The sequence below is a fragment of the Lactuca virosa genome, chromosome 7 (genome assembly GCF_052849685.1).
Source record: "Lactuca virosa cultivar CGN04683 chromosome 7, Lactuca_virosa_CGN04683_v6, whole genome shotgun sequence".
In the NCBI taxonomy this organism is placed as follows: Eukaryota; Viridiplantae; Streptophyta; class Magnoliopsida; order Asterales; family Asteraceae; genus Lactuca; species Lactuca virosa.
The window spans coordinates 26430291-26502379 of NC_136432.1; the positions used below are offsets into that span (position 1 = coordinate 26430291).

Here is a 72089-nt window from a genome sequence, read left to right on the forward strand (position 1 = left end):
CGGTGATAACAGGTTACCATTATATTAACTTCGCAAAAAAACCCTTAAGATTATAGTTTTTTACGTTTTTACCCTTAAGTTTATATTTTTTTTTACACTTTTACCCTTTGTATTTTCTTTTTCATATTATATGTATTCATGCAGAAAAATAATATTTATATACGAAAAAAAATTAATTAAATATTGTATTTACAATTTTTTAATGTTATTTCTTCATATATATATATATATATATATATATATATATATGTGTGTGTGTGTGTGTGTGTGGGGGGGGGGGGTTTCTTGGATAAACCATTTAAGATGTAAAAAAACACAAATTAATATGTTTTTAGAACTACAGATACATATTTTTATGTATTTAAAAATATACATATCAATAAAAAAACTTGTTGAATCATAAACATGTTTATATAAGTATATACATATATTTTTAGAAGTGTAAATATGTATTTTGATATATGTTTTTTTTAAGTATAAATATATTTTTAGAAGTATAGATACATATTAATATATAAAAATGTAAAAATATGTATTTATACTTCTAAAAACTATATCTATAAAACATATATTCATAATTCTAAAAATATTATTTATCTTTTTAAATGGTATAACCTTGCAAACGCACACACACACAAACATATATATATATATATATATATATATATATATATATATATATATATATATATATATATATATATATATATAACATTAAAAAAATATAAATACAATATTTAATTAATTATATTTTCGTATATAAATACGATTTTTCTGCATGAATACGTATATTATGAAAAAAAAATACTTAGGGTAAAAGTGTAAAAAAATTATAAACTTAAGGGTAAAAACGCAAAAAAATGGTAAACTTAAGGGTTTTTTTGCGAATTTAATGTAATGATAATCTGGAAAACCTGTTATCACCGGTAAAAGGGTAAAACCGAACATTTTTTCGAAAGTGTTAGGGTATAAACGGACATAAAATTCAACTTTGGGTAAAACCGACAAAACCCTAAAACTTAAGGGTTTTTATGACATTAGCCCTATCAAATATTTTTAAACCAAAATTACAATTTGTTGACAACCTCAAGTACCATTTTTACAATCTTGTCAAAGTCTAAACTACATTTTATTTGTCCTTTAATGCCTACCCACATGTTTTTTGTTTTATTTTCATAGACTTTATTAATTATACGTACACAATTTTGATCTTATCGCATCATAACGAACTTTTTGATTCCAGTGATGATTAAACAAACAACTTTTCATATAAAAAAAATCACTTGGTGACCACGTTTTAATAAAAAAAATGTCAGAAATGTATCGCTTGACTTATTATATAAGTTAATAAAATACTTATCTATTAAGTTATCATCTAAAAGTATTATATTCAAGGAACTTTAGTCTAACCGTAAAGAATGACTTTTCAAATAAGAGGTTATGAGTTCAAGTCTTCTATGAGACATAAATATTATTTAGAAGTAGCTTCGTAGGTTTCCCGTTTGAAAAAATAAAAATAAAAGAATTATAAACAAAAATCAAAATTATCATTTAAATTCACGATGAAAAATAAATTAGATATTAGAAAATGCAAAATATATACGAAGATTGGAGTATTGGATAAACCCACACTTAGAGAATTACTTCATGAGTTATATCACGAGTAATTATGAGACGATAACATCATATATTCTTGAAATGAACAAAAATCAAAATTATCATTTAAATTCATTAGAAAATGCAAAATATATACGAAGATTTGAGTATTGGATAAACCCACATTTAGAGAATTACTTCATGGGTTATATCACGGGTAATTTTGAGACGATAACATCTTATATTATTGAAATGGAGATATATGAGTTGTAATTTACAAGTCGATTGTGAATTGGTGTTATGTAAACGCATCAGTAACGTGATGTTATAAAACGTAGTGTCATGTATGATTTGGTGAGTAAAAGATACAATCATATGAGTCGAAATTTATTCGTTCCTTTTGCCCTAATGGGAAAAGCGATATCTTTGGGCCCCTTGGTGATTTGATGTTGGCATTGTAGTGTTGGCCCAACCAGGACTAAATTGATGTGTTCAATTAGTAGTCTTATAAGGTCATCACAAATCGGGAAATCAGGAAATAAAATTTTGGACAAGAGATTGATTGTACTCCATGTCTCATGTCCATACGATATCTTGCAGAACGAATGAATATTTGTCACTTATCTTAGGACCGATATCCGATCAGATCAGAGTATGGAGTTGCTTTGGAAAGCATATTTTGATGTTTGATTTAGAAGTTATACTTGCAATTGTAGTTATAGACTTATCCATGTGAGAGACTGTTGTATTAAGTGTCTAAGCCAATAACTAAATTGATATATACTTGAATTAAAAGCAAAGTCTTTTTGGGTTGTCGTCAAAACTAGTAATTAACAGAATGACTTTTGGAGAGAGAGGTTGATTTATTGGTTTATTATAAGATTAATAAATAGAAATAAATAATTTATTAATATATTATGAGGTTAATATATTAATTAGAAATAATATTATTTAATTAATAATTAATCAGAAATTAATTGGAATTAATTTTGGGATTAATTGAATTAATTAAAAGAGCACCTAAGTTGTAACTGTTTAATAGTTGAACGGAAAAATGATTCTGGAATATTATAGGGATGGTCGAAAGTCTCCTTAGGTTTCTAGATTAACCCTTAAGGATAATTAGGAATGTGGATAATTACCTAATTTGAAATAATATTATTATATTCAAATTAGGGTTTCCAGGGTTTCATTGTTCAACTATATAAGGAGCCTTAGACCTCATATTTTCGGCGACTCTTTTCGCAAGAAGAAAAACCGAAAATTCCATCCTCCCTCCTTCCTCATCTCAAGTCTTCTATTGCTAGGGTTTGGGTACAAACCATTAGAGGCACGAGATTTCTGGTGCTTGCTTTCTGAAGCTTGTTCAAGAAGGCATTGTTGATTTACAATAATCAAAAGATATGTAAACCCTAAAACCCTTTATGAATTTCGATTATAGTAGGGTATTTCTAGGGTTCTTGATGTTCAATTGTTTGTTCCAATCAATAGAGAAAACTTAGATCCAATAGGTTGCATGTGAACTTAGGGTTGAGTTTTTCCGCCACATATTTTTTTGTAACCTATAAAACCTATCAATTTTTTTACTAAAACGTGAAATCAAATTAAGAATGATAAACCATGTGTGACATCTAAATGTCCATGATGAGAACGCTTCAAGGCTCATTACATGAGAGGTGAATCATAGAACACTAACAATATTTTAGGTGTGCTAAATTTTAAACCCTAGACCCCATGTGTGAAATTTCATACATAAACTATTAGACTATAATCACAAGTTAAAAACTTTATCAATAGGTAGAAAGGTAGTTGGGAAGCAAAAATGTTATCAATAAGCGATCACAATACACTTTTGAAAACCGTGTTTGGGGGGGGGGGGTTGGGATTAACTTTATGTCCATTTTTAAAAGCTACCAATATAGTGACCAAGTTATTGGAAAAAAATGAGATGTAGATTTTCTATGAAAGAAAAATGAGTCAGATAAAGTTAGATAAGTGATAATGTCCAAGGAGAAAATGAAATTGGTAACGACGATGGGACAAAATTTAGGGAGGAAGTTTGAATTGGAAACACCAGTTAAGATCTAAATTTTCAGTATTATTTTTGTTAGATATTGAAAAAATGGTTTTCTATGTGATCGATTTAATGATGTAACTAGGAGTTGAAATTGGCGTCAAAACGTAAGAGGGGGAGCGGAGGAGATACAAAATTTGAGTTTGATGAACTTGTTGTGCTCTTTTGTTTGTAATACGACCCCAAATAGGTGGTCGTAGGTACTTAGCATGACGGGGGATTTCACAGTTAGCTTTGCTATACAACATATGGAAGACATCAAGCTACATATAGGAATCGATTCCATAAAAATGAATAGGTTAATACCTAAAACAATCAATAATTTAGCTTGGACAATTTTGACTAACCGTCTTCCAACTAGAGATAAATTAGTGAATAGGGCGGTAGATTTTGTGTTGATATTATGCCTGGTTTGTCATAATTAGGTGGAAAAAAACAACTCATGTTTTTATTGATTGTGATTTGTTCCATTTCTACTTGGTTGATAATTAACTGGTTGTCAGTGTGACACTCCAGTTCCTCATATTTATTCAGTTCAACATTGGTTCTCTTGGTTGGATGCGGTTAAAGAGACATTGAATCAACGATCTTGCTTGAAAGTGGCAATGTTAATAACTTTTTGGGTGATATGGACTTTTGGAACTCCGTAGTATTTGGTGAGCAAAAGCAAAGGAAATATACTATTTTGATAGAATTGTGATCGTTTTCTCTTTTAATTTGTTGGTGCATTGAAATTCTAAAGTGAAAGTTAATTGGAGGTCATTGTTACAAAACCCTATATTTGCTATTATTTCCTTTTATATTTTGCTTATTTTCTAGTATCTTGCTAGTAATAAATAAGATTCATATGTTCAAAAATGAAAATAATGGTATTTTAAAAAAAAAATATTGCTAGACTAGATATGTCTTATTTGCAGGATGGAAAACCAATCGGTGTGACCTTCATCCAATAAAAAATACCCAAATACCTTGACGAATGAATGCGTGTTGATTGTGCAAAAGAAGCATACATATCATTTACGTTACAAGAAAGATGTGTCCAACACATGCCATGAAGCCGCATATAAATGTATGTTTATGTATGTTTATTGATTTTCTATTACTTTTGTAATAATAATTTACTTGTAATTATTACTCATGAGTGTCATCAAACATTTTAGCTAATTGAGGTTTACACGAGTATGAAAGATATTTATGTTATGCAAAAATACAAGTTAGTAGATGTGTAGGTTTTAAATATCAATGTCTTGGATAATTTTCGGGATTGTACTAGAAAAACTTTTTGAAATATGAAATTCGACCCTATAGCCCGTGGTTGCATGAATTCAGACTTGGGATAATCTAAGAAATCAATATGGATTTCAGGAAAATCCAAGATTGCTAAATAGCAAACACATAATACATTTGATTTATTTCGTGTTCTTTGAGACAATAATTCGGTAGAGTAACAATGTAATTTTCGTATAACTCTTTGCAGAACTAAACATCTCTATATGTAGAGAAGAAGAAGAAAGTTAGATTAAGTAAATTTTGGAGCAAAAAAAGAACAACTGTTCCCAACATTTGCACCGGTTCATTTATTTAGTGGGACCGTTGTCCTGCCCCCCGTGTTTCCGGTATCACTTTGATTTATCCAAACATGTACTCTGTATCTCTCAAACTCGTATAATAGATAAAGTTGAACTTAACTTATCTCAAATTAATCTCAATTATATTAAATTAAATGATAGAAACTAAAATTACCCATAACATGGATTGTAAAAACAAAGATGTACTGCTATCAAGCATATAACTACCATCAATGATATTGGTCCATTTTGATGGGACCACTCATATATATGCATAACTTTATCATGGGTTCTCTCTTACAATGTAATCTTAAAAAAAACAAGCCATAGGAATTTAGTGATCGACTTCTTAGTTTTGTCCTTATGGAAAATGTCTAAATAAAAAGTAACATCTAAGTTTTAATTATAAAAAAAATACCCTGTATAAAAAATGGCCTAACAATAATTCTTTTTTCATTTCATCAATCATTAGTATATTTTGTTAATATTCTGCTGAAAAATAAAATGATTATAGTAATATGGTACATTGGTAAATAAAACCAAATCGATTAATAAAATATTACCTATTCAAACTAAAATCCATGATAAACAATTATCAAAACTTCAGGGTACAAAATAATATCAGTTAAAACTTTTGGACTAGTGATGTAATTTCTCTTATTAGTTTCAAAATCTTCACGAACACATATTATTTATTTTTGGGAGTGGGGGCATATATGCAGTTATACACAATATATTTTATATGTTTATATATACACACACATCTACATGTGTTAAGTCTATTCTAAAGTGTTTGAAGATTGATTTCCCTTCCACTGATTCAGATTTGACTGCGAGGTTTGCTTCTTTCGCTAATTTAATTCAATTCGTTAATTTATGGTTTCGTTTTCGGATTTTAATCACCGTGTGATCATGATATCGTTGAATTTCTTCTCTTTCATTGGTTCATGTTATTGGCTATAAACAGTACTTCAATTAGCTCTGTTTATGGTTATGTAATGTCCTAATGATATAGGAACGTTGAAACTCTTAGAACGTGAGAGTTAGTTTGAAGAAGCTCAATTTGAATACTTAGGGTTTTGGATTTCGTGAGCTTTTCACTTTGAAGTTTGATTCGTTTCTGTGATCTAAGTAAAAACTGCTTGACGAAAATCTGGGAAAAAGGCATGGTAGTAATGTTTTAGAGGTTGATGTCGTGGCAAATTATGCCTGGATTGAAAGCAGACTCTAGGGCTTGTAAGTATGTTAAAATATGGCACCTATGTTTTGGGAACTGTGTCTTCATCTGTGTGATAGGAATAAACTGTAAAAGCGTTGAGGAGCAAGAAAATCTATAAAGGGGGCATGAAATCTACAAATTGATTCGAATTTTTTCTTTTTAGCCTAAAATTATTGAAACTTTTGGCAGAAAATCTAGAAAAGGAGGGGTGTGGGGTGGGGGTGGGGGTGTATGGCATCTGCTAGCTTCCTCCCTGGCTCTGTTAATAAAAGTATTTTCTGATGGTTTTTTTGGGTATCTGAAATCATCTGTGTTTGTTATGATGTGCTTTTTCTTTTATGGCTGATGCTTAATTCTAGTCTTTGAATGATTATTTCTCAAATTTGTATTTTACCTGTCAATGCAACTACATAACTTTAGCCCCAATTAGACCATGAACCCCATATGAGTAGTGACTAATATACAAGCTAGTGCACAGAACTTGTTCATATACATGTATATATGTTTAGATATCAGGTCACTGTTATCATAAAAGGGGACTTGATGTGAGATAAGTGATTGAGGGTATCACATATAATCAATGCAATTCAGCAATTCTTATTCTCAACTTCAAATGCAATGTGTTTGTATTTTATCTTTTACTTCTTGTGTAATAGTATCATCTATCAACACTATTATCTTTACAAATCTTTTGGCAATACTAGATGCAGAAAGAATATCAGCATGTATTTTGATCTCATGCGTGTGTGTGTGTGTGTTTATTTTTAGGTTTATTAAGTACCCATTGTGGTTGTGGGACCATGATAAAGGAGAATGGTAGTAATGTCCAAGTTACACATGGTGGAAGGATTCGGCGTCGTAAAGGTTCAAATGAGGTAACCATGCAACTATAATTGACTAATGATTTAAATTATATAATTACATTTACAATTCATAACAAGTAAGTGTCTTGCTCCTTTTTCCTCATTAAGTCCTGTATGGATAAAGTGGCTGAATGGGTAATGATGTTTGTCTGGATAGAGTGCTTGTCCATATAAAGTATGTTTCTTTTCAAGAATGAATAAGCCATTTGAACTAGACTAAATGACCCTTTTATCCTTACATTACAAACATGTAAAGGGTTAGTGTCTTAATACATTAAAAGGCAATTTTTTTTTTGGCTTAACCCATTAAGTCATTCTATCCAGATTGAGTAAGAAAACAACCATATATAGCTGTCAAGATTAAGTGCTCAACTCATTAAGCCCATTAAGTAAAAAAGAAACAGGCTCCAAGACTTATATAAAAGTTATAGATTTTGAGGTTTATCTGTAAAAATATCAGGTTCCAGGTGATGTAGGCCAATCGAATGGAAACAACCACTTGCTTGTAAATGATCAAAATAAGTACAGATCAATGTTGATTCGTGCTTATTCAAGTATCTGGATGATTGGTGGTTTTATATTTGTTGTCTACATGGGGCATCTTTATATATGGGCCATGGTTGTCATTATACAAATCTTTATGGCAAAAGAGCTCTTTGGGTTACTAAGAAAAGTAAACGAAGACAAACAGCTCCCAGGATTTAGGCATTTAAATTGGTAAGAAAAATACTTCATTTTAATTTTTGACAAAACCCATATTTTTATTCTATGTAAAGATTCAAGATTATCAATTCTTACTTGTTATTTATTTTCAGGCATTTTTTCTTCACAGCGATGCTATTTGTATATGGTCGAATACTTAGTCAACGCCTGGTCAATACTGTCACAACAGACAAGTTTTTATATAAAATAGTGGGAAATCTTATCAAATATCATATGGTTACCTGTTATTTCCTTTATATAGCAGGTTGGTGTTGTAATTATTATCAGGAAATTTACTGGAAAAACCATTATATTTTGGGCAATTTGGTGGTTCAACTACTTTTACTTTTTTTTCTCAATCAAGTTTTTTTATAACATGTCAAAATGGTTAGTTTGGAAATTATAAAACCTGATATAACAAAGTCAAAGAGTTTAATTTGGAAGAAAGGTCTGAATCTTGTATGGTTTTATTGGAAAAAGTTAAGTATTAGTGGTTAAACCGCAAAATTACCCAAAATGTAATGTTTTTTTTTTTTTTTTTTTTTTTTTTTTTTTTTTTGTAAATTTGGTCAAAACTATTTTATTTATTTGTTCACTAAAAGTTGATGTATATGTTGTTGGTTTAGGTTTTGTGTGGTTCATTCTGTCACTAAAGAAAAAGATGTACAAGTATCAGTTTGGGCAATATGCATGGACACATATGATCCTTATTGTGGTTTTCACACAGTCATCTTTCACAGTAGCCAATATTTTCGAAGGGATATTCTGGTAATTTTATTTTAGTATATTAATGTTGTCATATGAGTTAAGATCCAACTTTCTTACATAGATAATCAGAATGAATAAATTAAATTGTGACACAGGTTCCTCCTTCCTGCATCATTGATTGTGATCAATGACATTGCTGCTTATTTTTTTGGATTTTTCTTTGGAAAAACACCTTTGATTAAGTTATCACCAAAGAAGACATGGGAGGGATTTATTGGAGCTTCTGTTACAACAATTATATCTGCCTTTGTGGTGAGCAAATTCTCCTTTAAATTGTGGAATACATTTACTGTTATTATGTAATTTGAAATGATGACATTTTGTGTACCCTTTTGTTATGTGCAGCTTGCTAATTTTATGGGTCGTTTCCATTGGTTAACATGTCCCAGAAAGGTAGCTTAATTTATTTGTAAATCACTTTTTGTTTTAAAAAGTATATTGTTTGGTATGTGATGGAATCAGGGATGTAATGAAAAAAAAAACTTGTTTGTTTTGCCTGATGGGATGGAATGGACCATTCCATAAGGAATGTGATTCCTTTCATTTTGTTAATTTTGATTCAGGTGTGTTCTTTTTCATTCCATCATGGAATGGAATGCAAAATTGCAACATAATACATTTTTATCTGTGTAATTTTTAATGACACAGAACAAAAAAATAATTCCATTGCAGCATACATTCCATTCCGTCCAACTCCAACCAAACACACCCTAATTATTATTATTATTATTATTATTATTATTATTATTATTATTATTATTATTATTGTTATTCAACACATTGATTTTATAAATCGTTGTGCAGGACCTATCAACTGGTTGGCTCCAGTGTGACCCTGGCCCACTTTTTACACCAGAGACCTTCATTTTACCTGGATGGCTTCCTGAATGGGTAACATAAACATGAATAGAATTACCAATTCCATTCCTTCATTTCATGAAAAGTTTTTCCATCATTTACACAAATGAGAGAGGATCACAACATTGAACAAAGATCAAATTCCTTCATTAACGGAATTTCTGAAACCAAAACACCGGAATGGAATTGATTTTTTTTTCTTTACCCTTTTCAGTTTCCATGGACAGAGATGCAAGTTCTACCAGTGCAATGGCACGCATTGGGACTTGGACTTTTTGCTTCAATTATTGCACCTTTCGGTGGCTTCTTCGCTAGTGGTTTCAAAAGAGCCTTCAAGATCAAGGTCCATAATCTCTACATTTATTTTTTTAAAAAAAAATTCAAACCATATTATATTATTATTTGTAATTACCTAATTTAATTTATTCTCTTCATTTGTTATAGGATTTCGGGGACAGCATTCCTGGACATGGTGGAATGACAGACAGAATGGATTGTCAAGTACGTCCCATTAAAAATTCAAAACATTTCTTTATTTCCATTTTTATTTATTTATTTTTAATGTTAAATGCAAGAAAAGAAATAACAACTTACTTTGATTTACTCATGCAGATGGTGATGGCTGTCTTTGCATACATCTACCATCAGTCATTTATTGTAGCTCAAAGCGTATCAGTTGGGATGATTTTTGACCAGGTATATATATATATATATATATATATATATATATATATATAAAATAATTTGTATTAAAATAATTATTGTACTAATGTAAATATTTGTATTCAGATTGTGATGAATCTGTCATACGAGGAGCAAAGGGTGTTGTACAATAACCTAGGACAAATACTACAAGACAGGCAGTTTGGTGAATCTTGAAGAAGATAACAATTACATTTTTGATTTGTACTATGTTTGACTTTTGTTATGATCGTTTTTTGTGGTATTGCATCATATCATACAATACATATATATGCACATGTGTATAGTGGTTGGTTGCTCTATCCCTTCTTTAAAAAAATGTAGATGGAAATGGAATCAAACAAACACACATGTATCCATCCATTATTTTTGTATCATTTTCAACTTTTCTTACTTTCTCTTTTTAAATTTATAAATTATCAATCAATGTAAAAAATTATTATCTTTTTTTAACTAATGACCTTTTTCATTTTAGCTATTGTTTATTTGACTCACTGAGTCAGTCAATTACATAAATCATCCATATTTGAAATCATTCTACATGTAAAAAACCACCAATTCATAGTTAGGTTTCAACGAGGCATTCCAACATTTTATTCCCGTCTTCTACTACCCTAACAACACACTCAACTACACAATTCCAAGCAAAATAATCAGGAACAATTCCCTTTTCCACCATCTCCATAAACAACATCAACCCCTTATGCAAATCCCCTCTCTTACAATACCCATCAATCAAAGGACTATAACTACCCGAATCCACCACCCAACCTCTTCCAACCATATCCTCCAAAAATAGCATCGCACTTCCAACTTTACCCTCACCACAAAGCCCATTAATCAAATCCCCAATAATCAAAACATCAGGAACATAACCACATGACACCATCACATCCACAATCTCAAAAGCATCTCTCACCATGTTTTCTTCACAAAACCCTCGAATCAAACTTATATAAACAAGAACACTTGGGACTCCACCTTTTAGAATCATCTCATCGTATATCTTTTTCGCATTTCCCATTCTACCCTCCTTGCAAAATGTTAATATCTGTTTGCTTCTATCAACACTTCTCGGAAATTTTGTCCCCATCTTGGTTAAAAAGTCAAGAGCCGAGTCAACTCGGTTCGCTTTATAGAAACCATATATGATGCTGTTATAAGGACTTATATGATTTGAAGAACCACTTTTACTATCCTCCATTACTTCCAAGATCTTATGCCCATCTTCTACCCTTCCTTTTGAACAAAACCCGCGAATTAAAATATCAAATGTATCAAAATTCCAAATGACCCCGACCCTTTTCATCTCATGAAACATATCAAGAGCCGAATCGAACAAACCCAACTCACAAAATCCATATATTAAAGAATTATAAGTGTCTGCATTTGGAAGAATACCCTTCAACTCCATCTCCTTTAAAAACCTATGTGCAGCCTTTGGTTTCTTGATTTTACAGAAACCCTTCACAAGAGTGTTGTAAGCCACCACATCAATCTTGCCACCTTTCTTCTCTACCCTTTCTAAAACCTCCACTGCTTCCATGGCACGATTCTTGTTACATAAAAGTTCCATTATTTTGGTTATTGCGATGACATCAGGGACAAATCCAAGATTGAAACATTTTTCTAACATGACAAGTGCTTGAATTATGTTATCTTCTTTACAGTATGCGGTTATTAAGATATTGAAAGTGACACTGTTTGGATTTACTATCTCTTTCATCAAACTCCTGGCCCTTCCTACCCCAAGTTTCCCATTCTTGCAAAGAGCATGGAGTAAGGTGTTGTATATGACAGTGTTTGGGGGGATACTGTTTTTCTTCATGAATTGTAAAAGCTTAAAAGCATCTGATATGCGATTTGTCATGCAAAGTCCCTTTGTTAAGATCCCGAAAGTGTACATATCACCTTTAACACCACAAGCCATCATCTTGTGTCTGTAAAAGCCTCTGGCTATGTCAATATCTTCCTTGACAAGAACATCGAGTATTGAATTGTAGATTTTCAGGTTAGGTTTTTCTTTGAATCTTGAAACTAAGTCAAGAACATTGATTACTTGTCTGACCATTCGAGCGTTGCCTAACCCACGGATGATGGTTATGAAGACAGTATCGTCTGGGGGTGAGCCGATTGAGCTGGGCATTTCATCGAGCAGTTGGTGGATGGTGTCGAAATGACGAAAAGTACAGAGCTTGTGGACAAGAGCTCTGTAGGTGGATTGGGTGTGAGTGAAATGGGGGAGTTTGGACGCCCATCTGAAGGTGTTGAGAGCTTCCGATGCTGACTTTTGATCTAATATGAGGTGGGAAATCTGGTCATGAGTGGGAACAGGGGAGGTTATCGGAATGGATCTTGATTGGGTGTTGTAAAGTTTATGATTTCTTTTTGACCTGAAGAAGATGGATAGATTCTTTGACGAATTGGAGAAAGTGATCATGAATATATCAAATTCAAACTAAACAAGAGCAAATGACAACCGAAGAGGGAAGAATCCTTAAAAACTAAAATTCAACTCGTCATATGATCTAGTCTTATTTTTATACAAATAAATTGTTGGAAAATGATCATTTATTGTGATTAATCCATATTTCACTTTACAACACCTGATCACATGGAATAATTAAGTCAAGACGACGACTCTTTATAGTCTATATAATAATACGTATACTGTATACATGCTGAACCATGTCTACATTCATCAAAGTGTCATCATTTTCCTCTCCAATTATCACTTTTTTTTCCAAATTAATCTCATGTCAACATTTTCTCCACATTTTAACAACATTCAAAATTCATTATAAATCAAACGCTCATCTGAAATTCTTCTCCACATAGTTTAATTTCGAACAATTAAGCTTCAATTTTTGTAAAGTTCGATACTTTTTTTTTTGACTGATGGATTTGTTTGATTTGGTCAATTCGTTCATCGAGAAAGGCTGCGGCGTGGTTGTTGATGAAGAAATCGGAAGAATCGGCGACGATCATAATCCCGATGACGATGAAGATTCTGATGTGGTGGAGAATACGATGAAGGATTCGCTGAAGAGATTATTTGCATTTGAGAACGGTGATGAAGCAAGGAGAAAGGCTACAGTAGAAGTCCATAAGGCATGGCGGCGCGTGATCGAAACTAACTCATCGCCGTCGTCGCCAGATCTAAAATGGCAGTTGATGACTCAGCTACGTCACCAAGGTTTCGACGCCGGTACACTTTCTTTCCTTATGATACATTTTGGCTACCATTTTCATTTTTCTCCAAAGTTGAACCTCTAAATTTACAATATTATATTTCATTTAATCCCTATCCCACAAATCATTACAACAATACTCCGCTAGATTTAGGATTTTCAAGCTCTCGAGAACATGATTTTGGATTCAGATTTTCTTTTTTAATTTATAATGTATTATCGAACTGTAGTCTAATCATGGTAAATTGAAAATTTCAGTTGAAAAATATGTCAAAAGAATACCAGAATGTATATAATGTTTTTGATATTTTTAAGATAATTAGTTTGAGAGTAATTTGTGGGATGTTGTTAAAATATTAGTTATTTGTAAAATATTTTATTAAAATAAAGTTATGAAACTCATTTGACCTGTCTATTTCACCATCACCAAATAAGTAAAATACATTGTGATTATCTTAAAGTAAAATAGAGTGTTTATGTATCTATTTTAGGAAAAATACATAAAAACAACTATATATTTTGACTATTTAGCGTTTTAACCATTATACAGTCACCTAATTTGATAATTTTTTCTATATGGACAGTTTGACATGCTATATTACATTAAAGTGGTTATAATCAAACGTTTTATCAAAATATAGTGGCTTTAATGGAATATTTAGTACCAAAGTTTGATTTTAATTTTTCACTAAAGTCGTTAAACTTTGACAAAATTTTATACCGTAACTATTTTAATCTGTTATATCAAGTCATGGTATGTCAAAGTGGTCCACAAAGAAAAACATCTTAAACTTACGTGCTTTTGTTTGACGAAACTGAAATACAATTGTTAAACCTCAAACTTTGACAAAAATTTATATGACTTTTACGTAATTTGCCTTTGTGTTTAAACAAATTGCATATGAATATGTAGGACTTTGCATATCAAAATGGGAAAGGAATGACAAGTTTCCATCAGGACTTTACGAATACCTTGACGTTAATATAAATGGGACCCGCTACATGATTGACATATTGATAGCAGGAGAATTCGAGATAGCAAGACCAACTAAATATTACGTTTCATTGTTCGATGTTTTCCCTCAAATTACAGTCTGCAAAGTCATCGAGCTCAAAAAAATTGTGAGAATAATGTGCGATGCAATTAGACTCTCTATGAACCAACAACAAATGCATGTACCACCATGGAGAAGACATGAGTACGTGCATGCTAAATGGTTCGGGTCTTATAAGAGATTAACTAACACGTATTCAACTAAAAGTATTACAGACTCGAGTGTAGATAGCAAAAAAGTTGTAAGTTTTTTGTCATTTTCGGAACAAAATTGCTATTCGAGTTGAAGAGAAGAGTTTGGTGGGAGGGAATTTTGTTTGAAAGTAGGTAATTTGGCCATGGTTCTGAATGGACCAATGTTAATGTAATTTTTAGGGGATAAAGAAGTGATTGTATAGTGTAAAGAAAGGTAAAGTATGGATCTAAAATGATTATTGTGATTTAAGATCATAATAATCAGTTTTTTAGTATTTAATAAAAAAGTGATTAATTTGATTTTTTTTATTAATGTTGTTGAAAAACCACATGTTAAGAATAAGTAATATTTCATCATAAAAAGGTTGAATGTTGTATCTGAGAATACGTTCACAATAAATAGCCATTTCTTAACCTTGGGCGTCTTCGACAAAATTAGCTGGTAGCGGATAGCTTGTAGCGGGTGACGGGTAGCTTGTAGCTTGTAGCGTTTTGTTAAACGCTAGCATTTGGATTTGGAGCGTTTTGTTTAAACTAAACGCTAGAAGCTTGTAATGCCAAACAAAGTTTTCTGTTCAAAACGGGGCGTTTTGTCAAACGCTAAAAGCTAGAAGCTCTCAAACGCTTCCAAAAAGCTCCGTGCCGAACACGCCCCTTATAAATACATATATGTAGTTATGTACTGTGTACAAACTATTTGAGAAATACAGCATAATAGCATGAAAGACATAATATTTTGATATATTTTAAGGTAAAATCTAACACTTTTTACAATTTAAATCAAATGCGTGAATCAACATTGTATGCTTATTTGCATCAAAGGTACAATATTTTTACTAATTTTTTTAATAAAAAACTTAATTTTTTTTATTAGCTGATGAAAATCGTTAATGCCGGTAAAAACTAAAAAGGGTGAAATTTTTTGAAAAATGATTTTTATTTTAATCGTAAAAATGTGAATTTTTTTATTAGCTGATGAAAATCGTGGGTAGAGACGTAGAGTATTTGGCATGATATTTTGAGGATACGTTGAATGTGGTAGGAGGGATCACTATCGACGGCTCTTATTCACGGCACCACGGAATAGTCTACATCTGCCCGTACCTGATATTTACCAATATATAAAACACTGATACAAATGTAATTTTAGAGAGAGAGAGAGGGACCACGCCTAATTTGTATACGGAGAAACAGAAAATCGCCGACCAATCTCCGACCACCGATACAACCACCGCCGATCCGTGCTAATAAGTCATATATGGAAGGTGTTGGAGCTCGACTCGGCCGATCCTCGACTCGCTACGGACCGGCTACCGTGTTTACAGGTCCGGTAAGGAAGTGGAAGAAGAAGTGGATCCACGTAACGCCTACCAACACATCCGGAGCCTCAAACAATAAGCATCATCATCATCAACATCAATCTAACGGAAACTCTTCTTCTAATGGCAACAATAACAATGCCTCAGCCTCTCATCTTTTGCTTTACAAATGGACGCCAATTCGTCAAACTCAGAACACCTCCGCCAACAACAACAATAGCAATGGCGACGCCAACGAAGACGGTGGTGCCGCCGAAGTGGACGAAGAGCCGCCCCGCCGTAAGATGAAATACATTCCAGTACTTTTCTATCACCTCTCTTCTGAATTTTTTTATTATTAAATTTGACTTTGTTCGATCTAAACTTTAGCTTATGTTTGTCCATATGTGTGTATATATAATATATTATATTTGAAGAATACGTGGATCTAAATTTGAAGAACAGCTCAATGCACATATATCTAGTTGATATAGAATAGAGTATAAATTCGTATAAGAAGAATCCAATTTGTACATGAGAATTTGTAGCCCTAGCTTAAGTAACAGCAACTTGTAATCCAAATTGAATCCAAAGTGCACATCAGAATCAATTTCCAATCCTTTTTCTTAAGTTTAATCTAATAACACAATCTAAGGTTGCTATGATTATAGAACTGTTTTAACTTTTTTGTTTACTTTCACTTCAATTTGAATTATCCATGGTTGCCAAAGTATGTTGTTATTGGGGGTTGTTTTATTATGTGTGATGGTTGATCAATGATCAGATAGCTATACTGGAGGAACAAAATAGTGAGGAACCAGAGGTGCAGGCTGATGAAGATAAACCTAAACCTGTTGAAAGTGACTCACTTGCTGCTGCAGATGATGAATCATCTTTGAAGAAGGAAAAACCTGACATCAATGATATGCCAATGGAAGAGAATCAGGTAATGTTCTGAACTCAACATATTGCATTTTTTGAAATTCAGGGAAATGAAAATGTATTCTCAGTCCTTTGATACTGTTTCAGGTTTCTGAGAATATTGATGTAGAAAGGGAAGACCTGAACAAAAGCAATGTGGGTTTAAGCTTGAATTTAAATGAAGGTGAAGGTGATGGAGATGGAGATGGAGATGGAGGTGAAGAATCTGAAGAAGCAAAAGATGAAACTAATGATGATTGATTGATTGGATAGACTAGAGTGAGTAAAATAGGTACACAGGATGGATGAATTGTTTTTTTTTAAATGATTCTACTAACTCAAAGAAAAAAATGATTGTGAAAAATTCTGGAAATGAAATTTTATCAAAAGTGATGAACTTTGACTTTTTTGGTACTAAATTGGTAAATTGTAGGATGTTTGAACTTTTGACCGAATCCAAGTGTTTCTGGACTCGACTTGAAGATTTTATGGGAGGATTTGGTCCTTTTTTTTTCTTTTGTTTATAAGAGAAATGAAATTAGCTTGTGATCAAAATACAAGGAAAATTGAAGATTTTATGTATGTGAGGATTTGATCCCACATCAAAAGTTGACTGAAAGAAATGATAGATGTGATGTATTTAAAATGTAAAAGGAACATACAAATGATCCTAAGATGCTACCAAAAAATTACATACTAAATAAGTTTATAATTATTAAAAATACAACCTACATCTTAGTTAACCGTTTATAAGTTATAACAAAAATTCAAACATCAGTTTGTATCAAATCTATTATTGGCGATATGTTGCAGCAACATGTACCAACCAAACTCCAATATGCCCATTATTATAGTTTGTGTATAGGGAGGTGATATTGCCACGACTCTTTTTTATTCATCTACGGATTTTAAACTATATTGACTATTTTGCCCCTCATTTATATGGCCTTCCCTTTCTCTCAATCTTCCACCTAAATTAAAAATCACCAGAGTATAGGATCTCCATATCGCTTCATGGGGCTGCAACAATCACCGCTCATGACCCTCTGTTTGTGTTTGCAGATGCCGTCGTCGGCTATTCTAGGGCTAGCTGTTACACCTCCTTGGGTTTATTCGTCATCTCATCTCAGGCTACTGTATATCTATCTGCAATTAAACTAAGTTTTCTGTGAAATTGTATGTAAATTTCATAATTTTTATGTAATAGTGAATGTAGAGTAGTAGATATTGAGTTTTAAATAGCGAATTTTGTGGATGTTTGAAGTTTACTGTTTAGAAATCAGCCCCCCTTCGTAATTTACTGGAATGAGGGACGGACTTGATGTCTGATGCTTTGATTGTTTGAAACTGAAGTTAGAAGTGAGACCTAAGTGAGTGAGGAAGATGGGCTAAGGACAGTGGTTTCAGCTGTCAATTTACTTTAAAAATCCGTGGATGTATAAAAAGATGTTGTGGAATTATCAGCTCCCTTGTGTATAATTGACAATTTGGATACTTGAGAATAGGAATTGGAACATGAAAGTGTATATAGGAATCAGAATATGGAAATGTATTGAAGAAACCAAATTTGTTTTTTTTTTTTTTTTTGAGTTGCTTCCTGATTCTTTTCTTGAGTTTCTTTTTTGTTCTTCATTTGGTTTTTAGGATTTTTAGGTGTGACAGGTTTCTTGGTGGCCCAAGGGAGAAAAAAATTTCTATTGTTTTCACTTTACCTTTTAGTCTTTTATGGTTTAAAATTTTGCCACATGTTTTTTTTTTTTTTTTTTATTTTCTTATTTTCCACTTGTCGTTTTTTGAGTTTTTCATTCTTATATTAAATTTCCAGAATTTACGGTTATATATATGGAAGGGTCTCATTCTATTCATGTAAGGTTATCGTTTTATTAATTTGAGAATAAAATCACATAAATGGTACAAACTCATTGATTTGCTTTCTTTTTTCAATTACTTTATAAAATGTTTAATGTTTACATATTGATATTAAACTTTTTATTTTTAATAAACTTGTGTGGTATACGGGTCTCACACCTAGTAAACATGAAATAAAATTGAAGGTAAATGAGTTCTAACCTACTGTCTGAATTCATATTTGATGGAATTGTAGGATCGAATTGAATCCTGATTTACACGATCCCAAATGTGATTTTATGCTAAACTCAATCCTATTACAATATATATATATATATATATATATATATATATCTTTTTTCATAGGTATGTTTGTAGGATTCTATATCTGAATCGAAATCTTAACAACATTTCCAAGCAGATAACCAAATAAATCGTTGTATATCTAAGGGGCAGGCCGGCTGGGGCAGACCTATGTGGATGTTACTAGCTCTATTACCACTTAAATTTTTTCAAGAACAGTAAAATATTTCGATTTTTTTTTTTTTATATATAATTACAACTCGAAAGTAAATTGGGCAGTTTTTTAGTATAAACTTAAAAAGCCTTTTAAAAGGTTTATTTACCTACATAGCCCAACCAAAAACAAGCCCAATGTCCAATCAAAACGGCCCAAGAGGTTTAATAGGCCACTAAGGTAACTGAGATTGAGGTGGGAGCTTCTGGGAAGAAAGAAACAAAGCGCTTCTGTGCTCCACCCAATCGCGATTCACCCCCTGTTAGAGACTCCGCCCACTCCCGTCTCCCTAAGCTTTTTCCGGCAGATTGCAGAGCCACTGCCGGCGTCTGGTTGCTCCAAACCTCCGGCGACTTCCCTCTCAACCTGCAAGAATGAACCAAGTAAGCATTGGTTATTTCAATTATTTGTCATTTTATTGAAAACTTGAAATTAGCAATTAGGCTTATTTTATTAGGGTTAGTATTTAGTTATTACTTTTTGTTGATTAGTATTACTTTCCTCTCAGGTTTCAATAATGAAACAAGTAAACATTAAGCAAGTTTAGGGTTATTTCAATTGTTTGTCATTTTTATGAAAAAACTTGAAATTAGGAGTTAGGTTTATCTGATTAGTTATTACAGATTTCTATTTTATTTTGGGCAAGTTTATCTTATCTAATTTTGTCTAAAAACGCATGATAAGGTGTGTATTCTAATATTGTTCGAAAATTGTTTATTAAAGTTTTTAACTTTATGTTTGCTCATGTCAGATAACCATGAACCACGAGTCATTTAAATGCACTTATTCAAAGTCTAAATTGTCCGTTGTTTGTTAGCCACTTTGGATTTAGGAATAGACAGATACAGTTTAAAATCGGTCCAGAAGGTTGGTGATGAGAGAGATGAAAATGTAGGATCGGAATTAAAGCTGGAGAAGATGGATAAACAATTTTTTAGACATTGTAACTATTATGATTTTGGATGGTTGGTTTTGAATATCGCAAACAAAACCTGTGTGTGTTATTGCTTTCCAAAATCAGGAGGATTTATAGCATTTTGGTTGCATACAATTGAAAGGATTTGTGACCTAGGCTATACTTTTATTATATTATAATGATTATGATCATATTATATAGCAGTTTCTTTCTATTAATTCAAACACTATTTTCAATTAATTTATCCGGTTAATTATCCAAACAGATTTGCCCTTGAGAAGATCGTGCAGATTTGGAATAGAATGACCATTTCCTTGAGCAAATATTATTATTATTATTATTATTATTATTATCATTTCACAAGTGTTGCTTGAAGTTAACCAGACCTTGTTGTAAACTGCAACAGCATGCAAAAGCCTGAGTTTTGAATAGAGTTAGAAATCATCATGGATTCACAAACCCAAAATGCATCACTACAACGCCTCCAAACTGTCGAAAAGGTAATATATAATACATTGATTGATTAAAATTTAAAATTAAAAATGAAAAGTAGTTTAACAAAAAGAATTGATTTGTTTTCAGAGGATTGTTAGAGTATTGGAACTTGCTGGTGGAGTGATGGAAGAATTCTCAAATCCTAGTGGACCAAGGAAGGAATTGGTCAACAATCACTGCAGTGAATTCATGCAATTAATCAAGGTTTTCATGAACACTCTTTTCTTCTTATTTCTTTTTGACTTAATACAGAAAGTCAGTGAAATGATTGATGCCTCATAAACTCTTTTTTAACCTTAATACAAAAAAATTTCTCAAACATTATTAGGATATACAAGTGACTTTAAGGGAAGAAATCAAGAGTGCATGCGAATATCGTCCATTTGAGAAGTGTGATTACATATCAAGAATATCAAATGAAATATGCTGCCAAAAAGTCCAATATGTCCTTCAAAAATTGGATGGAATGACAGAAACAGTCGATGAATATCATCATGCAGCCTGAATTTTTTTTTTTTTTTTTTTTTTTGAATTGGTGGCATGCATGGAGTAGAATTTAAACATGAAATCTGATTACAACACTGTAATGTTTGTCAGTTTTGTTTTGTCAAATCGCTTGTGTCTTTTTCTATATTTCGCTCCAAATGCAACAAGTAAAAATAATAATAATATAAAATGAGGGTAAAATGGTAATTTTACAAAGAGTCAAACCATTGATTGTCATCATTTCTCTCGTGCATCCAAAACAATGCTCATTGTTGCTTCACATTCATCCTTGCCATATTTTAGTGTTATACATGTTATGATCTCGAGTGACAGTGGTATTACTATTTCATTGTCCCTTGTAGATGGTGTACTTATCTACTAAAATATTAATTTTACGTGTGCTATCAATATCAAAGTTCACTTTTTTTTTTTTTTTTATTTAGTATGTGACGTACATATATTTCTAGATTCAAAATGTCACAAAACTTTGGATGAAATTAGATGAGATTCAAATATTTATCCAATAAAATTAACAAACATATATTAAAAAGTCTTGTAAGGGGGTGTTTGGCCAAAAGACTTGTTGCTTATTAGCTTATAACTTAATAAGCAAGTGTAGGATAACTTATGAAAAAATCACTTATTAAAGGTTTCCGACCGGAATAAGTTATTTTCATACAAACACTCCCTAAATGTTAATTTTTATAAGTAAAATATATTTTTAATACGTATTTAAGATATTATGACTTTTAACATCTCAAGAGGGTAATACGATTATTAATACTCTTGATTTAAAAAAGAAAACAACATTTTGCGGTATACAATAACATACATCATTGTAAATTAAAAATGAATATTAAGAGGGCATTGGGAAAAGTTGCAACAGATGTTAAAAGAAAATTATAAAAAGTTGCAACAATGGTTATAAAATAATTATAAAGAAACAAGGTTCTATAGAATATATACAATAAAAATTGTAAAAAAAATGTTTTGAGTATATTGTAAAAAAAAAAAAAATCTTAACTTATCAATATGCTTATTTGAAATAACATTTTAAAAAACTTGTTTATATACACCAAATACAGTGTGCTAATCATTGAAAAATATTGCCACAAAATATCTCAATCACTTTTGGTGGATTCTTAACCCCTTACATACAAAAAGATTCATCTAAGCCGAAATTTTATGCCTCTTAGACCAATTTGATTCCTTGGTGTTATTTTTGTTATCGTGAGCATAAAAATAATTACAAATATTCCCAATCAAACAATATGCCTAACTTTTCTCAACTTATATTTTATCATATTCCCATCGGTTTTTTTGACTTGGTTATGATTCTTTGGGCTCATCATCATCGTAAGATGATTATGAATGGCTTACAAAAGGTTAAAAAGCTTCTAGTAAAAAGACAAGGAATATAACAAAATTAAAGGTATTTTTTCACCTGGGTTGATATACACTTTATATTGCATGATATAAAAGCTGTTACAATTTGATAATTGTTGATTGTGTTATATATGATTGAGTCAATACCTGATTGAATTAGACCTAACTTTTATCACACTTAGTAAAACACATATCAAATACCATCAAAAGTGTCTGGATCTAACCAAATCAGCCTTAGTAAAAGCAACCACTTATACTTAAAAATGTGCTACGTTCTTATCGCTTACAGATATAGCATCCATATCCGGTAGTAATCAGCTATGCTTTTCTCAATACTACTGTTCAACATTTATTGCGTAAATTACAAGTCATCCGATACAAGTAAGATTCTGTAACCTAAATCAAACAAATTAAAATATGTTACCTAAAGCAACCGAATGAAAATAAAATATAGTCAATTATTTTATCACATTAACCTGAAAGTAAAATAATGCAAAGACGTGAGACTTTTCCCTTTGTTTTCTTTGGAAAGGGGAACAACTATGTCCTTGAGCAGCTACTTTATGGTATCAAATTCATTTCAATGTCGGATTATACATTTTATATTTTATATGTATAAGAAGACGTATGACTATTAGCTATAAATACTTAAAAGTATTCTTAATATTTAAAAGATTTAAGAATCAGAATCTGTATCATTGATATCCTAAAATACTAATTCGTTTTAAAAACAAAATAATGATAAAAAATCAATAGCGATAATTAAAAGGTTATGGAAGTGATTTGAATACAAGAGTGTTTATTCATACGTAATAGTTTTATGATTTATAGAGTTGTATAATACAACATTTTAAAGACATATTGTTATATATAAAAGAATTTGTTGTGTACGAATCAGCTCCTAAAAACTATTAACGAGACTTTCACAAAATTATGATGTATAAATTAACTTTTTTTGCAATGGATGATGATTCATATATATAACATTTTTAGTCATACATAATAACAATGCATGTTTTATAATCATTTAATACATGTACTTTTACGTATGACTAAAAAATATCGTGTACAAATCATTCGTTTTTTTTAGTTGAATATCCAAATGATTTTCAATACAAAAAAAGAGTTGATAGAAATTATAAACCCAGATAACCCATTCTATTATGATGCCCATAGCTAAAATAAAAAATAATATAACTACTATCATAACTAATTCATAAGAGTAAACATGCAGAGTGTGTTAGGCATTGATCTTTAAAATTTTTTGAAACTTTTAGTTTAAGGTTTTAGCTTTTAAAAAAAACTCCAATTAAAAAATTAAAATTTGTTCGGTTCTACAAACTTAAAGATTTTATTTTAAACAAAAAATATCATAACTTTAAGCTACTTTAAATAACGTTTAAGTAAAAACTACTATGTAAAAACTACTATGTTGTGTTTAACAAAACTAGTTTGTTGGAAATTGGTAGCTGGAAGTTGTAATCTGCAACTTTTATTTGTTATATATAAATGTTTGACAAAAATAGTTGAAAACTTTTGAAATGTATATAATTATATAAAAGGACACGTGTCTAAAATAAGGATCACAGTAGCAATTAAGATTAAAGATAATTCTGGAAATTGATATATATATATATATATATATATATATATATATATATATATATATATTAAACGCTACATGAATTTGCTTTTAGATTTGGATTTTTTTGTTTAAACTAAAAGCTAATAGTTTGTACTCACAAACAAAACTTTTTGTTTAAATCCATTTTTTTTGGTTAAAAGATAAAAAGTAGAAGTTAAAAAGTTTGGTGTCAAACACACTCTATATATTGAAACAAATTTAATAGACAGTAGGGGTGGAATTGATACGTTACTAATTCATTTTTCTATAAACCGTATACCGTACCAACTATAATTGGTAAAAAAAATTGTTGTCGGTACCGTACCAAGTATATTTGGTACCAATATATTTGCTTACCAACAAGTTTGGTTGGTATAAATTGGTAATGCTATATACCAACTTTTTTTTTTATATTTATTTTCTATTGTAAGATTTAAAAATAAGTAAGACATTGTGTAATTTTGATGTTTAGTATAGAAATTAATTACGTAGTTCTTTTAGTTTACAAAACAATTCTATTAAAATAATGCTAAAGTAACGTTTTCATTTTGTGTTTAACGTGATAATAACTATCGACTAATGCGACCAAATGAATTATATAATGTTCTTAAATTGTAAATACTAAACACAATTAACAATTGCAATATACGATTTCGTTTATATTTATAATTAATTGGTTACTACGGTATTACCATGATATTCTAACTTTTGTACCATTATTATACCACTATTGCTCAATTGGTACGGTACTACCAGCCAAACATGTTGGCTACCAAATATATTGGCTACCAACTTTCTTAGTTCGGTTGGTAACATGTTGGTTGGTTTTTCATGTTACAATTTTGTCAGCCCTACTAGATAGCCATTAATAATCATTATTATAATTGTATACATGTTATTTTATAGATTCGAAAAGATTTCATCTATTTTTACCGAACACTAATATATAAATAAAAACTACAAATTTTATTTTTTAACTACCACCTACTAGCTAACTTAAGTTTGTCAAACATGCCCATTATATTATAATACAAATTCATTCACATATTTTAATATTTTATCAAAATACTTATAAGAGCATCAATGTAACTAAAAAAATTCGTTAAAGATCATTTTTCTGTTTTATATTGGTGTCAACTAGAAATGGCAATGGGATAACAGGTATATCGGGATTGCATACCTCATCTTAAAATTGAATCCATGCCTCCACCCCATCCTTGACGGGTGATAAAAAAATGTCAATATATCATCACCAACGAGAGATTAGTCGGTATCATGTGTTGTTCTCCTTCTTTGAGGTTGAAGGTTCAAGTTTTGTCGCGTACATATGTGGATTTAAGGAGTAGTTTAAAAGTATATTAGATTTGTCGTTAAAAAAAATCATTTGATAAAGACAATTAATTGCAACTTCTAAGTAATAATCTAATACAAATAAAAAATAAAAAAAATAGAAACAAAAACAAACAAACAAAACATCCTACAATAAACTTAAATGATAAATTTTTTGGTTTTTTGGTTAAACGTTCATGACAATTAATGTGAATCGTAACCAAATCAAAAACGGATATTTTAGTAGTTCAGTTAACCAAACTGAAAAAAAATAAAAAAAATCCAGTTTGGTTAACCGTCGATGACAAATAATGTGAATCGTAACCGAACCAAAAACCGAATATTTTAGCAGTTCGATCAACCAAACAAAAAAAAAAAGTCAATATATCTGGTTTGATTAACTTTAAAATCACTACGATTTATCGATTTTAGGTATGGATTTTTGGTTTCATATTTTGTAAACCCCAATGCCCCAATTTGAGCATGTTTCCAAGATTTCCACAAACCCTTTTAATGAATACGGCATTTCCTCTATATATGGTCTTTTATAATTCTTTAATGCCTTCCTACATATAGGGTCTTTTATAATTCTTTGGAGACATCTTCAAATTTAGCAATAAAAATAAAACAAATTATTGAAATTGTTCACGGGGTTGTGAAAAATTATTATCTTGGTCCCTTAGTTTTTTTTTTTTTTTGCACTCATACCGTCCTTGGTTATGGTTTTGTTACGTCTTTCATCATTGTCGTACATAAAAAGACTATATATATATATATATATATATATATATATATATATATATATATATATATATATATATATAGAGAGAGAGAGAGAGAGAGTGTGTGTAACATCCCGATGATGAGGTAATTTCAATTTTAACCCTATGTATAAAGAAATATTGCATTTTGGCCCATGTGCATGAGAAGGATTGCAAAATGGCCTATAATGACATTTTGGTAATTTTGGCCGAGGCTTAGTATGTTGGGCGTACGCTTCGTACACAAGGCGTACATGTGAGAACTTTGTACGTTGGGTGTACATCGCGTACGCAGGGCGTAGGTGCGAGGATTTTAAACCCTAAAATTTAGGGTTTGGACCCTATTTAAACATCTTTTTGGCCCCAAGACCTTCACCCTCATCAGCCTCCACCTAAAAATCGTCCCTCTAGCTAACCCAAAGTGTGAAGAGTGCACCTTGAGCTCATTTGTGTGTTTTGGTGGTGTTCTTGAAGAAGAAGAAGAAGAAGAAGAAGAAGGTAGAAAGACATTGGAGCTTGGAATGAGTTTGGGTCTGGGATTCTCACCTTGCTAGCAACCTTCAGAAGGTAAAAAGCTCCTAGCTTGATCATATTTTCTTATAGATCTAGATATTCCTTCATTTAGGGCATTTTTGGTCCCAACCTTTATGATTCTTGAGCATGACATACTTTTGATCAAATAAGTCGTCCTTTCAGACCCAATGAGGGGTCTTGAGTTATAAAAATGAGATCATGATGCTTAGTTCTTCTCCATACATGCTCTAGAAGGTTTTAGGTGTTAAGAAGTTGGGATTGTTGCTATGCCGAAGTGATCTGTTAAGATCTGCATGTTTATCTGTTTGCTGGTATATGTTTATCTGTTATTCATATTTTGACATAGTATGGTTGGGATGAGGTTGTATCGCTTTTTGCGGTAGCCAGCAAACCCCGGAGCAATCTAAACATAAGTTGTGGGCCCAAGGGCAAGCCAGAATTATGATGTGGGCTCGGGAGCAATCCATATATGAGTTGGGGGCCCGATAGGCATGTCGGACTCATATTGTGGGCTCAGGGGTAATCCAATCTTTTAGCTGTGGACCTAGTATATGTTGTTATATGTATGTGTGTGTTGGTACTTTGGGGGAACTCACTAAGCTTTGGCTTATAATTTTTAGTTTATCGTTTCAGGTACTTCTAAGGATCGTGGGAAAGCAAAGGCGTGATCGTACACAACTTCCTGGTTTATGTCACCGGGTCTTGGGAAATCTCTGATTTAAAATAATGCTTTTGAAACAATGACTTTTTTTTGTAAACAATGTTGATTAATGGTTGGTTTTGAAAATTTTAAATTTCTTTGAGTTTTGGAGTGTTACACACACACACACACACAGAGAGAGAGAGAGAGAGAGAGAGGTTCAAATGAGAACAATTATGAAATTGAGAACACAATAACAAATCTGGGCCACATATACTTTTTTGCCGCAAAACCCTCCTGCGTACCGGCACGATGGAGGAACTTAGTGTTCATATGTGAACATAAAGGTAAGTATATTCTCGCATATTACAAATCTGCTGCTTAAGGGCTCTAGCGTACCGGGATGACGAAACAGATAATATTCATATATGAATAAGTATATCAATATATTCATATATATATATATATATATATATATATATATATATATATATATATATATATTTATATATATATATATTTATATTCATATATGAATAATCACTTGAGATTATGAATATACTCGCGCCGGTACGTGAGGGGGTTTTACGGCAAAAAGAAATATATGGCTAGTGGTGGTTGCGTTAGTTGTGGTGGTGGTGGTTTATATTCACGTATGGATATTAAGTTCCTCCGTCACACCGGTACGCGAGAGGGTTTTGTGGAAAAAAATATGTGGCCCAGATTTGTTCACGCGTTCTCAATTATATAATTGTTTTCATTTGAATCTAAGTGTGTGTGTGTGTGTGTGTATATATATATATATATATATATATATATATATTAATTTATCTTCATTTGTTTAATGTTTATTAAATAGAATTTAAAAGAAAAATGTGTCCCATCCCCCACTTTACGTATCATTTTGTTGCCCTTGATACATCTATGTTCTCCGCTATTCTCTAACAAAATAAGAACCCTAAACAATCTCTACAATCGTCGTCGGAATGCTCCACTAAACACCACTGTCGGATCCCAACTGCAGTCTAAACAACCTATCCCTTCATCGTCTCCGGTCTTGGCGAATATGTTTATCAGAGCAAGAAAACAAGCCTGTTGTGATATCTCGTCGGGACTTAACATCGCTTCTGGATGTCTTCACAGGGTTAAGCCTAAGAATCATAGCACAGAAAGAAAAGACGTCAGTCATTGTCCGGAAGGGGTTCCCGGAACAAGGCTCGGTCGGTCTAGTCAGTGAACAGATGAGAGATTTAGGGTTTATCTGAAAATAGAGAAAGAGACAATCCCTTCTCTTGGAGGAAAAAGGTTCTATCTATACCTGACGTCACGGGGACAGGGTCCTGACAATACATTTTTGTCCTTTATGAGCCGTCAGGACATGGGGACGTCCCATTGGCGAATCGTGCTCCGTTAGTGGTTATCTGCTATTGGTGCATAATCTTCAGAGGGCAGCGCCTTGACTGGTACTATTTTGTCTTGCTTTTGACTGGTACTACACATGTCTCTCTAAAAAGGCGACTGGTACTATTTTGTCTTGCTTTTGACTGGGTTTCTTGTCATGAAGTCGACCTCGACACCTTAGCACTGAAGGATAAGTACTAGGTCGCGAGGGCGAGGGCCCAGACTCGACACTAAACAAGCGACGGTCATTGACCAGGTCGTCCTTAGACGATGGCTCGGTTATCTTTGCGTATTCCTAGTGGGATATGTTAACAAGTCCCCTAGGCTAGTAAACGTCAGCGTTTGGCCGGAGTAGCTGAGTTGTTCTAACTTAGATCTAGACACGTGTTTAGTGGATGGTTTCTGAAAGCCGTTGATGTGACGAAAACGTCTGTGCAATCGCTTTCATAATTGCAACCGCTTGGAGTTCCCGCCTGCATTTAAAACTTCCCACATCTTGGTTAGTTTTCTTTTATTCACTTTTTTGCTCTTCAACGGTCTCTTCCTTCTCTTTGCTTTTTATTTTCTCTTTCATCTCCGTTCTTTCTTTCTCTCGTTGTTGAATAATGGGCACCCCAAACACTGGAATTGTGCCTTCTCCGAGCGAATTCACCTACCTACAAGAGCGATTTGGTTTCCTTCCCGAACATGGGGTTGAATATCCTTGGAGGGGGGATGGTCACTTATCGTCCGTCGGAGGGGAAATTCAGAGTCCCCATACCGATCTTTAAGGCGGGGCTCCGGCTACCAACGTGCGACTTCTTTGACGACATCATGCATGAGTATGGCTTCTCTGTCGACGACCAATCTCCCAACGCCGTCAACAAGATCGTTGGCTTCGAGATGACGTGTCGAGCCTTGGGCGTGCTCCCCAAATTTTGGGCTTTCAAGTATTTTCTCAACTCGTCGACTCAATCTAGAGTGCACACATTCTCTCATTAACGAGGCATCCACGCATTCATCATCAATCATAAGGCCCCCAAAAAGAATTGGCCGGATAAGTGGTTGTGGGTGAACCGTGGTTTGGTTGGTTATGGTTATCCTCGCCGAACCAACTTCACTAATCAGATACCTGCTCTCTGGGGAGCCAACGAGACTGTGGCTAATGCACTAAAGTTCATCTCTTTTAATGGGGAGGACTGGAATACTGCATGTTGGCCGCTGTTGGTATGATCGTCGCCTGGAGGGTGCGTGGGGTGATGCCTCAGTTCTTTGTTGAGAAGGACGATAAGTACCTCTCCTCCCCCCATTTTTCTGTTTTCAGTCTGTTTTGTATCTCTTTACATGGTGGGGTTGGTAATTTTTCCGATCTCCGTAAGTACGTTAGTTTGTTTTCCGTTTGTAGGTCACGAGAGGATTATCCCTTTCGAGATGGTCTTGAGGGGCCGTTTCCAGGTGTCACACCTCCGGCCGAGGCGACAGAAAATGTGGGGTTGTGCGACTAAGTTCATGGATCACAGGTAAACTGAATATATAGCACAAGTACTACAATAAACAAAACAACATTTGTATTTCATCTTGCTGTTTGAATATATGGTTCTTACAGATAATAGTATAATATATGAATTGACTTAAACATGTAGGCGGACATAACAAAAAGTAGTAAACTAAATTTGCCTGAGATCCATTACTATCCAACGTCTGAATTTTCTTGGTTACTGATTCCATGAGAATACATGTAGTTTTGAGGGTCAACACAAGGTTGGTGAGAGTTACAGGTTTTCTGCCGATAGCAGTAATGATACTTTTATAAGCGTTCAAAAAGTGTTTTCTTTATACGTAAACCATATTTAATTAAACTTTGAAAAACCAAAAGGTATCTTGGTATAAGTAAATCCATGTTTTAAAATGGTTTTAAAATAATCAACTCTATGAGTTGTAGTGAGAGAGAAATAGAGATAGAGATAGATAGATAGATAGATAGAGAGAGAGAGAGAGAGAGAGAGAGAGAGAAAGGGAGAGAGATTCGAGTTAATGTTTATAGTGAGTTCTATAACCGAGCTATGTGACTAAATGTACCCTGCTACAACGCTTCATTGTAGGTCTTAGTAATGATTGTAGACACTTATCACCCGCTTCGATTGATCGGTCGAGGTTGTAGCTAGCAACCACAGGTAGGGATGTCAACCTCGTATAAATCTATGCATATGTATCTCGTTCCGAAGATTAACGGTTATGGTAGTGTGGGTGTTTTAAGTGTTTAGACTTTAGCTAATGGATATTGTCTCACTATAAAGCCCTTAACTAAAGTATGGATAACTCTCAACCCTAACTTAAAAGTTGATAAGTTCTAGGCATAATGAATCGTATAGAGCTTATAGAAAGTCGAGAATAATTGGTATTCGTGTATAGTATAAGGCACTAGCTTTTATAAACTAAGCATGTTTCTTATCTAAACTTTGTACATATGCATGTATAGTTTAAATCCTTATGAATACTATAAAGTTTTATGACACGCAATGTCACATAAAAATCATAGGGTTTTGTAGTAAAAATGACATATGCTATTTTGATAAGTTGTATCGTTTTAACAACATAACATATATTGATATTAGGGTTTAAAACTAATTCATGTGTTCGTAACATATAAAAGTTAAACCATTTTTTTTATAAACTAGTTATAGTTTTTATATAAAATAATAATATTTTACGTGTATTTTTGTAGTATTTAGCACAAGTAGTACATGTATTCTCCACCGAAAAATATAAAAGAGGGCCGTAACACTCACCTTAACGTGTGGTTGTTGATTTTCGAGTATTTGATACGAGAAACCGAAATGTGTCGCTTCTAAAACAAACCGCCGAGATTAATTTAGTTACCTATTTAACCAAAGGGTATGTTTGGTATTTATTACCAAGTATAGGGTTGGTTTGGTAAAATAATCAATAACTTGGACCAACTTGTAATGTAATTTAACAAAGGGGTTGAAATAAATAACTTTTAATTCAAGTTTTGAGGTCATGACTAATTTTGTCAAAAACTATCAAAATGAGGGTTAAAATAATTTAATGGAAATCAAGGGTTTGAAGGATTGGACTAAATTTGTATTAGGTTTTATCATGAGGGTCAAAACTATTTATTTGAAATGGGAGTTTTGATGGTTGTTTTAAAATGTTACTGTGAATCAAAGAAATTGAATGGGGGCATGGGAATAACAATTTTTGCATGATTCTTAAACTCCTAAATGGGACTAAAATTGTAACAAGTTTTTATAAGAGGGTTTAAATAATAAATATGGAATTGAAGTTTAGGCCTTTTTGCATAAATTTTGAAGGGAGAGGAGGGGGGGGGGGATTATGAACAATTTAATTCAGGGTTTGTAACAGGAGGTTAATACATCCTCTTGATCGACGATTCATGCACATCTAAAAATAATTTGATTCATTTTATTTTTAGTTTTTGCGATGGACACCAATCGAAAATGAAGTAAGGAAGGAGTGGAGGGACTTACAATGGTGGTGATGAGATAGGAGGTGGTGGTGCCCGGTGGAAGAGGGTGGCAGTGGGGTGACAATAGGCTTCTGGCAGCCTCTTGTTGCCTCTGTCTCCTTCTTCTGTGGCAGTTAATGATCGGGAAAGGGAGGAGATGGTGGAGGTGATATTTTAAGGTAGCAACGGGGCTATGGCTTCGCCGGAGATAGGTTTCTCATTGGTGGCAGTGAACGGTGGTGTGGTGGCAGCAAGGTGGCTGCCACTTGCTTCTTTCCTTTTTCTGGCAGATTTTGATGAGGGGGAGGAGAGTGGATAGTGGAGAGGGACTGAGGTGGTGTTTTTTGATCAAAAGAGGGAGGTATAATGGTGGTTTATGGTGGTGACTGGTGGTTTATAAAAGAAAGAAGAGATGGATAGGGAGGGATTGAGGGAGAGAAGGTCTGAGGTTTTGAGTGAGTATTGAGGGTCTCCAAGGCCCTCTATTTATACTAGAAAGAGTATCACACAACCATGCAAGGCCATGCCTTTCAAGGAAGTCAAACACTCCACTAATGCCCATGCTTAGTCATTTGGAGATTCTGTGAAACCAAGGAAGTATGGGAGGGGAAAAGAGAAGGGTTTGACGATGGAATAGGGGTTCTAGGGGCCATCTCTTTGGCTGATCACATAAGGTGGGGCCCACCCAAGTGAACAATCTAGCATTAAATACCCTAAAATGCTCCTCGATTTGTGTACTGGGTTCGGAACATCTAATATTTTCTTTCAAAAGTTTCATTTGATAGAGTTAATTTCAAGGATTCAAAACCCGAACGGATTAATTTTGTGAGTTACGAAACTCCGAGAAATCGCGTTTAAAGTTTCGCGTCTAAATAGTATGTAACGCTCGATTTTTTGAATTTTGCAAATACTTTTGCTAAAAATGTTTTGAGTACGAAATTAAATATTAGGCCATAGCCTGAGTCCATAAATGCTCTCGTAATTTCCATCGGAGGTGTGCAAGTGCCTCAACGGATCGATTCGGTTTTACGCGATTAAAGAAAACAATTGTTTTACTGTTTGTTTTCTTAAAATTGTCGTATCTTTTGCATATGAACTCTATTTTGGACGTTCTTTATATTTTCGGAAACAGGGGAACATGTACTAAGGTTTTACAATTTGTTATGCTCAGAACTGCTTAATACGAATTTTTAGTTTTTCAGACGCATTAACCAGAGTTGCAATTTGAGCTGTTTGATTCGTTTGACATTTTACACATTTGGAAGTAAGGTATTATTTGATATCTTATAATATTTTAAATGAACTTATTTATTTCACGTTAGATGCGCTAATACTTAATGAGTTAAATTACAAAAAGATTTATTGTAATTTAGTCGTTCGCAGTGTATGACCTAAATTCCGGGATGTCACATCAAGGCACTTGTAAACACCGGGAGGTGCCTTTGGTGGGGGTGCTTCCTCCACCGGTCAGTACCAATCGTGCCCCAAATCTTTTTGGCCCTCATGCCGCTCATGCACAAGGATCCGACTCCCATGCCCACCAGGTGTTGATTGACGTACCTGTTGGGGGAGCTTCTCTTGCCGACCTATTGCCTTCTGACCACGAGGATGAGTCATCGACTGAGTTAGTGATAAAGGGGAGTCGTTCAGCTTCTAAGAGGCGATAGGCCTGGTTGGAGTCCCCACTTACGGAGAGTGTTGGTGCTGGTTCTTCTAGTCGGCGCCGCCGTAAGAGGAGGAACGTGGATTTTCTATTGGGGGAGTCCGACATCGTTATGGATGTTCCCGATGATGACCCGTCGAAACTGTCAGAGGGAACAAATGAAGAGGCGGCGGAATAGCATCGTGAACCCGAGATATCTCTACCCCCGGGGAGGGCATCTGTGAGCCGGATTTGGATGATGTTTCCCAAGCTTTTTCTGACCTAGCTTCGCTTTTGGTGAAGGAGGGCTCTGTTGCAGGTGACTCCCCTGTTCATTCCGTGACCCTAGGTGTTTATGTACCGGAATGGGGACTTACACGAGAGTCCCTCTTGACGCAACACCATGTTACGTATGAATGGGGTTGCCATGTGTTTCCCCTGCTACGATTGACACTATAGAGCTCCTCTCCAACTCCCATATGTCTAACAGCCTGCAGTACGCGGCAAGCTGCTTCCTGGAACCTACGTCAGGTATGTTCGGACTCTAATGAACTTGCCTCCGTTAGGACTGAGTGGGATGATTTGAAAGTAAAGCTGCTAGAGCTGGAGAAGGAAAAACGGTCATTTGAGGAGAGTTATGATCTTCTAGCTGGGGAGAAGGTTGTTGGATTAGGTGTCTAAGCCCATAACTATAATTGGTATGTACTTGACCCGATAGTAGCATGGTCCATTTCGGGTTGCCTTCACCAGAAGAATTTGATAGATGGATATTTGAGAAAGAGGTTCTTTGTGATTTATTGATATATTATAAGTATAATATATTAATTGAGAAATCATATTAGTTATTTAGTATTGATCAAGAATTAATATTGAATTAATTTAGTGATCAAAAGAGATTAATTAAATTGATACATATGGATTGGGCTAATGATCCATGATGGATTTGCGATGGGATAAGCTTATGGGTTAGTCCATGAAGTGTTAGTCCAAATCAAGTGTTGGATCATAAGCCTAAGTGTAAGAATTAGGGTTACACATGACTCTTGGAATTCTACACTATATATGTAACCCTAAGCACTAAAATTGGCTACCACTTGCATTCCAAGAAGAAGAAACCGATTTTGAGTCTCCATAACCTCTCTCATATCCATCTAGTTGTTTATTGGTGATTGTGACTTGTTTGAGGCACAACACTTGGGGTGCTAAGTTCTCTTAAGGCCAAAGTTCTACTAGCTACATCAAAATGTAATCTTCTAACTAGTTTTATGATTCATATATCAAGTTTTGTGTGCTAGTTTAGGCTCCATGCTTTGGAAACCAATATTGCATGTATAATTAGAGAAAACTTAGATCCAAAGCATTAGGGTTGTATGTGCACCATAGGAATGTTAGAGTACATAAAACCCAACAGTGGTATCAGAGCCATGGGTGTTTTCTATTATATTGATGCAATTATGTAATTTTGAAAGATGAAAAAACTGAATTTCTGGATTCTGCTAGGGCCAACTCGACGATTCCATCATTGAACTCGACGATTTGGATCATGTGATGATGAACTCGACGAGTCCATAACGGGACTCGACGAGTTGGATCATCAGATGGCAGAATTTTCGAGTTTTTGGCCTGTTTTGGATTAGGATCATTACCACAAACTGTTTTGGTTCATAAAATTCGATTTTACTGATATGGTATTGTTTATCCCCATCCAATAACATAATCATTGTCTAATTTTAAGATAATTGCATGATTTTGTGAAAAACTAATTATTTGTAAAATTTGAAATTATATGAATAATATTAGGTCAATTGGTAAATAATAAATTATATGATAATGTTATTAGTTAAATTGATCTAAATGTTTCTTGAAGAGTTTCATAACTTGTCCTCAAGTTATGAAATGTGAAAAGTCATCATTCATGAAACATTAGTTTTTAAGTTATAGAATTCCAAAGGTCTTGAAGAGTTACATAACCTGTCCTCAAGTTATGGAACTTGGAAAGTCTCTTTTATGGAACATAAATTCTAAAACTCAAGAGGTTTTGAAGAGTTTCAAAACTTGCCCTCAAGTTTTGGAATTTGAAAAGTCTCATTTATGAAACTTTAATTCCAAACCCTAGAATTTTAAAAGTTTAAAATTCAACCCTATATTATTATAATATTAAAGTTTAATACTTATATATATATATATATATATATATATATATATGTATATATATGTATGTATAAGACAAGTCAGTCTTACTGTTAGTAGGCCTCATTCACGAAGTCGGTCTATAATGGGGGTATAAGGTTACTGCCTATAAAATGGTGGTTTAATGGGTGTCCACTCTCACCCACCGCTTCCTTGATTGGTGGAGGGTCGTTAGCCGAATGGGTAGAATAGGACATTAATCCATGGAAATTGCACTTTGCACCTTGCTAATTCGTTAGTGGAGCGTTTGTGGTTAACCGACACACTAATTTAGGACTAGCAATGGTGGCAAAGGGTAGCTTGATGTTAATCATGGATCAATGGAGCGTGTGTGGTTAACCGACACATTGATAAAGTGATTTGTAACATTAAGAGTACCAAGCACATTTGCATGGTAATTCACACCTTGTTTGTGATCCTCGGTATCCCAGTCACAAACTTGAATGGCATAATCGAGATTTAAACATGCCATTGAAAAGTTAAATGAATCTCAAAAGAATCTAGGAATTTCAATTCATTTAAAACTTAATAATCAATTTCGTTTTTCTTGGTGGAACTTGGTAAATCGTCATTTACCTACCTTCAAATATTTTACAATTAGATTACGACATCCCTCTTCCGAATTGTAGAATATTGTGTTGGGTCCTAGACTTAATATTTGATTTTGGGTGTTATATTAAGGATCCTTATCTAATCTAAACTTTGTGTTTCTTTTCAGATGTCTACTTCAAACAATGCTTCAAACCCAATCCCTTTCGGCTCTTTCTCCCTCATGAACCTATGTGGGAGGGTCATCTTTGATGGATCGAACTTCAATGATTGGATTCGAAACATCCGCAAGGCTATTCGCTACGAGGAAAAAGAATATGTCCTTGATAAAGAGCTAAAGGAGATTGATGAAAACAATGCTACTCCCGAACAGATTGTTGAGTGTCAGACCCATGAGAGGGACGCGACAAAGGTGTCGTGTATTATGATTGTTACCATGACTGCTGAGCTTCAGAAGTCCTATGAGGACTTTTGGCCTTATGAAATGCACCAAGATTTGATGGAAATTGTACCATCAAAGTGCTCGGCAAGAAAGGTATGAAATCATTTCCTCCATGATTACTACCAAAATGAAGGATGGAGAGTCTATCACGACCCACTTTCTAAAGATGCAAAGGTTTGTGTACCGCTTGCTGAAGTTGAATGTCAATTTCGATGAAGAGTTGGCCATTGACATTATTCTACACTCTTTGCCTTCTTGTTATGATCTGTTTCGTATGACTTATCATATGAAAAAGGAGGAGGTCACTCTAAGCAAGCTTCAAGGTCTTTTGAGAACTGCTTAAAGCAGTTTGAAAGGCAAATCTGTTGTACCTACTCCTACTACTATTTCCCTTGTCTTGGCAATAGGACATGTGGAGGGGAAGAATAGGAACGCCTCCTTAAAGAGCCACAAGGGAAAGTCCCATGTTGGATCTTCTTCTAGTGGGTCCAAAGGTGGTCCTGCTACCCCCTACTCAAATCCAAAGGAAGCAGAGTGCTTCCATTGTCATGAAAAAGGGCACTAGAAACGAAGCTACCCCAAATATTTACAGGACATAAAGGATGGGAAGATCGAGCCCTCCTTTGCAGGTATTTACACTATTATGTCTAATAACTCATCACATGCTAATTCTTGGGTCCTTGATACTGGATGTGGTTTTCACATTTGTTTTGATTTGCAGGGTCTAAAAAGAAGTAGGGATGTGGAGCACGGGAAGATGAACTTGATCATGGGGAATAGGAAAAAGTCGTTTGTCACCAAGATTGAAGTTTATTCTTTATTTCTTAGTAGTGGGTTAAATTTAGATTTGAATAATTGTTGCTACTCGTCAGATATGGCGAGAAAATATTATTTATTTTCATGGTTTGTATAAACAAGGTTTTGCCTTTTCATTTAATAATGAGATTGGTTCAATAAATGCTTATTATAATGGAATTTTTTATTTTGAAGCATTGCCTTGTAATGGTATATATGAAAATGTGATGGTTGTAGATAACTTAGGAAATAATTTGTTGCATATCGATTCGTCCAATGGTTTGGACAAGCATCCTTATGGCATTGTCGTCTTAGACATGTCAACAAGAAGCACATAGCCCAACTCCAAAAGGATGGAGTTTTGGAGCCATTTGACTTAAAGTCAGATGAAACATGTGAATCTTGTTTGCTTGGAAAGATGACCAAGTCACCCTTCACTGGTTCTTGTGCAAGGGGTGAGGGTTTGTTGGATCTCACACACACAAATGTGTGTGGACCTTTCAGATCCACCACAAGGGATGTTAACCGCTTCTATGTGACTTTTACTGATGATTATAGCAGATATGGGTATATTACTTAATCAAGCATAAGTCAGAAACCTTTGAAAAGTTCAAAGAGTTTAAACAAGAAGTGGATAATCAATTGGGCAGGAAGATAAAGATGCTCCGATCTGATCGAGGTGGTGAGTATCTTAGTATCGAGTTCCACAACTATCTTAAGGAATGTGGAATTGTTTCACAATTGGAGCGTTTCTCTCAGCAAATTAAAGCTTTGGTGGGTGAGAAGAAAGTTTTGGGGGACCAGGTGGAGGATGGGCGTAGGCAAGTGGGGAGGAGATGAGGAGGAAGGCGTTGGAGGAGGATTTATCGTGGCTCTTGCAAAAGGGCATTGTCCGTGTTGTGGACAAGGTGGTTGAAAGCAACAAATTTTATTTGGGTGTGAGGCGTATGACGGAAACATGCATGGCCGCCGGGGTTGAGGGTGGTAAGTAAGTGGTTAAGGAGCAGATTGCCATCGGGAAGTTCGTGCCTCGTGAATCAAGCTCTCTTCTAGAACACACCCAGGCGATGCATGTTGAAGTGAAGTCTTTCTTGGAGACGAATTTTGCCTCCTATCTCCATCTTGGCGAGCTCGACATAGAGGGCCTTCGCCAGCTGTGTCGTGACCCTGACCCAGACGCTGAAAGAGATCATCCTGAGGGTAGCACTTCTGGGACTGGGCCTTCCTTTCCTCCTCATGGTATGTGATCTTCACCTTTCTTTAGGTTGTTTGGAAAAATATTTGAACTTGTTTGGTGCTTGTGAGACAATATTCTGGGATAATTTTTAAGTTTTTGTTGGGCCCTACGTGGCTTTTCTAAGACCGGGAGTTGGTCCGGAAGACAATTCATTTTCTTTATCTTTGGATGCTATGATTGTTCTTGTTTTATCGTGTCTTTTTTTTGTCGTCTCGGGCGGTTCGTGTTGGCCATCCTAGGTTTGGATTCATCCCAAAGGTTAGTTTTGGCCTTTGGGATGGCTATGCTTTTTGGTTTTGCACTGGAAGGATCTCGAGTGTGATTCCCATTTGTTCGACAAATTTTTGGGACCCAAAGCATGTGTTTTGGCTTTAACCTGGGAGCTCGCTTTGACGAGTTCGATGCTTGCCTTTCCTTAAAGTTGTGGTTCAATCTTTGTAGGATCAAGGCTTTGGCTGGCCTTTGGGTATGAACTCTGGCTTGTTCGTTTTATTAGGGTGTTCTTTTTAGCTAAAGTTTTCTGATTACCCTTTTGGGACTTTGCTCTAAGTTCCGGGCCAAGGAGGGTTGCACTCCGACCCTAATCATTTAAGCCAGACTGAGATTGTCACCTTGAGGTCTGGGGGCTCAGGTATTGTGTATTTCGAGGGAAAGGTTATGTAACATCCCCCTATGGCACGTATCACAATATTGTCTGTTTTAGGCTCCCGACATGAAAACTTCCCAGGGGGTCACCCATCCCTGAATTGCTCTTGCTTGGGTACGCTTAACTGCAGAGTTCTTATGGGATCTACTGCCCTTGCGACCTTAAAACGCATTGTGACAGAGAAGGTGTCCACACCCCTTTTAAGTAATGCTTAGTTCTCCTTTTCAGCCGATGTGGGATCAGGTGTAGCTAACATGCCCACCTTCACCCCCCCATTATAGGTTTTGACGTCCTCATCGAACACATCGACCCGTGCCCTGGCTCTGATACCATTTGTAACATCCCTCTCTGACACGTATCACAATATTGTCCACTTTGGGCTCCCGGCACGAAAACTTCCCAGGGGGTCACCCATCCCTGAATTATTCTCGCCCGAGCACGCTTAACTGCAGAGTTCTTATGGGATCTGCTGCTCTCACGGCTTTAAAACGCGTTGTGATAGAGAAGGTATCCACACCCCTTTTAAGGAATTATTAGTTCTCCTTTTCAGCCGATGTGGGATCAGGTGTAACTAACTTGCCCGCCTTATTGGTAACTATTGTTATATGAAATTCCGCTAACGGAAGATACGTATCCCAGATACCGCCAAAATCCAGAACACACGCATGCACCATATCCTCCAATGTATAGATGGTCCTCTCGCTCTAACCATCCGTATGTGGGTGAAAGGCCGTGCTGAAATGTAGATGAGTACCTAACTTCTCGTGGAACCTCTTCCAAAACATAGAAGTGAACCAGACATCCCTATCTAATACTAATAAAAACGACACCCCATGTCGTGCCACAACATCCCTAATATAAACGACAGCCAACTTCTCTACAGAATAAAGTGTGCGCTCTTGGTCAATCGATCCTCGATCTGATCACATGTTAGGTAACATATTATCATAGTACAAAATCCCAAAATCTCGAAATGCAGAAATCACAGGCTAATGCGGTACGATTAGGCCGGGCCCTTCCCCTTCAAACTGGAAGTACCTGAAACATAAACTTAAAACTGTAAGCACAAAGCTTAGTGAGTTCCCCCAAAATACCACATACCATACAACCATACAACCAAGCATATATGGGTGCTTGCAATCCCCTTCGGTCTATTTCAACCGGATACTATCAAGCATATTTGGATGCTTGCAATCCCCTTCGGTTTATATCAACCGTATGCTATCAAGCATATATGGGTGCTTCCAATCTCCTTCGGTCTATTTCAACCGGATATCCGGTCTATTTCACCCCTACCACTACCATATAATATCGTAACAAGAATCACAAAGTCTTCAAGCAAACGCAGGCATAACTGACAGTTGTAACGAAGTCAACCATCATACTACAACATAAACTAGTGGGCCGACATTAGTGCCTTCGACCCACAGATACAATGAAGGAAGCTCACCTCAGATTGGTGTCCCTGATCAGATTTTGTGCATGCTTGTGTACGCTGAGTGTACCAAGGGAGGTACGCCTCGCGTAACCTCGTTGTGGGCTTTTTGGGTTAAATCTTATAATGGGCCTTAAGGGTTGGGCCTGGATCTTTGGGCTTGTGTACTAGAGATTTTGAGCAGAGAAATATTATATATATGCCTTGGGCCCTTGTGTTGGGCTTGTCACTTGGACTTGAGAGTTGGGCCTCAGGAGAGCCCATTCATTATCGGGCCTTGGTGGGCCCAATGAGTTTTAGGTTATTGATGGGCTAGTTAGTGGACTACCTTTATACCTAAAGAGTGAGGGTTTGGGCTTAGATCTTAATTGGGTATTGTGGATTTTGGTCCAATGTTAGAGGTCGGTGTGCAGCAGCAGCATCTATAGGAGCTGTTCATCATGCGAGGTGAGTCTTCTCATTATACTTTATCTAGAGTGGTAACCTTAGTGTGACCGGAGGGTCTTATGTGCTTATATTGAGTATTTTGATATCCTGCATTATGTCTTTATGATTTATGTTGTGTATTATTCTGAGCTTACTGAGTTAGGACCGGAGGGTCCCACTGAGACACATTGACCAGAGGGTCTTATCGGAGTATAGTCATGAGAGGCTAATGAGATATGTGTGGTATTTTGGGGAACTCACTAAGCTTCGTGCTTACCGTGTTATGTGATATGTGTTTCAGGTTCTTCTCAGGATCACAGGAAGGCGCCAGCTTGATTATACACACCAGAGAAAGAGTTATGTTTTGAGGATCCTGGATTATTAATCAAATAATTATGGAGTTGCGTGTTGTAAATTAAATAAATGGGATTTTTGTGATATGTGTTATGAGAAGTATGTGATTTTAAAATGAATTTTTTTTTGAAAATTTACGGTGTTACAAGTTGGTATCAGAGCCTTGGTTTGAGGGATTCGGATGCACCTTCGGGTATGTCTGGACTCAAACTGAGGATTTGAGAAAAAATTTCAAAAGAAATGATTTTTCTAAAACGAGCAAGAGTTTCTAAGAGAAAATCGAGAAGGAGCAGTGTGTACAATCAGCTAGAGCCCGAACGGTGATTTCCCAAAATACCCTTACTTATTTGTGTTACGAGTTATTATTGAGATAATAGTGATGCATGCTAGAAGATAGGCTAGGTATTTCATATTTTAGGGCTAGAGTTGCCTGGTTTGTGATGCCTTAGCCTAGGAATTGTTGCTATCTGTGATATGCTTTGAGTATGTGCGAAGTAAGAGTATCCAGCAGGAATCTTTTAGAGAGAACTTTGAGTAGAGGAGTAATCTAGGAGAGATACCTAGATGAGCATTTAAGGAGTCTACTTAGGGAGTAGTGAGATACCCGCGAGAGGTAGGGTTGCTTGAGTTCGGTGATACCTTTTGAGTGTGAGTAGAGCAAGTGGAGTTGTAGCCTAGAATGGTTTTACGTGTTGGTGGAGATTATTCGATGCCTGAATGAATCTTGATTTGTGCTTTGTGGAACTCTTGATGATGGGAGTCAGCTACCGAGTGAATATGACGATATTCAAGAGGTAGGTGGCTGGCATCATGAGGAGTTCTTCAGCAGCTGATGGCAGAGAAGTGTGAGAACCTAGGAAGAGCCTGGGGAGTGACTTTAGTCAGAAGAGTACGCTGATAGAGGAGAGTATTCGCTGGATAGCGACCAGGTATATCAGGATTGGTGATCGAGGAGGTTGAGCAGCTACTTAGGAAATCTGGGATGATCCGTGTGGAAAGTATGGGTAGATGTGGCAGGTAGTATGGGCCCGTACTACTGAAAGCAGATGACACGTACTCGAAACAGGGAGAATTACAGAGGTTCTAAGTAGCAGATTGAGAGGTGATAACATGGTTCGAGTACCATGATTCGTAGCATATTGAGAGGTGATAACATGGTTCGAGTACCATGATTCGTGGCATATTGAAAGGTGATAACATGGTTTGAGTACCATGATTCGTGGCGGTTAGTGCTTCAAAGTTTACCAGTTATCCTGTTGTGATTGATTAGACTGAGAACATATATGATAGAGCGTGGGGCCAGAGGGGCATGTCAAACGAGTTTCAATGGAGCATACCTTGAGATGGAAATCGAGTTAGTTTCCGAGAGATTTTATTGGTGAGATGCCAGTTGGAGTCGCAAGACTCAGGGATGAGTAGAGATGATGCTTATTGGAGGATCGCAGTCTGAGTGAGCAATCGACAGATAGATGAGACATCACCTTTTGTGACAAGAGTTGCGCTGTCCCCGTTTCCTGGGAGAAGCAAAAGAGATAACGAGCTTCCGGTTTCAGAGTTTGGAGGTAAAGCCCGTGGGGTAGCATAGGGTTGTAACCTTTTCACCAGAGTATTTGGGCAGTATGTTTGCTGCGAGGTAATTCTTATACCATGAGAGATTCATTAGTGGTACTAAGATGAAAGAGAACAAGGAGGTGCCTTATTGAGGGAGGCATACTTTTAGCAGCAGTTCCAGGTGATTAAGAGGAGTATATAGGGGCGGTGGCCCTCGTTGTCTACGTTGTGTATCGACTGTGAGAGTGAGGTCTCTTGCTTCTATGATGATTCCCGCAATGGGAGGCTGGTCGAGGAATCAGAGACGAGGTGCGTGATAGTGCATTATTTCCAGATTGAGAGTCAGGACTAATTCGGAACAGTTGGGGTATCCGACGGTGCGTCGGTCTGAGGCTTCGATATGGCTAAAGGCAGTCACGTCGGGAGGATTCTGAGATTTTTGTTTGAGTTACAGGATATTTGGAGTTGCTTAGTTTCCATCGGGAAGATCATTGAGTGATTACGTGATACGTTCCAAGAGTCAAGTGTGATGTACCTGGTGAAACAATCTGTGGAGTAGAGTGTTGGTATGCCAATTAGTGATTGTTCGAACCCTGAGTGGGGGAGAACTGAGTATTTTATTAAGAGGATCAGAGATTTGTTCAGGTGCGGTTAGAGAACTGATTATGGAGATCTGCGGTACGGAAATATGAGACTTGGGTCATTGGTGGATGAGACAAGGTGCAGAGTGAGATAATGCAACCACAGTAAGTAGTTGTTGGCTAGGGACCTTATTTTGGATAGGAGCTCTTCAAGTTGCAGTGGTTGAGATTTGAGGCGGTTGGCTCGTTGAGGTCCGGTTTCGACTGCTAAGAATTTCTAGTTCAATGTATGGGTTATTATATGCACTCCAGGAAGTGCAACAATTGTTTGTCAATCAACTTCAGAGTCGGTATGAGTATTCTCGCATGGGTTTTGAGCCGTAGAGGATGGGTTTTTGGATTGTCGTCAACGTGTTCTTGACATTGACAATTCCTCCGTGTTTCAAGTTGTGAGTTGGAGTATTTCAAGGATTGCGAGTTGTGCGAGTGGAAGATTAGTGCTCGAGGTAAGACATTATGAGATTCTAAGAGGGTGTGTTGTGGTATCCAAGTATGATGCCGTGAGTGGAAGATCCGTGGATGAGACAAGACATCGTGAGGTTATGTGATGGTGTACCGGGGTATCTGAGTATGACGCCCTAAACGTTTGGGTTATTTGAGACTTGAGTTTGTGAGATGGCAAGTGGAGTACAGAGTGGCTATTGTTCCAGTGGGAACCCTTCAGCTAATTGTCATCGGACGGGGCTATCCAAATGTGAATTGTAGCAAGAGAAAGTGTCTTGTTGCAGCAATGGTCGTCAGGAGTAGAGATGCTTAATCTGGGTGGGTGCGTGCACCTTTCTACGGTTGGACCAAGGAGCATGAGCTAGTGGACTTAGTATGGTGATGACTGGAGGATGAGAATATGGGGTGATAAGAGAGTGAACAGATCTGTGTGGGAGTAATCACTTGGGATTATCAGGGGAAAACCATGGAGTCAGCCCATGGTGAGTCAGTGAGTGAGAGAGTGTTGTAAGACTACGGGGAGCTGTAGCATCCATGAGTGAGTGGGGGAGAGTATCGTGTGACTGCAGAGAGCCGAAGAATATGTGAGTCAGAGAAAGGGTATCGTCTGACTGCGGAGAGCCGTAGCATACGTGAGTCATAGAAAGGGTATCGTGTGACTGCGGAGAGTCATAGCATACGTGAGTCAGGGAGAGAGTATCGAGTGACTGCGGAGAGCCGTAGCATACATGAGTCAGATAGAAAGTATCGTAAGACTGCGGGAATCCTTAGCATACGTGAGTCAGAGAGAGTATTGTGAGACTGCGGGGAGCCGTAACATTCGTGAGCTAGCAAGAGAGAAAGAGATAATATCGCAAGACTGCGGGGGGTGGGGGCGTAGTATTCACGAAGCAATGAGAGGGTGCCATAGGACTACGTGGAGCCTTAGCACTTGTTAGTCAGTGAGAGAGAGTGTTGTATAACTGCAGGGGCCACAACCTTACTAGTTAGAGTGAGACGCAGAGCGGTTCGTAGGCTTGGGTAGCCTTACCAGAGGAGTCTGTGAGAACCTGGTGGTCGAACCAAGGATGAGACTGGCGTCTCGGCAGTGATCGAAAACCATTGTGTTTTGAGTTAGAAAGGGGTTGTCACGAATTAGACAGATCAAGGTGTAATGCACACATATAATCGTGAAACATGGGTCATGACTTGAGTGCTAGATTGGCACGAGTGGTTCCAATTCTGTGTCGTACCAGACTCTGATGGGTGAGTTTGGCTCTATCTGTGTGGAGGACGAGCAGGTTGGGATTTCGGGTGGATCTCATTCTGAGAGGGATGTGTTTCCGTCTGGTGTTTTAGACTTGAGTGGGCCAGTTCGTTGGTTTGGGGAGGACCACGAGATGCTTGGAACTAGCGAGTAGTAGACGACAGGGGTCAGAGGTGAGGCGATTTCTGAAGGGGATTGTAGAGTGTGCTTGAGGTAATGCGAACTTCGTGACTTCGCGGGTCACATGATGGGATGAGATAGCTATTGCAAAAAGGAATTATAAAGTTGACTGTTGGATGGGCAATGAGTAGCCCTTGGAGGTCCAACTGTTGGGTCGGGAGTTGACCTGGTGTTCAGTGTCGAAAGGAACAGTTGAGAGGATCTGGGGCTTATGATTAAGGGTGTCAGAGGATCGTTCCGAGCTGGCTTGACCGCTTTCTTGTGTTTGAGGATAGAGTTTTGGGGACCATTCCTTCAGAAGAGTTCTGATAGCTGTTCAGGCGGTGGGTCCTTAGAGGGATATGATCTTTCCGTTCCTTTTGAGTTACGACCGGAATTGATTAGAGAATCAGAATTGGTAGAGTGTTCTTAGAGTCTGTTATTCAATGAGCGATTAACATGATGATATTTTGCGAGGGTGGTCTGGCAGGGAGACAGACCACTAGAATTTTCAAGTTCTGGAGAGACAGATCGTGTACCGCAGCGGCAGAAGGGACTGTCCTTCTTTAGGGTCGGGAATTCCTGTTGGGTTCAGGTGTCGTTGGAAGAAATTTTTGTATGATATGAGGTCCTTTCGGTGGTGCTTCTCGGGTTATTGGGTTCGATCTATGTGTTGATAAGGAGTGATTTCGAGGGAGAAATCTAATTCAAGTGGGGGAGAATTGTAACATCCTGTTTCGAATCGTCTGTGATTTAGTGTAGCACCCGATTCCTAGTACGTATTTAAATTCAAGAAATGTTGCAATTTACTCTGGGACTCGGCGAGTTGGAGGCCCAACTCGTCGAGTATACTCGACTTTTGATCGGGGGTTTAAGTGACCTACTCGACGAGTCGGAAGACCGAATCGACGAGTAGGAGCTGTCTGGATAAAACCCTAATATTTAGGGTTTGCACCCTATTTAAACACTTTATCTCGTCCCAAACCAGCCTCCATCACCCTCCCAACTCAGAGAAACCCTAGATTGAAACCCTAAACCCTTTTTGAGTGATTTTGAGCTTCTTGTGCCATTTTGTGCAAGTTAGAAGGTTGAAGAGAAGAAGAACGAGCTTGGGATTTCAGAAGGGGCAAGGAGATCCAAAGGTTTTGCTTCATTTCCTGTTTATAGGAGGTAAAAAGTCCAGACCTTGCTTCTTCTTTCATTCGATACTCTTTTTGGAGTAACTTAGGGCTTTTGGAAGCCATTTTGGAGCCATACTTGGATGCAACCACGATTTTGGGATAAGGACTTCAGATCTGGAACCATTGAGGGTTCCCATGGCATAAAGGTGCCAACTTTATGGCCATGGGAGACCCATGCATCATATAAACCTCTTTTCATGGCTTTTTGAGCCAAAGGCCCCATGCATGTACATCAAGTTTGAAGCTTTACGTATAAAATGGACCCTAGGAGGCCAGATCTATGGTTTTGACGCGTTAAGACCCATTATAATCGACTGTATAGTTTTGGACAAAAAGGGACTCGGTGAGTCACTTGGGTTACTCGGCGAGGCGGGACGCTTTTTCCCCCAAAATGACTTCTGGAAATGGTTTTGGTTGAGTGGAAGGAACACTCAACCTGCTAGGGGTTTGTTTTGGAACTGGAAATCATAGGACTCGGCGAGTGTATGAACAGACTCGGCGAGTCCAAGGCAATCTCCCACCTCATGAAGACGGAGTTGACGAGTTGTTCATAGAACTCGGCGAGTCATAGAATGGACACATTCATATGATGAAGATGAACTCGAAGAGTTCAAGGATGAACTCGGTTAGTCGGTCGAAGTTGGTCCCGATGCTATGGTTGAAGGTGAACTCGTCGAGTTCTTGCTAGACTCGACGAGTAGAGTCGGGGGTTGTATCATTTCGAAAGAATAGGGACTCGATGAGTTAGTGGACCCACTCGGCGAGTCAAGTCAACTGGATGTTGACTTTGACCAGGGTTTGACCTTGACTGTGACTTGGATTTGGGTTTGACCCTTGTAAGGGTTATGAGTATGCATTAGTAATCATAAAAGGTCATTGTGTAGGGATTGAGGAGTAGAGACGAGTCGATTCCCGTGCCGAGGACTGTGTGGATAATACACGACATCGAGGTGAGTTACCTTCCAGTAAGTGTGGGTCTACGGCCACAATGCCGACCCACTAGTAGGAGTTGTTTGTTAGATGATTGTCTTTGTGATAATTATCTTATGTGGTTATCGGATATTCTTTATATGCTAGGATGCTATGACATATGTGTGAGTAGTGGTAGGGGTGATATAGCCCTAGTTACCGGTTGGAAGATACCGAAGGGGTAGATAGTACCCATGCATGCCAAGCAGTATGATCATGATATGTTATAATTGTTGGATTAATGTCTAAGTCCATAACTATATTTGGTATGTACTTGACCCGACCCGGCATGGTCCATTTGGGTTGCACTTCACCGGCACAATTTATATGGATAGTCTTTTGAGAATAGTATATTTATGATTTATATTAATATATTATAAGTTCTAATATATTAATATGGAATCATATTATTTAATTAGTATTGATCAAGAATTAATTTAGAATTAATTAAGTGATCAAAAAGAACTAATTAAATATGGACTCTTATATATATGGAATGGGCCAAGTTCATTTAGGTTGGGCTAAGCTTTCATGGATGGTCCATGGAGCTTTTAACCCATGGATCCTATGTAAATGAAAGGTCATGGGTATTAGGGTTTACATGGATGTAACCCTAATCCTCCATAATATATAAAGGGGTCATTGGCTCACAAAATTGGCACAAGTGTGTGAAAATAAGAGTGGGCCGATTTTAGTGTGCATACATATTCTCTCAAGTTCTTCCAAGGTGTTTTGGTGATTTGTGATTCCATTTGAGGCTTCCACACTATTAGGGCTAAGCTCTTAAAGCTTGAAGACATCAAGCTACATCAAAAGGTATGTCATCTAACTAGAACTTTGTAGTATAGGTGCTTCATAATATGCTAGTTAGGATGAAACCTTGGAATAGTTAATATTTGCATGTATAATAGAGAAAACATAGATCCAAGGTTTATAGGGTTGCATGTACACCATAGGAGTGTTAGAATGCTCAAAACCCAACAGTGGTATCAGAGTCATGGGTTGTTTTCTGTTATATTGATGCAAATGTTTTATTTTCAAGTTGGAAAAAAAAGGAAAAAAAAACATGACGTTTGTCAAATTTTAAGATAATTACTTGTTTTGTGAAAAACGAATTATTTGTAAAATTTGAATCATTTGTTATATGAGTTGAATTAGGTCAAATTTAGTAAAAGATAAAATGATATGATTATTTTATTAGTTTTAAAAGTTTGATCTAAATGTTTTAAGGAGTTACATATTTTGTCATAAAATTTTGGAGCTCAAAAGTTTTTTTTTTTAAAGTTGTGATCTTAAGGGTTTTTGAAACTTCCATAAGTTATGGATATGAAAGTTTTTTTTAAAAAAAAAATTGATTCAAAGTTTTTATGGAGTTACAAAATTTGGTGTTAATGTTTTAAAGAATTTCATAACTTGTTCTTAAGTTATGGAACATGGAAAGTTTCATCATAAAACACCATTAATTCCATCAGTTATGGAATCCAAAGGTTTTCAAGAATTACAAAACTTGCCCTCAAGTTTTGGAATTTGAGAAAAAAAATTTATGAAAAAAAGAATTGAATTCTAAAACTCTTGGGTTCATTACTTAAACAATTAATTAAATGGTTTTAATTTTGAGTTTAATAATTGGAATTATGATGTTTTGTTGAATAGTTCAAATTAACTCTTATGGACTTTATTAATAGTTAATTAAAGCGTTTAATTAAAAGAGTATTATTAATCCATAAATATATGGTTTGAGTTTAATTAAATTAAAAGTCTAGTTTAATTGATAAATTAAACCACCAAGTATTTTAAATGTATAAAATACACCCTTATACTATTATAATATTAAAAGTTTAATATATTATATGTATAAGAGCAAGTCGTCTTACCATTAGTAGGCCTCATTCACGAAGCCGGTCTATAAGGGGGGTATAAGGTTACTGCCTATAAAATGGCAGTTTAATGGGTGTCCACTCTCACTCACCGCTTCCTTGACCGGTGGAGGGTCGTTAGCCGAACAGGTAGGACAAGGACTATAATTCTCCCTTCATTATAAGTATAATGATAAATACTAAGTAACTAAACACTTATAAATTCCCAATCTTAGTTACTTAGGAAAATGTGAATAAGGTGCTAATCCATGAAATTACACTTTGCACTTTGTTTAAGCTGTTAGTGGAGCGTGTGTGGTTAACCGTCACACTAACCTGGACTTAACAAGGTAGGCAAAGGGTAACTTAATGTTTATCATAGTATCGTTGGAGCGTGTGTGGTTAACCAACACATCGATTGAGGGGTAAATATTAAGGGTACCAAGTATATTTGCATGGTTACTTCACACCTTGTTTTGTGATCCTCGGCATCCCAGTCACAAAACCTGAAGGGCACACTCGAGATTGAAACATGCCATTGAAAAGTTCAATGAATCTCAAAAGATCTAGGAGTTTCAAATCCAAGTAAAAAACTTAATTAAATTATTTCGTTTTTTATGGTGGAAATTGGTAAATCGTCATTTACCTACCTTCAACTATTTTATAACTCGGATTATGGCATCCCTCTTCCAGTTATAAATAGGTTGTTGGATCCTAGCCTTAATATTTCATATTGGGTGTTATATTAAGGACTTTAAATCAACTATCTTGAATATCTCCCAAAAGATGTCGAGTTCAGACATCTATGATCTTCCCAAATCTCTTGGAACTTTACTTCCTCCACCTCCTCCAATTATTCTCCCTAACCCACAAGTTCAAGGTCACTCAAGCCCTAATGGCAAGCAAGGTCTATGTGTGATCACATCTTAGAGATGAAGTCACATATTGACAAGCCAGGAGAGTTGGGTTTCAAAGTCTTGAGAAAGTTGGATGTTCAATCACTTTCTAAGTCACATAGTGAGTTCCTTTGGGACTACTATGAAACAGACTATGACATGAACCTTAATGATCATATCTATTTGCTTGGTGCTGCTGAATCAGCAATGATTTGGAACGATAGTAAAGAAAATTTGATTAGAAGATCAACTTCCCAAAAACTTTATGGACAGTGACAATGGTGACACTGGAAATCCAGAAAAAGCATTCTCTTCCCAATGGAAAGGGATTGGCCATAGTCAACCCGGTTGACCAAATGGTAAAGAGAAAGGCTAAGTCTGAGATAGTCCCATTACCAAAGGGTCCATATGTTTATTTTGCCAAAGGAAGGGGCGTTGATTGCAAAGCTGCCAAATGTACCTAAGGATGTTAAAGTCAATAAGTTTGACTCTACATCAGGTAGAGCCCATTATCTAACTCAGTTAAGTTCTATTATGAGATCCTCATTACATGATGTGATTGGGTCACATGTTGATGCTTTAAGAATCGAAGAAAAGTGAAGAAACTTAAAGGAAGTACATGCTGATTCTGATCGCGAAGATGGATTTCGATCGCATGGTTCGGTGATCAGAATTTTGAGCTGTTGCTTAGGAGTTATGATATATTGCTTAGGAATAGATAACAACAAGTTTTTCATATGCTTTTGCACTGTAAGGATAAGTTTTTCCGCAAAGTTTAAAATAAAAGGAAAATTTTTATTTTATTTATTTTAAAATATCCTTACAATGGCATTTGTGGAAAAATTGTTGTTTATATAATTCCATTAATAGCAAGAGTGGAAATATGAATTTGATTCTTTCGTTTGTGGTAGTGTCTAAATTTACCAAATAAGGAAAGATTCTCATCACCCAAGTTTCAGTTGGATAGAAACTTGGAATCATGCAAGTTGTATAGTATGATGAATGAGAACTTTCAACTTTGGAAAATTAAGACTAATTCCTTGTTCACATGTATATGTGAGTCAAGTAAAGGACTAAAGGGATCGAGTACACATTCTTGTGCACTGGTCAAGTCCACCACAAAGATCGATAAGACTATTCATCATGATTTACTAAAGTTTAGTAAATATGGTTATACTTATAAGTTTAAGTATAATTCTGAAACATTGGAAAAGTCTCAATGTATGGCAGAACGAATGGGAAGAATCAAATTAGGTAGAAAGATAAAAGTTTCTCAAATCTGAAAAGATGGGAGAGTACTTTAGTATCATGTTTGTGATCATCTTAATGATTGAGAAATCATATCACAATTAGTCCTCTAAAGGTCTTCTTAGTGCATTCTTATGACTAAGAAGAGGAGTCATGAATTGTTGAAATGGTTAGATCAGGAAGATGAGTCATACTTCGTTCCAAAACAATTCTTAGAGTCATACTCCAAGATTGTAACTTGAGTGACATATCTTAAAGAAAGGTTTAAAACACTTGTCAAATGTAAGAGTAAAAGTGTCCTACTCTTGTACATTTGAAATTGGTAAGTTGTGATGTTTTGGATAAAACAAAGACCAACTAAGGCCAATTGTGTGAAGTGTTTGTCTTGATAAAGAATCCACACTATCTCTTGAATATTTGGCAAGATAGTCTTATATGTCAAGAGGATAGTGGGAGTCTTAAAGATCCTAAAAAGAATTTCAAGAACTAATCAAGAATAAAACCTGAGGTTCTTCACTAGCACACGACTTGAGGTTTATAACCTATCGTGTTGACATATTCTATGCCCATTCCAGTTAAAGTTGGCTTTGCATAGGAGTTCTGAAAGTTCTCAATTGGTTGCATAACAACTTGGAAGCAATGGCAGGCCCTGTACTGCCAGGTGGCAAGAAGTTAAGATTGCATAAGTTTAGTCCATATGAGTTTGGATTTGTCATTATCCTTGTCTTGTGACTATGGTTTTGACGATTCACATGGATAAGAACACAAGTAGATTTGAAGCAGATGGCAAAAGGTCTAAACAATTGAGACTATGATTACGACATCCCTTTTCATAGTTCTGAAATTGTTTAGACACACATGCATGCTATCTAAGGAAAGGTGTATGTAATGCCCGTGTTTCTAGGATAGGCATTAATATTGACATAATGGTCTAAGTTAACCTTTGTAACTCATTTAGAAGAAATGAAAAGGAATTATGTGAATTATGTGTTTTATGCTTAATTATTAGGGTTTAATTAATTAAGAATAAAAATGAGCGTCAAAAATTAAATTTTAGATAAAGCCGATATCTATTAAGAAACTTGTAGTGGGCGTGACAAGGATTACGGATATATAAAGAATGCCGAAATCCGAGTTATAACGAAGAAGTTATGACCTGTCGAAGTTTCACGATAAACCGGCACGGTGCCGAATGTCGTAAAAAGTGAGTTTTTGATAAACTACTTTTTAGCCTTAGTGATCTAACGAAACTCGTAGTGTTCGTTAAACAGAGAGTAGGTATAAAAAAAACACCCAAAATTAGACTTCGTATGGCGAAGTTATGATTTTTCGAAGTTTCAGCTTAGCAGTAGACAGCTAAAAACTCGAATTTTAGATCGAGTGATTTTTAGCCGACACGACCTAAATGAGAATCGAAGGTCTCGTAAATAGTAGCACAACGGTAAAAAGTCTGACGAAAACGGACGTCGGATGAAGAAGTTATGAATTTTTAACGGATTTCCTGTCCCGGTCTGTTAAAAATAATAATATAAAAATTAAAGTCAAAATTAGCAGACAAAGTCTAAACGGAATTGTAGAGCGTAATTTTACCTACGCGTGCATATAAAGAACGTCAACAACGGAGCTCGTATGCGAAAGTTATGGATTTGAGAAGTTTTTGCACAAAAACCGAGAAAATTCGCATAGTCACAATTGCCACGTCACCCTCGCTTAGAATGTGACACGTGTCTGAAATCTGTGACTCATGCGAAGCCACGTGGCGAAGCTGCTGAGTCATCCGAGCACATGGCCTTATCCGAAGCGGTCCAGTAGCCATGCGACACGTACCCTCTTAGCACGAGACCGAACCCTCGCTGACTGCCACGGTGCCTAGGCTTCAGACCAGTAGACCTCGGTCCAATAGGAGACTGCCAGCGAGCCTTCGCAGGTGCGACCCACGTGCAGCCCTCGTGCGAGCCTCCTCTACGAGCCGTCGGATCCGCGGAGCGTGGCCACTTCTCAGCCATTGGATCAGGAGGCTCGGCCCTATAAATACAAGGGTGCGAGACCTCCCGGGGGTACTTTTGAAAATTGTCAATTTTAGCCCCTAAACTCATATTTCTTTCATATTATCACCCCCCGAAGCCCCGGTATCAATTATAAGCCCCGGAATACGCCACGAAGTGCCCGTGAAGCCCAAAAAATTTATCTTTTCGGTTTCGAAGCCCGACCCTTGCAGAGCCCGGTTTCTCAATAAAACTCCCGGTTTTATTAGAAACGATCGTTTTAAGAAACGAATTGCTGCCCGATTTTCATTAAATCAGGTGAGTGTGTAGTTATTTTCACCTTACACATAGATATGAAGTATTTTACATAAAATACGTGTTATGTGAATATATATTGTTTGTTTATTTGAGATGGGTGTTGAAGGAATGATTTATACAGGTCTTTAAATAATTTAAACTGTATATGTATTTTTATCTACAAAAGAAATGTTGGGTAAAACATGGGTAGATGAAATAGTGGGTGTGATGAAAGGTGAGTTGGACAAAGGAGATGATCAGTAATATTGATCATGAGTTGAGAGTGAGTGGTGAAATGAGATCATGAGTTGAGAGGGAGTGGTGAAATGAGATCATGAGTTGATAGTGAGGGGTGAAGCCCTTACCCAAACGTTGGCGTGAGTGGTGCAATATGAGAAAAGCCCTTACCCAAACGTGGGCCCCCGTCATTCAGCAGAGTATGGATGACAACCATGGACAATTCTAGACAGTCTGTGGAACACTAGCAGGCCCGCAACCTGTAGGTGTAATGAACTATATGTTCATTTGATGTACTCTAAAAACCCATTGACATGTATTGCAGGGGGGGAATACCTGTAAATAATACTGCCGATAAATGAGAGCTATGAACTTAGCATATGTTGAATAAACCTTGGCAGCTATGGACTTAGTGCCCGTGGTATAAACCCCGGTGACAAGGTGACTTTGTGTCTATTGCTTAGGATGAATCCTTAGGAAGGAGTGATAGTTGATTCTTAGGGTAAACCCTTAAGAAATAAATAAGATAACGGGGTTGGGGTAATTTGATTGATTGATTGATGTTTAAGCATATTAAATTATGTATTGTGGGTTGAAAACCCTATATGCTCACCAGGCTTCCAAGCCTGACCCACTCAGCTTTTTATGATTACAGGTAGTGGACCCCGAGCATAGTCGGATGATGATGATGATGAGTGATTTATGGATTATAGGCCAGTAGTTATAAATAACTGTTATAAGGCTTATAATGTCTTGTTTATGCTTTTGATCTGTATCGGATCATGACATCCCGAGGTTTTAATATAAAAGGAAATTATATATTTCTTAAAGAAAGGTTTTAATAAACATTATCATGTTTTATATTGGGGACCTATTCCGCAATATCTTTTGAAAAGATTTCTCTGATTTTATTTTAAAAAGCATAAATTAAATCGGTCTTTTCTGGCCGAGAAATTAGGGGATGTCACAGTTGGTATCAGAGCATTAGTTTAAGCGAACTAGGAAATTTGTAGGATTTCTAGACTTAAACTTAGAATGCTAAGCGATGATTGTGAGTTGAGTGTGTTTATTATATTTTAGGTAGTACACCTAAATTGACACGAGCACTAGTTTTTTTTAGGAAAGATGCCTAAAATGCTTTTATGTGCTAAATGCTATATGTTTGCCATATATGCCATTATTTGTTCGGATCTATGGTCTGTTGCCGACCGGATCTGGAAACCTTATGTGTGTAGGATTCTAAACGTATGACTACGATATTAGAACTAACATATAAACGTTTCGGAGTAATAACGAAGACTTAACGTCTAACGAAAATGAAGATCTAAATTCACCTACGATTGGTGTATAGATCGAAATGACGAGTACTCAAAGTGGGTTCGGAAGAGATAATCCACAGCCTGAGCCAATCACGATGGTTGGGGTGCAGGCAATGGTGTGTACGATGTTAGATGAACAGATGGAAGAAACTAAACGTTTACTTCAACAAAGTAAGGATGAACTTACTGTGCCAGTATGTCAGGCATCTGTTCTTGAGGCAACTATTAGGGTTGCTAAGTCTATTGAAGAAATGATCAATGATAGGACCGCCAACAAGGTTGAAGTTGACAAAAAGAGGAAACTTGAGGGGTCTTCAAGGCCCAACAAGAGCAACATATCCTCAAAGTCTGGCAAAAGAAGAGATAAAGGAAAATGGTGCGGGAAGTGCAAAAATAAACACTCTGGGAATTGTGACGGGAAGGTGAAGTGCTTTAGGTGTGGAGAAATAGGGCATTACGCGAATCAGTGTACGATTCTCAAGGGGGTGTGTTATATATGTAAAGAAGAAGGCCATATTTCTAAGAACTGTCCGAGGAACAATGAAGTAACAAGGCCAAGTGCACCGCCAACGCCAAGGGAATTTCAGAATATCCTTGACGAAGCGATTAATAACGCTAAGAAGTAGAAGTAAAGACTTGATACCCAAAGATCAAGTTACGAAGTAATAATGTGAATAGTAACAAGTGGTTTAGCCTATTAGAGGCATAGTATAGGGTAAACTTGAACCTTTGTGTAATCGTTTCAAGGAAATAATATAAACCCTGGTTTTGTTATCTGATGAATGGAATGATTGGTGTAATTCTTGAAGTTGTCCCAATCGTCTGGAATTTCCATCACCAACCAAGTTGAAGTAGAATTGATGACTGAAGATACGCATGGAAGAAGTCCTAGTAGAGTCTAGGAAAATTCTATAATTAATTGGACACATTCGTATGTGTTAAATTGTTTTGTGATTTTAGGATTTGGGGACTGCGAGACAGTACTTGGGACGAGTATGAGTAGGTGTGAATAGTAGTAGAGATCTATATTACTGGAAGCACAGGACTCACACTTGGATCAGGGAAAGTCACAAGGTTACCAAGGAACTCGTAATTGATTCCGTCTTGTTCTAGTTTGTCGTTACCATCGTTTCGGTAATGACTAAGAAGATGATTGTTATTCCGACCCTAGTGGTCATATCGAATTGAGTCCGACTACGATGAGTTTGTTATGTGGTTCAGAGAACCAAGTTCGATGTAGCAGTTGACTTAAGCCGAATTGAAGTAAAGGCTGATCAAAGTGATCAATATAAGTATCGCGTTCGTTGTTAAAGAAGTTGGGTTAGTTTGTGATCTGACCCAAAGGGATAAAGTGATAGCGTATGCATTGAGGCAATTGAAGGAGCATGAAAAGAACTACCCCACTCATAATCTGGAGTTGGCAGTGGTAGTATTCGCCTTAAAGATAGGGAGGCACTATCTTTATGGTACTAAATGCAAACTTTTCACTAATTATAAGAGTCTTCGATATCTCTTTAATCAGAAGGAATTGAACATGAGGTAACGGCGCTGGCTAGAGTTACTCAAGGACTACGACTGTGAGATACTTTACCACCCTGGTAAAGCAAATGTTGTTGCTAATGCTCTCAATCGGAAGGTAAATCTTGAAAAGAAAAGGCCAAGAGCGTTGAGAATTGAAGTTGTCTTGACAATTGTGGAAAGTATAAAGCTCAAGAGGAAGCTTTAGAAAGAAATGACCGAAAGGAGGAACGTTTGGGCAAAACGTTGGTGTTTGATATAAACGGTCAAGGACTGAAGGTATTCAAAGATAGGATTTAGGTACCTAAGGCGGGAAGAGTAAGAGGTCTTCTGATGGAAGAAGCTCACAAAACCATGTACTTGATTCAGCCCGGCAGTACGAAAATGTATAGGGATCTAAAACCCTATTACTAGTGGCCGACGATGAAGCTCGATGTTGCTAAGTATGTGGCCGAGTGTGTAACTTGTGCTAGGGTTAAGGCACAACATCAGAAACCATATGGGAGTTTAGAACCTTTACCTATACCCATGGGTAAATGGGAAGATATCACTATGGATTTTGTGACTAAACTGCCCAGAATAAGGAATGGTCACGACATGATTTAGGTGGTCGTTGATCGCTTCACTAAGAGTGCGCATTTCATAGTAGCCAACGAGAAATGGTCTATGGATAAACTTGCGAGTTCTTATGTGAAAGAAATTGTGAGGCTTCACGGTGTTCCGTTAACGATTGTATCCGATCGTAACAGTCGTTTTACCTCAAGATTTTGGAGGAGTCTATAAGCGGAATTGGGTACCAAGTCGTGTTTGAATACAACTTACCATCCACAAACCGATGGTAAGAACGAATGAACAATTCAAACATTGGAGGATATACTGAGAGCATGTACCCTGGAATTCCAAGGTAACTGGGGTAAACACTTACCTCTAGTAGAATTTTTCCTATAATGATAGTTTCCACTCGAACATCTAGATGGCACCTTATCACGCTTTGTATGGGGAAAAGTGTCGAATGCCGTCATGTTGGCTGGAAGCTGAGTAAAAGCAGTTTATGGGACTTGAAATAGTCCATCAGACTGCTGAAAAGTTGAAAGTGATTAGGGAAAGGAGGTTAGCTGCTCAAAAGAGCTATGCTGACAAGAAAAGACAATCGATATCATTCGAAGTTGGAGATTCGGTTTTACTTAAAGTCTCGCCGTGGAAGGGACTTATAAGATTTGGTAGAAGGTGAAAATTGAGTCCAAGATTTATTGGACCATTTAAAGTTCTTCGGAGGATCGGGAATCAAGCTTACAAGCTAGAATTACCGGAAGAACTGGAGGGTATTCATAACACATTTCATGTGTGTTATTTGAGGAAGTTCACGGAAGGTGTGCCCGACATAATTCCCATTTCTGAATTAAGATTGGAGGAGAACGAGAGGTTAATTGGAGAACTTGAGGCAATCGTTGACCGTAAGACTAAGAAGTTGTAACGTAAGATAGTCGATTTAGTGCTTGTGCGTTGGAAACATATAAATGGGCCAAATCCCACCTGGGAAACGGAGAGTGACATGGTGAGTCGCTACCCGTAGTTGTTTGTCTTTGTGTGATTCCGGGGACGAAATCATCCTAAGGGGGAGAGAGTTGTAACGCCCGTGTTTCTAGGATAGGCATTAATATTGACATAATGGTCTAAGTTAACCTTTGTAACTCATTTAGAAGAAATGAAAAGGAATTATGTGAATTATGTGTTTTATCTTTAATTATTAGGGTTTAATTAATTAAGAATAAAAATGAGCGTCAAAATTTAAATTTTAGATAAAGCCGATATCTATTAAGAAACTTGTAGTGGGCGTGACAAGGATTACGGATATATAAAGAATGCCGAAATCCGAGTTATAACGAAGAAGTTATGACCTGTCGAAGTTTCACGATAAACCGGCACGGTGCCGAATGTCGTAAAAAGTGAGTTTTTGATAAACTACTTTTTAGCCTTAGTGATCTAACGAAACTCGTAGTGTTCGTTAAACCGAGAGTAGGTATAAAAAGAACACCCAAAATTAGACTTCGTATGGCGAAGTTATGATTTTTCGAAGTTTCAGCTTAGTAGTAGACAGCTAAAAACTCGAATTTTAGATCGAGTGATTTTTAGCCGACACGACCTAAATGAGAATCGAAGGTCTCGTAAATAGTAGCACAACGGTAAAAAGTCTGACGAAAACGGACGTCGGATGAAGAAGTTATGAATTTTTAACGGATTTCCTGTCCCGGTCTGTTAAAAATAATAATAGAAAAATTAAAGTCAAAATTAGCAGACAAAGTCTAAACGGAATTGTAGAGCGTAATTTTACCTACGCGTGCATATAAAGAACGTCAAAAACGGAGCTCGTATGCGAAAGTTATGGATTTGAGAAGTTTTTGCACAAAAACCGAGAAAATTCGCATAGTCACAATTGCCACGTCACCCTCGCTTAGAATGTGACACGTGTCTGAAATCTGTGACTCATGCGAAGCCACGTGGCGAAGCTGCTGAGTCATCCGAGCACATGGCCTTATCTGAAGCGGTCCAGTAGCCATGCGACACGTACCCTCTTAGCACGAGACCGAACCCTCGCTGACTGCCACGGTGCCTAGGTTTCGGACCAGTAGACCTCGGTCCAATAGGAGACTGCCAGCGAGCCTTCGCAGGTGCGACCCACGTGCAGCCCTCGTGCGAGCCTCCTCTACGAGCCGTCGGATCCGCGGAGCGTGGCCACTTCTCAGCCATTGGATCAGGAGGCTCGGCCCTATAAATACAAGGGTGCGAGACCTCCCGGGGGTACTTTTGAAAATTGTCAATTTTAGCCCCTAAACTCATATTTCTTTCATATTATCACCCCCCGAAGCCCCGGTATCAATTATAAGCCCCGGAATACGCCACGAAGTGCCCGTGAAGCCCGGAAAATTTATCTTTTCGGTTTCGAAGCCCGACCCTTGCAGAGCCCGGTTTCTCAATAAAACTACCGGTTTTATTAGAAACGGTCGTTTTAGGAAACGAATTGCTGCCCGATTTTCATTAAATCAGGTGAGTGTGTAGTTACTTTCACTTTACACATAGATATGAAGTATTTTACATAAAATACGTGTTATGTGAATATATATTGTTTGTTTATTTGAGATGGGTGTTGAAGGAATGATTTATACATGTTTTTAAATAATTTAAACTGTATATGTATTTTTATCTACAAAAAAAATGTTGGCTAAAACATGGGTAGATAAAATAGTGGGTGTGATGAAAGGTGAGTTGGACAAAGGAGATGATCAGTAATATTGATCATGAGTTGAGAGTGAGTGGTGAAATGAGATCATGAGTTGAGAGGGAGTGGTGAAATGAGATCATGAGTTGATAGTGAGGGGTGAAGCCCTTACCCAAACGTTGGCGTGAGTGGTGCAATATGAGAAAAGCCCTTACCCAAACGTGGGCCCCCGTCATTTAGCAGAGTATGGATGACAACCATGGACTATTCTAGACAGTCTGTGGAATACTAGCAGGCCCGCAACCTGTAGGTGTAATGAACTATATGTTCATTTGATGTACTCTAAAAACCCATTGACATGTATTGCAGGGGGGAATACCTGTAAATAATATTGCCGATAAATGAGAGCTATGAACTTAGCATATGTTGAATAAACCTTGGCAGCTATGGACTTAGTGCTCGTGGTATAAACCCCGGTGACAAGGTGACTTTGTGTCTATTCCTTAGGATGAATCCTTAGGAAGGAGTGATAGTTGATTCTTAGGGTAAACCCTTAAGAAATAAATAAGATAACGGGGTTGGGGTAATTTGATTGATTGATTGATGTTTAAGCATATTAAATTATGTATTGTGGGTTGAAAACCCTATATGCTCACCAGGCTTCCAAGCCTGACCCACTCAGCTTTTTATGATTACAGGTAGTGGACCCCGAGCATAGTCGGATGATGATGATGATGAGTGATTTATGGATTATAGGCCAGTAGTTATAAATAACTGTTATAAGGCTTATAATGTCTTCTTTATGCTTTTGATCTGTATCGGATCATGACATCCCGAGGTTTTAATATAAAAGGAAATTATATATTTCTTAAAGAAAGGTTTTAATAAACATTATCATGTTTTATATTGGGGACCTATTCCGCAATATCTTTTGAAAAGATTTCTCTGATTTTATTTTAAAAAGCATAAATTAAATCGGTCTTTTCTGGCCGAGAAATTAGGGGATGTCACAGTGTATGATTATGATAAAGTTTTATCAAAGCATCTCGTATCAGAAATCTGAACTTTGGTAAGAAAGTCAATAAAGTATTGATTTCTAGAAGTCCAGCTGATTTCTGAGTACATGTCAAAGCTAGTGGGAGCATAAGTGTTATGCTAATAATCATCATGTTAGTGGGAGCATGATAATTATTGTTAGTGTTGCAAGTTAGCAATGTTAATTATAGAAAAAAAAAGTTTTAATTCGTGAGGCTCTGATACCACTGTTGGGTTTTAGTATACTACAACATCCTATGGTGCACATACAACCCTAAATACGTTGGATCTATGTTTTCTCTATTATACATGCAAATGGTTTCCAAGGCATTAAACCTATAACTAGCATGCATTTGACATAAACCATATATATACTAGTTAGGGAAACATATCTTTTATGTGGCTTGAAGTCTTGATGTATTTGGCCTTAAGAGCTTAGCACCAATAGTATGAAATGCCTCAAATGGAATCACAACACACCTAGGACAAAGTTGGCTCTTGAGAGAGAATTCCATGCACCAAAACACCTCCATATTTCTCTAAGAAAAGAAGTGGTGATTTTGGCTATGGAGTAACCTATTTATATGTAGGATTCCAAGGGTCATGGGTATAACCCATAATCCATACCCATGGGTTTTATGATCCATGGTTCATGTAGCCCAACTCTTTATGTATCCATACATAAACTTGGTCCAACATGGATCATAAGCCCAACACATATAAATATAACTAATTATCATAATTAGTCCCCATAGATTTAATTAGTCTCTTTTGATCACTAAATTAATTCCAAATTAATTCTTGATCGATACTAATTAAAACATATGATTTCATATTAATATATTATAACTTATAATATATTAATAAACCATAAATAACCTTCTCTCAAAAGTCCATCCTAACAAATTGTCCTGATGATATGCAACCCAAATGGACCATGCTACTCTCGGGTCAAGTACATACCAATAATAGTTATGGGCTTAGACATCTAATCCAACAGTCTCCCACTTGGATAAGTCTAAAACTATTATTGCAAGTACGACTTCATAACCCGACTAGCAATCGTAGCTCTTAAATCCGCTGTCGAACTCTGAACAAATCAATGACGCGTCCATTAGATAAGGGATCATATATTCCTCCATTCTAGATATCATATGGACTGAGACATGGATTATAATCATTCTTTCTGTCCAGTTGTTGTTTCCCGATTTTCGATTTATGATGACTGACTGATTGAACAAATCAAATCAGTCCTGGCTTGGCCAAGCACTCACATGTGTCATCGCTAAATCATCGAGGGGCCCACAGATATCGCTTTTATCCCGAAGGTAAAAGGAATGGATAAACTTCGACTCATATGGCTTGTTCTACTACTTGTTGAATCATACACAAAGGCACGTTTTATAACATCGAGTTACCAAATGCGTTTTCGTGCAATCAATGTATAACCAACTCATAGTAACAACTCATATCTCTAGGTTTGAAGAATATAAGATATTATCGTCTCATGATCACTCGTGATAAAATCCATGAAGTGATTCAAATGAGCGCGGGTTGAATCCAATACTCAGAACTTATGAGCACTCATGAGTGTTGTAGCACCACTTTGTCCACCAACTTGGACCTCTACAAACCAACCCATGACAGTCTTGATTCATATCTACTTCCAACATATGACCGACTGTGGATGGTTTGAATAACTTAATCATTCAGGAAGAGCGACTTAGTTATTCTGGAAGTCAAAACATGCAAAGTGAAACACAAGAATAAATGAATCAAATATGGTATCAAACCCTATGAATATAAATAAACACTTTTATTTATCACCATACTGATTACTTATTATTCATTGTTTCGGTTTTATCAACTTTATACTTGAATTAAAAACACTAGTTGTCCCATGCTCCAAGCATGTACACTATGTTTTTCTTAAACAATAGCTTTGCCATACATCAAGTATGCACTCTATGTTTGTCTATGATCCTTACTTTGTGAAATAAACCAATTGAACATAATTTCAATGATTCTAATTTCACACTCCCAAATCCTTATCGAAAAATGTGAGAATTTCAAATTCCTATCATTTATCGAAATCTGTTTAGATTTTAAACTTATATGCACTGACCCTCCTGTAATGAATATGTACAAAGTCACAAAGACTTGTCAACAGTCATTATAAGGTATTCCAATGGAGATCAACTCCATGGAAACTAAGTCTCATATTCAAAGTACATTGCTTTGGACATGCTTCTTGCATTAAGTTTTCTAATCTTACACAGATAACTTCCACCTATGGAGACAACTCCATATTCTCATTTTGACTATCACTTCGGAATAAGAGATGCCTCTTTTCAGAATATGTCAATATGGTCCTTCCAAAATTAGCACTATACTTCCAACTGTCCCTGAGCAACCAATCTTTGGTAAACCTCAGATTTTCCTCGACAATTGCTTAATCATTTTAGTCATATCCAATTCTAGACCTTTTCCCTTCTTAATGCCTCTAGGCATTTGGAAAAATTTAGAAATGACAAATATTATAGCACATGCAATCGATCCTGTACCCAAAGCAAATGGTACACGATTCATGATGTCTCACATAAAGACATGATTCTAGACCAGTTTTTTGCTACAATATTTTTATTTGCCATGTTTTCAAAATTTGACTATGAAGAGGGATGTCGTAATCATAATCGAATTTTGAGAACGCAATATATAGAATTTCCTTAAGTTGAACCAATCCAACATGAAATTCATATATATATTCTTGACTAAAGATGATTAAGGTCTCAATCTAAGCCTTTAGAACTGAAATGAAGTATATCCTCTCCCTTAATTATAGCAAAACACCCTTGCAGCCTCACGAATTGAAACTTTTGTTTTCTATAATTAACATTGCTAACTTGCAACACTAACAATAATTATCATGCTCCCACTAACATGATGATTATTAGCATAACACTTATGCTCCCACTAGCTTTGACATGTACTCAGAAATCAGCTGGACTTCTAGAAATCAATACTTTATTGACTTTCTTACCAAAGTTCAGATTTCTGATACGAGATGCTTTGATAAAACTTTATCAAAATCATACACCTTTCCTTAGATAGCATGCATGTGTGTCTAAACAATTTCAGAACTATGAAAAGGGATGTCGTAATCATAGTCTCAATTGTTTAGACCTTTTGCCATCTGCTTCAAATCTACTTGGTGGAAGTGTTTCCTCACCATCATTTTCATGAATCGGAGAGAAACCTTATGACCCTTAGATTTTATGGTGTATGTGTTCTTATCCATGTGAATCGTCAAAACCATAGTCATAAGACAAGGATAATGACAAATCCAAACTCATATGGACTGAACTTATGCAATCTTAACTTCTTGCCACCTGGCAGTACAGGGCCTGCCATTGCTTCCAAGTTGTTATGCAACCAATTGAGAACTTTCAGAACTCCTATGCAAAGCCAACTTTAACTGGAATGGGCACAGAATATGTCAACACGATAGGTTATAAACCTCAAGTCGTGTGCTAGTGAAGAACCTCAGGTTTTATTCTTGATTAGTTCTTGAAATTCTTTTTAGGATCTTTAAGACTCCCACTATCCTCTTGACATATAAGACTATCTTGCCAAATATTCAAGAGATAGTGTGGATTCTTTATCAAGACAAACACTTCACACAATTGGCCTTAGTTGGTCTTTGTTTTATCCAAAACATCACAACTTACCAATTTCAAATGTACAAGAGTAGGACACTTTTACTCTTACATTTGACAAGTGTTTTAAACCTTTCTTTAAGATATGTCACTCAAGTTATAATCTTGGAGTATGACTCTAAGAATTGTTTTGGAACGAAGTATGACTCATCTTCCTGATCTAACCATTTCAACAATTCATGACTCCTCTTCTTAGTCATAAGAATGCACTAAGAAGACCTTTAGAGGACTAATTGTGATATGATTTCTAAATCATTAAGATGATCACAAACATGATACTAAAGTACTCTCCCATCTTTTTAGATTTGAGAAACTTTTATCTTTCTGCCTAATTTGATTCTTCCCATTCGTTCTGCCATACATTGAGACTTTTCCAATGTTTCAGAATTATACTTAAACTTGTAAGTATAACCATATTTACTAAACTTTAGTAAATCAAATAGTCTTAACGAGCTTTGTGATGGACATGACCAGTGCACAAGAATGTGTACTCGATCCCTTTAGTCCTTCACTTGACTCACACATCCATGTGAACAAGTAATTAGTCTTGATTTTCCAATGCTTGAAAGTTCTCATTCATCATACTATACAACTTGCATGATTCCAAGTTTCGGTCCAATTGAAACTTGGGTGATGAGGAACTTTCCTGATTTGGTAAATTTAGACACTACCACAAATGAAAGAATCAAATCCATTTTCCAATATTGTTGTCAGTGGAATCATATAAGCAACAATTTTCCACAAATGCCATTGTAAGGATACTTCAAATAAATAAAATTAAACAATTTTCTTTTATTTTAAAACTTTACGGAAAAACTTATCCTTACAATCCACATGGAAAATTGTTGTTATCTATTCCTTAGCAATATATCATAACTTCTTAAGCAACTGCTCAAAATTCTGATGCGATCGAAATCCACCTTCGCGATCAGAATCAGCATATACTTCCTTTAAGATTTCTCTCTATTCTTTGATTCTTAAAACATCAACATGTGACCCAGTCACATCATGTAATGAGGATCTCAGAATAGAACTTAACAGAGTTAGATAATGGACTCTACCTGATGTAGAGTCAAACTTATTGACTTTAACATCCTTAGGTAAATTTGGCAGCTTTGCAATCAACGCCCCTTCCTTTGGCAAAATAAACATATGGACCCTTTGGTAATGGGACTATCTCAGACTTAGCCTTTCTCTTTACCATTTGGTCAACCGGGTTGACTATGGCCAATCCCTTTCCATTGGGAAGAGAATGCTTTTTCTGGATTTCCAGTGTCACCATTGTCACTGTCCATAAATTTTTTTGGAAGTTGATCTTCTAATCAAATTTGCTTTACTATCGTTCCAAATCATTGCTGATTCAGCAGCACCAAGAAAATAGATATGATCATTAAGGTTCATGTCATAGTCTGTTTCATAGTAGTCCCAAAGGAACTCACTATGTGACTTAGAAAGTAATTGAACATCCAACTTTCTCAAGACTTTGACACCCAACTCTCCCGGCTTGTTAATATGTGACTTCATCTCTAAGATGTGATCACACATAGACCTTGCTTGCCATTAGGGCTTGAGTGACCTTGAACTTGTGGGTTAGGGAGAATAATTGGAGGAGGTGGAGGAAGAGAAGTATGACTTCCACGAGCCAAACTCGGGAAGTCATATTCATTAGGAAAGCTTGGTTTGGGAAGATCATTGATTTCTAAACTAGACATCAACAATGGGAGAAATTCACGTAAAGTTGATTTAAGTCCTTAATATAACACCCAATATGATATATTAAGGCTATGACCCAACAAACTATTTTATAACTTGGAAGAGGGATGCCGTAATCCAAGCTATAAAATATTTGAAGGTAGGTGAATGACGATTCACCAATTTCCACCAAGATAAACGAAATGTATTATTAGGTTTTAATTGGTTTTGAAACTCCTAGATTCTTTTGAGATTCATTGAACTTTTCAATGGCATGTTTCAATCTCGAGTGTGCCCTTCAGGTTTTGTGACTGGGATGCCGAGGATCACAAAACAAGATGTGAAGTAACCATGCAAATATACTTGGTACCCTTAATATTTACCCCTCAATCGATGTGTCGGTTAACCACACATGCTCCAACGATACTATGATAAACATTAAGTTACCCTTTGCCTACCTTGTTAAGTCCAGGTTAGTGTGTCGGTTAACCACACACGCTCCACTAACAGCTTAAACAAAGTGGAAAGTGTAATTTCATGGATTAGCACCTTATTCACATTTTCCTAAGTAACTAAGATTGGGAATTTATAAGTGTTTAGTTACTTAGTATTTATCATTATACTTATAATGAAGGGAGAATTATAGTCCTTGTCCTACCTGTTCGGCTAACGACCCTCCACCGGTCAAGGAAGCGGTGAGTGAGAGTGGACACCCATTAAACTGCCATTTTATAGGCAGTAACCTTATACCCCCCTTATAGACCGGCTTCGTGAATGAGGCCTACTAATGGTAAGACGACTTTATCTTATACATATCTATATAATTAAAATTATAATAATAGTATAAGGGTTGAATTTTAAACTTTTAAAATTCTAAGGTCTAGTTTGGAATTAAAGTATACATGGAGGGTAACTTTACAAATTCCAAAACTTGAGGACAAGTTTTGAAACCTTTCAAAACTCTTGGATTTTTCATAACTTATGAGTTTAGTTAAGGTTTAATGAAAAAAAAATTCAAGTTCAAGTTATGGAAGACATTAAATCATTTAATGATGACATTAAAAATAGTGACTCTTCTATTTTCATAACCTATGAGACTTAATGACACTTTAAAAAGAAAAACTCTTCACTTTCCATAACTTGAGGACAAGTTATGGAGTTCATAAAAACCATTAAGATCAAATATTCCAATTAACACAATAATCAAATAATTTTTCTATGATCTAGATTAAACTCATAAGTAAAGATAATTCACATCAACAATTTTCAAGAAATTAGATAATCATATAAACTAATACAAATCTTGAAACTTTGACAATTATCCTTTGAAGACTCTTGGAATTCATAACCTAAAGAGTTAATAAATGAGACATTTCACATCCATAACTTATGGAAGTTTCAAAACTCTTAAGATCATAACTTTAAAAAAAAACTTTTGAGTTCCAAAATTTTATGACAAAATTTGTAACTCCTTAAAACCATTTAGATCAAACTTTTAAAACAAATAAAATAATCATATCATTCTATCTTTTAATAAATTGACCTAATTCAACTCTTGTAGTAAAGTGACTTAAATTTTATAAATAATTTGTTTTTCATAAAATCAAGTAATTATCATAAAATTTGACAAACTTCATGTTTTTTTTTTCTTTTTTTTTCCTTCAACTTGAAAAAAAAATACATTTGCATCAAATATAATAGAAAACAACCCATGGTCTGATACCACTGTTGGGTTTTAGTATACTACAACATCCTATGGTGCACATACAACCCTAAATACCTTGGATCTCTGTTTTCTCTATTATACATGCAAATGGTTTCCAAGGCATTAAACCTATAACTAGCATGCATTTGACATAAACCATATAATATACTAGTTATGGAAACATACATTTTATGTGGCTTGAAGTCTTGATGTATTTGGCCTTAAGAGCTTAGCACCAATAGTATGAAATGCCTCAAATGGAATCACAACACACCTAGGACAAAGGTGGCTCTTGAGAGAGAATTCCATGCACCAAAACACCTCCATATTTCTCTAAGAAAAGAAGTGGTGATTTTGGCTATGGAGTAATCTATTTATATGTAGGATTCCAAGGGTCATGGGTATAACCCATAATCCATACCCATGGGTTTTATGATCCATGGTTCATGTGGCCCAACTCTTTATGTATCCATACATAAACTTGGTCCAACATGGATCATAAGCCCAACACATATAAATATAACTAATTATCATAATTAGTCCCCATTGATTTAATTAGTCTCTTTTGATCACTAAATTAATTCCAAATTAATTCTTGATCGATACTAATTAAAACATATGATTTCATACTAATATATTATAACTTATAATATATTAATAAACCATAAATAACCTTCTCTCAAAAGTCCATCCTAACAAATTGTCCTGATGATATGCAACCCAAATGGACCATGCTACTCTCGGGTCAAGTACATACCAATAATAGTTATGGGCTTAGACATCTAATCCAACAATAATGACTGTTGACAAGTCTTTGTGACTTTGTACATATTCATTACAGGAGGGTCAGTGCATATAAGTTTAAAATCTAAACAGATTTCGATAAATGATAGGAATTTGAAATTCTCACATTTTTCGATAAGGATTTGGGAGTGTGAAATTAGAATCATTGAAATTATGTTCAATTGGTTTATTTCACAAAGTAAGGATCATAGACAAACATAGAGTGCATACTTGATGTATGGCAAAGCTATTGTTTAAGAAAAACATAGTGTACATGCTTGGAGCATGGGACAACTAGTGTTTTTAATTCAAGTATAAAGTTGATAAAACCGAAACAATGAATAATGAGTAATCAATATGGTGATAAATAAAAGTGTTTATTTATATTCATAGGGTTTGATACCATATTTGATTAATTTATTCTTGTGTTTCACTTTGCATGTTTTGACTTCCAGAATAACTAAGTCGCTCTTCCTGAATGATTAAGTTATTCAAACCATCCACAGTCGGTCATATGTTGGAAGTAGATATGAATCAAGACTGTCATGGGTTGGTTTGTAGAGGTCCAAGTTGGTGGACAAAGTGGTGCTACAACACTCATGAGTGCTCATAAGTTCTGAGTATTGGATTCAACCCGCGCTCATTTGAATCACTTCATGGATTTTATCACGAGTGATCATGAGACGATAATATCTTATATTCTTCAAACCTAGAGATATGAGTTGTTACTATGAGTTGGTTATACATTGATTGCACGAAAACGCATTTGGTAACTCGATGTTATAAAACGTGCCTTTGTGTATGATTCAACAAGTAGTAGAACAAGCCATATGAGTCGAAGTTTATCCATTCCTTTTACCTTCGGGATAAAAGCGATATCTGTGGGCCCCTCGATGATTTAGCGATGACACATGTGAGTGCTTGGCCAAGCCAGGACTGATTTGATTTGTTCAATCAGTCAGTCATCATAAATCGAAAATCGGGAAACAACAAATGGACAGAGAGAATGATTATAATCCATGTCTCAGTCCATATGATATCTAGAATGGAGGAATATATGATCCCTTATCTAATGGACGCGTCATTGACAAGGTCAGAGTTCGATAGCGGCTTTAAGAGCTACGATTGCCAGTTAGGTTTTGAAGTCATACTCAATAATAGTTTTAGACTTATCCAAGTGGGAGACTGTTGGATTAATGTCTAAGTCCATAACTATATTTGGTATATACTTGACCTGACCCGACATGGTCCATTTGGGTTGCACTTCACCGGCACAATTTATATGGATAGTCTTTTGAGAATAGTATATTTATGATTTATATTAATATATTATAAGTTCTAATATATTAATATGGAATCATATTATTTAATTACTATTGATCAAGAATTAATTTAGAATTAATTAAGTGATAAAAAAGAACTAATTAAATATGGACTCTTATATATATGGAATGGGCCAAGTTCATTTAGGTTGGGCTAAGCTTTCATGGATGGTCCATGGAGCTTTTAACCCATGGATCCTATGTAAATGAAAGGTCATGGGTATTAGGGTTTACATGGATGTAACCCTAATCCTCCATAATATATAAAGGGGTCCTTGGCTCACAAAATTGGCACAAGTGTGTGAAAATAAGAGTGGGCCGATTTTAGTGTGCATACATATTCTCTCAAGTTCTTCCAAGGTGTTTTGGTGATTTGTGATTCCATTTGAGGCTTCCACACTATTGGGGCTAAGCTCTTAAAGCTTGAAGACATCAAGCTACATCAAAAGGTATGTCATCTAACTAGAACTTTGTAGTATAGGTGCTTCATAATATGCTAGTTAGGATGAAACCTTGGAATAGTTAATATTTGCATGAATAATAGAGAAAACATAGATCCAAGGTTTATAGGGTTGCATGTACACCATATGAGTGTTAGAATGCTCAAAACCCAACAATAATGCGATCAGTATGCTTTTGATATGTTATTATGTGATAGTGGTAGAGGGTGAAATACTCCCCGGTTACCGGTTGGAAGATACCGAAGGGGGTGTTAGCTTCCGGTTACCGGTTGAAAGATACCGAAGGGGAGGTTAGCTCCCGGTTACCGGTTGAAAGATACCGAAGGGGAGGTTAGTGCCCGGTTACCGGTTGAAAGATACTGAAGGGGAGCCCAGCTCCCAGTTATGCCAGGAAGATACTGGTTGAATGATACCGAGGAATAGGCACTATGTGGTATGTGGTATGATGGGGGAACTCACTAAGCTTCGTGCTTACAGTTT

At 36.0% G+C, this 72089-nt stretch overlaps 5 protein-coding genes across 6 annotated transcripts; 4 read left to right on the forward strand and 1 right to left on the reverse strand.

Moving 5' to 3' along the window:
- Positions 1-5944: 5944 nt before the first annotated feature.
- Positions 5945-10743, forward strand: LOC145123965 (phosphatidate cytidylyltransferase 1-like). The gene is made up of 12 exons (XM_079059156.1): positions 5945-6075; positions 7226-7332; positions 7781-8037; positions 8136-8287; positions 8649-8790; positions 8886-9042; positions 9136-9183; positions 9595-9681; positions 9863-9991; positions 10093-10149; positions 10261-10344; positions 10438-10743. The coding sequence occupies exons 2-12, from the start codon at positions 7258-7260 to the stop codon at positions 10525-10527; spliced, it is 1278 nt and encodes a 425-aa protein (XP_078915282.1). The 5' UTR covers positions 5945-6075; positions 7226-7257; the 3' UTR covers positions 10528-10743.
- Positions 10744-10814: 71 nt separating this feature from the next.
- Positions 10815-12936, reverse strand: LOC145123964 (Pentatricopeptide repeat (PPR) superfamily protein). The gene has a single exon (XM_079059154.1). The coding sequence runs from the start codon at positions 12788-12790 to the stop codon at positions 10916-10918; it is 1875 nt and encodes a 624-aa protein (XP_078915280.1). The 5' UTR covers positions 12791-12936; the 3' UTR covers positions 10815-10915.
- A 136-nt stretch (positions 12937-13072) lies between these two features.
- LOC145123966 (uncharacterized) lies at positions 13073-15099 on the forward strand. The gene is made up of 2 exons (XM_079059157.1): positions 13073-13558; positions 14455-15099. The coding sequence occupies exons 1-2, from the start codon at positions 13249-13251 to the stop codon at positions 14880-14882; spliced, it is 738 nt and encodes a 245-aa protein (XP_078915283.1). The 5' UTR covers positions 13073-13248; the 3' UTR covers positions 14883-15099.
- A 779-nt stretch (positions 15100-15878) lies between these two features.
- Positions 15879-18248, forward strand: LOC145127365 (uncharacterized). 2 transcript variants are annotated; one of them, XM_079062580.1, is made up of 4 exons: positions 15879-16408; positions 16873-17034; positions 17118-17288; positions 18072-18248. In XM_079062580.1, the coding sequence occupies exons 1-3, from the start codon at positions 16049-16051 to the stop codon at positions 17268-17270; spliced, it is 675 nt and encodes a 224-aa protein (XP_078918706.1). In that variant the 5' UTR covers positions 15879-16048; the 3' UTR covers positions 17271-17288; positions 18072-18248. The 2 variants fall into 2 exon arrangements, with proteins under 2 accessions (XP_078918706.1, XP_078918705.1); XM_079062579.1 differs by having other exon boundaries at positions 15881-16408; positions 17118-17301.
- A 1318-nt stretch (positions 18249-19566) lies between these two features.
- LOC145125158 (mediator of RNA polymerase II transcription subunit 11) lies at positions 19567-21416 on the forward strand. The gene is made up of 4 exons (XM_079060649.1): positions 19567-19757; positions 20697-20790; positions 20873-20989; positions 21114-21416. Exons 2-4 carry the CDS (start codon positions 20737-20739, stop codon positions 21288-21290), a joined length of 348 nt encoding a protein of 115 aa, XP_078916775.1. The 5' UTR covers positions 19567-19757; positions 20697-20736; the 3' UTR covers positions 21291-21416.
- Positions 21417-72089: the final 50673 nt, after the last annotated feature.

Excerpts from the sequence above, each read along its gene's own strand:
- LOC145123965 (XM_079059156.1), top strand. The coding sequence starts at position 7,258 with ATGATAAAGGAGAATGGTAGTAATGTCCAAGTTACACATGGTGGAAGG. Across the intron at positions 9,043-9,135 it reads CAATTATATCTGCCTTTGTG|CTTGCTAATTTTATGGGTCG; the intron begins GTGAGCAAATTC and ends TGTTATGTGCAG. Across the intron at positions 9,992-10,092 it reads AAAGAGCCTTCAAGATCAAG|GATTTCGGGGACAGCATTCC; the intron begins GTCCATAATCTC and ends CATTTGTTATAG.
- LOC145123964 (XM_079059154.1), bottom strand. The coding sequence starts at position 12,790 with ATGATCACTTTCTCCAATTCGTCAAAGAATCTATCCATCTTCTTCAGG.
- LOC145123966 (XM_079059157.1), top strand. The coding sequence starts at position 13,249 with ATGGATTTGTTTGATTTGGTCAATTCGTTCATCGAGAAAGGCTGCGGC. Across the intron at positions 13,559-14,454 it reads TCACCAAGGTTTCGACGCCG|GACTTTGCATATCAAAATGG; the intron begins GTACACTTTCTT and ends ATGAATATGTAG.
- LOC145127365 (XM_079062580.1), top strand. The coding sequence starts at position 16,049 with ATGGAAGGTGTTGGAGCTCGACTCGGCCGATCCTCGACTCGCTACGGA. Across the intron at positions 16,409-16,872 it reads GTAAGATGAAATACATTCCA|ATAGCTATACTGGAGGAACA; the intron begins GTACTTTTCTAT and ends ATCAATGATCAG. Across the intron at positions 17,035-17,117 it reads TGCCAATGGAAGAGAATCAG|GTTTCTGAGAATATTGATGT; the intron begins GTAATGTTCTGA and ends ATACTGTTTCAG.
- LOC145125158 (XM_079060649.1), top strand. The coding sequence starts at position 20,737 with ATGGATTCACAAACCCAAAATGCATCACTACAACGCCTCCAAACTGTC. Across the intron at positions 20,791-20,872 it reads GCCTCCAAACTGTCGAAAAG|AGGATTGTTAGAGTATTGGA; the intron begins GTAATATATAAT and ends ATTTGTTTTCAG. Across the intron at positions 20,990-21,113 it reads AATTCATGCAATTAATCAAG|GATATACAAGTGACTTTAAG; the intron begins GTTTTCATGAAC and ends AAACATTATTAG.